The 72,089-nt window shown below is 41.4% G+C and overlaps 1 protein-coding gene and 1 long non-coding RNA gene across 9 annotated transcripts; one reads left to right on the top strand and one right to left on the bottom strand.

Annotated features, from left to right (window-relative positions):
* Nucleotides 1-24,119: 24,119 nt before the first annotated feature.
* LOC140282893 (uncharacterized) lies at nucleotides 24,120-35,239 on the bottom strand. The gene is made up of 3 exons (XR_011909956.1): nucleotides 35,034-35,239; nucleotides 25,252-25,367; nucleotides 24,120-24,406 (listed from the first exon to the last, which is right to left on the bottom strand). It is a non-coding gene; the product is annotated as an uncharacterized lncRNA (long non-coding RNA).
* Nucleotides 34,210-49,939, top strand: gata3 (GATA binding protein 3). 8 transcript variants are annotated; one of them, XM_072377474.1, is made up of 7 exons: nucleotides 39,190-39,543; nucleotides 39,686-40,058; nucleotides 40,919-41,386; nucleotides 43,548-43,604; nucleotides 43,761-43,807; nucleotides 45,948-46,073; nucleotides 48,263-49,939. In XM_072377474.1, exons 2-7 carry the CDS (start codon nucleotides 39,824-39,826, stop codon nucleotides 48,551-48,553), a joined length of 1,224 nt encoding a protein of 407 aa, XP_072233575.1. In that variant the 5' UTR covers nucleotides 39,190-39,543; nucleotides 39,686-39,823; the 3' UTR covers nucleotides 48,554-49,939. The 8 variants fall into 8 exon arrangements, with proteins under 8 accessions (XP_072233571.1, XP_072233577.1, XP_072233575.1 ...); XM_072377471.1 differs by having other exon boundaries at nucleotides 40,919-41,443; XM_072377470.1 differs by lacking the exons at nucleotides 39,190-39,543; nucleotides 43,761-43,807 and adding an exon at nucleotides 34,210-34,315 and having other exon boundaries at nucleotides 40,919-41,443; nucleotides 43,548-43,693.
* The last annotated feature ends 22,150 nt before the right edge of the window (nucleotides 49,940-72,089 follow it).

The following is a 72,089-nucleotide window of genomic DNA, read 5'->3' as shown; positions in this document are numbered from 1 at the left end:
GAGAGACATCATGGTTATCATAATTCATATCGTAAATAACAGGGCCCAGCCAATCACAAGGAACCGCCGATGTCATCCCAAATAACCTTTGATAACAATTACCATAGAAGGCAGTACAAACCCCGAAGTCACAATGTTATCTTATCCCTATTTTCTGCTTGTAGAATACAACACTATTACCATATAGATTAGACTATTTATAATGGTGCGTGTCACTCTGGGTGCTGCTTTAAGTCGTCACCGTGTATGTGTGGGTGCAGCATGGCGAGGACACGGTGAGGTTGTGTGTTTGCAGATGGCGTGTGTGTGCGTGTGTGTGTGTAGATGGGGTAGGTGGACCTGTCTTTGGGAGGAGATTATAGCCTGGTCTTTATGAGGAACTGAATTGCCCTCTCTCAGTATCACAAGGCAGCACATTGCCAGGGCGGCCGGTGCGTACAATGGCGTGGTGGGAGAGGAGTCGGGCGACGTATGCCTGTGTGTGTGTATCGGTGTGTGTATCCAAGCTTGGGTTGGAGGCTCAGTTGAGTGTGGTTAGGTGGGGGTAATGCGGGGAAAACTAGAAGAGGAGATATTAGCAGGGAACTGTTGATAAGTGTTGGAGATTAGTGCAAGCGTATCTTGTCCGAGGTGTTGTTCCGCCTTGTTTTATCTGCTGATAGAAATTTTCTGATGGAGAGCAGTGATATGTGGATGCGTTGCTTCTTCGCACCCACACATGTGCAAGCCACCCACCCTCTATCGAAATTTCCCACCCAAGAGGCACATAGTTCCTTCCGTCACCTGTTTTAACAGTAATGAATTGCCTCTACATTCACTGGGAGACATCGCAAGGAAATTTTAACACCACTAAAAAAATGGCCACTTCCAGGCTATACTATGTAGTACATTTGGTTGGATCTTAATCTGGTTGCTTGAATAAGTTAAATCGGGGTCTACAACCTCAGACTGTCAGACTCAGCTCGTTTCCACCTTCAGTGATCGTTCCCCCCTTCAGTGATCGTTCCATCAAGGGATAACAGAAACATTATCTGCAGATAGATTTTAGTTGGTTTCATATGAGAAAACTCTATGCAGCTATGTTTTGTTGTAAATGTAAGCAATGTTGTCAGTGCTCCCATGACTCGGCACACAGTTTTGACTTTGATTCAGAGTACCTGCAGCAATGTTGCTTCAAACCTTTTTTCGTGTCATTTTGGAAGAAGTTGATCTTCTTCCCATCCATCCATCCATTTTCTATACCTGCTTAATCCGTCGGTGGGGTCGTGGGGGGGTTGGAGCTTAACCCAGTGGTCATCAGGCGAGAGGCGGGGTACACCCTGGACAGGTCGCCAGTCCATCACAGGGCCACACAGAGACAAACGAGACACACAACCACATACACGCACACACTCACTTCTGATGACAATTTTAGAGACACCAATTAACCTAACATGCATGTTTTTGGACGGTGGGAGGAAGCCAGAGTACCAGGAGAGAACCCACGCATACACAGGGAGAACTGATCTTCTTTCCATTTTGTCAAAAATATTCTCTTGAGCAATAGTTCTCCAGGCTTTCTGAAGTTTTTAAAAAAGTGTTAAGAGACGCTTAACACTGACCTATGAATCATTGTAACATTGTGAAGGAACCTAACTCAAGGAATGAACCAGTGTTGTCTTCACATAACAGACAAGAACCAATTTTGAGTGATATCTTTAGGAACTTTGTTGTTAGCAGCCTTTTGAAAAGACACAAAGATAGCAAAGGTAATGCAGTTTGAGAGGACAGTTAAAAGCTCTTTTGGATTCCAAAAGAGCTTTTAACTGAAAACTTGATGTGCCATAAAAAAAATAGGACAACAAAATAAGAAATGGCTGGCCTAAAAAAATTATCTAGACCAGATATCTGAAAATTATAATCTTATGAAATTGGAAAAAATCCTGCAAAGACCTGACAGTTGATCCATCTACTGTTCACTGATGCCTCATCAGAAATTAAATTAATTTTTATCTAGATAGCGCCAAATCATCTCAAGGCATGTCAAAGATACATCCAAATTCAAGCTAATTACAATCCATTTCATTGTAATACAATCTTAATCCATTGAATTCTGATTCGATAAATTACAAAGTAGTCCAATTCATACAAAACCAATTAAAAAAAAGAAAGTTGACTAGCAAAGGAAACGAACAGATTGCAGTGAAACTTCTCTTCGATCCAGTCTCCCGTCTTGAGCATGCATGAGGCGACGGTGGAGAGAAAAAAACTCCCTTTTAACAGAAGAGAAACCCCTGGCAGAACCAGACTTCGGGAGTGCGGCCATCTGCCTGGACCAGCTGGGGTTTGAGAGGTCTAGGCCTATAGCAGCATAACTATGGGATGTTTCAGGGTCACCTAAGCCATCTCTAAATAGAAGCTCCATCAAGTAGGAAAATTTTAAGCCTAATCTTAAAGGTAGAGAGGGTGTCTGCTTCCTGGACATATACTAGCAGCTGGTTCAACAGGTGAGGGGCTTGATAACTCAAGGCTCTGCGTCTTATTCTACTTTTAGAAACTCTAGGAACCACAAGTAAACCTGCAGTCAGAGAGTGAAGTGCTCGGTCTGAAAAAAATATTGCACTATGAGATCTTTAAGATATGATGGAGCTCGGTCATTAAGAGCTTTACATGTGAGAAGCAGAATTTTCAATTCTATTCTGAATTTAACAGGGACCCAGTGAAGAGAATCTAAAACTGGAGAAATATAATCTCTCCTGCTAGTTCTCATCAGAACTCTGGCTTGTGTTGGATAAGCTGGGGGCTTTTCAGAGAATTTTTGGGATAGCCCAGTAATAAAGAATTACAATCATCCAATCTTAAAGTAACAAATGCATGCAGTAGTTTTTCTGCATCGCTCTGAGACAGGGTGTTCCAAATTTTTGCAATATTAAGAAGATGAAAGAAGGCAGCCTTAGATACCTATTTTATATGTGAGTCAAAAGACAGATCCAAGTCAAATGCAACTCCAAGGTTCCTCACTGTAGTACAAGAAGCCAAGGAAATGCCATCTAGGGTAACTATATAGTGAGACAGTTTCTTCCTGAAGTGCTCAGGTCCAAAGACAACAACTTCAGCTTCAGAAATTGTATCTATGGAAGGGTGGCTGTTAAAAAGACATTCTTCAGGAAGGGAAAAGGCTCAGGTATGCTAAATGACACAAGAACTGGACTGAAAATCAGTGGCAATAGGTCTTTTAGAATGATGAATCCTCCCCAGACCTGGATCGCTACATTATTGAGGCAGTTTGGAATTAGTTTGACAGAGAATGGAACAAAGGACATCCAACATATAAAGAAGAGCTTTGGAATGTCCTTTAAGAGGCTTGCAGAACTATTCCTGAAGATCATTCATAGGAAATTACATCAAAACCTGTCCAAAAGGGTTCAGACTGTGCTGAAGAGATAAAGGTGCTCGTACCAAATATTGATAGCTGGTTAGAATTGTGCAAACTCTGTTTTTGCCTTATACTGTATATTGTACTTCCATTTTCCTTTGTGTCACAATAAATTGCTGCGCCTCACTCCTGGTAACATATACAGAATGTATGTTGCTCAAGACTTGCACAGTATTTTATTTATTGTCTTATTATTTCCTTTTATTTTACAGAACCACTAGCAGTCTTGTGGCCCTGCACCAGTCCGTGGCTCGGAGGTTGAGAACCTGTGAGTTAAATTAAAAACATATTGATGAACTTTTTCAAAGTTTTAATGAGATTGCCTCTGTTTGTTTGTATTTTGTGCTTTGTCATGTATTTGCACAGCTCCCGACATATCCATCAGATGCTTTTGGCTCACTGGTTATTGTGATGTAGCTGTGATTAACACTTAGCGCAACATATCTGCTTAGTTGAAATGACAATCTGATGACTTTTAAGGGGGTAAAATGTGTGAAATCCACAGTTCCCCGGGTGTAATGACAGAGTAAGCTTTAAGATATCTTCCACATGTTGATGGAAAATGATTTATTCTGGTTGATGATGGAAATTACTTTTGATAAGAAATAAATAATCATTTCCACAGAAAAAACAAAGCTTTTTAAATAAGATGATTGACTGTTTTATGTAAAAACTTCAACATAAGACCTTCCAAACCGACCCTGTACGATGAAATGGAATTTAAGACCCCATTCGTCACAATGAATTAATTCACATCCTAATTCCATACGTAGGTCAAAATGTAAGATAACATTTGTGTTTGAGGATTGGATTAGCAGATACACAATTATTAAATTCTGTAGTGATGGGAAAAGAAACAAATTGGAATTATTAATCTCCTTAATCAGTTTTGCATGTGTGTGTGTGCCTTTCATACACACACCTGTGATTTAACCTTAAAAGGACAAACAAAATGGCTTCAAAAGACACTTGATCCTGTATTATAAAGATGAGGATACGGGGAGAAGATGAGCATGAGGAGAAGATAAAGCACAGCAGGAAGAGAGGACGACGAGACCAAAGTGAGGACAAGGTGAAGGAGAAAGAGATATTCCATTCATATGTTTAACTTCAAAGAAAAAAAGAAAAATCTGTTATATGTCCCTTTCCTTCCCCTAACAACACAGTTCCGGGTCAGAAAAAGCAAGCAAAAGCAAGGCAGCCTGCAAGCGAGAGGTAGATTAGGAGGAGGAGATAGAAAAGAGAGCAACATTTTAAAAGTCATGCTCAAGAGCATAGAAGGAGGAAGACCTCTGGGGATGTAAAATGATGCTGAAGCAGTAGTCAGTGTTATAATATCAGTGGTTTCTGGCAGGAGCGTCCCTGTGTGGGCTCACAACAGCTAATCTCTCTTGACAGGATCTTTACTTGAATAAAGATTCTGTCAGTGCCGCATGCTTTCGGTTGCCTAAGTAGAAGACCAACAGCAGCATTTGCAAGGATCCAAATTGTTTTGACAAATCATGGTTGACGAGAGAAAGGAGCCTTCCTACCTGTGCGAAGCTAAACACCTCCACACAACTTTCAGGTTCCAGGGAATGTAAGGGGAGACCTTTGGGCAGATTTTCAAACAGCTATATGCAAAATTTTTCTTTATTGTCCTCAGAATTCCGACAGTCAGATTAACAAGATTTTTTTTTATTCTAAAATTTCCTTATTAAAATTTTAAAAAATGGTACAATTGCAGACAGCATAGGAAATATTGAAAACTGTTTTTTGAAAAATGTGTGATTTGAGTTTGATGCAGGCAAACAAAAAGTCTAATTACAATCAAGTTAGTAACTGGATTTATAGAAATAACACTTCAAGTAAAGTTATCCCTTCAGAAAAACATTTCTCAAGTGAAGTTGCATAAAATTTAGAATTTCATCATCTACTGTACATAACATCATTATTTTCTATTATTGTGGTTGGATAAAACACCTGTTACTTTTTGTTAAATAATTTTTTTCTTTCTCCTCCTTTGCATTGGCACACTATGCTTTAGCCTTTCATACATTGATCAGATCTACTACCTTGAGTTTGAGGCTAACAACATGGACATTTTTTTAAAAAATTTCTTTTGGGAGATGCTCGGTATGCTCTGAGATGCAAGGTAACATACCTGTGAAAAGCATTACAAAAGCAATACATTAACAATACATTTATACATACAGTCTTCTTTTTTTTATCACAAAAAGCTGGAAAAACTATGGCAATTGTGTGTTTTGTTGGATGTACTTGTGCTACTCTTTCAGAGAATTTGAGCAACCCCAACACCCAAAACTCAGCTGCACATCAGAAGGTGCAATAGTCCACAGGGAAAAAGTTGTAGACAACTATGTTCTTCTGACTGGTTTCCTTTTCTAAATATGGAGATGCCCCTCACACATCACTATGTGACAATATAGATATTTGACGTCTTACTTCTCTTATAAAAAAATGTACTTTTATTTAACAAGGAAATTTAAAAAAAACTAAAAAAAAAATTTGAAATCTCTTTTCCAAGTGTCCTGATAGGCAACAACTCAGGTCAACACAACAATATGTGAAAACTGAATAAAATAAATACCTTGCAGACATAAAAAGAGGTTAAAAAGTTGAAGACAAAACATCCTAAATCTAACAACGCTGTCATAAAAAGCTAAATGGAGACAGAATTGGTCAAACACAACACTTACAACCTGACTATCTGCTTCGAATATGTTCAAAACGTGGGTTGAATTAATTCATTGAGACCAGTTCCTTTAGAGTCAGGCGATCTGTTTATGATTGTTTATTCCAAGCAGAGGAGATGGCATAAATGCCTTCTTTCCAAGTCCAGCACAGACTTTGGGGACAGATAAGAAGCTCATTGGAACGAAGACGGTGAATTCCAGCACTTTTTTGATGGATATAGGTCTGTAGGTTACTTTGGAGCAGACCAAGAATAGATTTATAAATAAGATTATTCCTGTGTTTGAGTGTGCAAGATGAAATGGAAAACCATCCAACCTGAGCATACAATGTGCACTGGTGTCTCAGGGCTTTAAGGTTTGTCACAAACCTCAGCGCTCTGTGGTAGACGGCATCCAGAGTATGGGTACATATACACAACATCACCATGATCCAGTACAGACATAAAAGTGGTAGCAACAAGTCTCCTTTTGGCATTGAAAGAAAGGCAGGACTTGATTCTAAAGAAAAAACCCAGACTTTAGCTTTTTCTTACCAGCTAAAGACTTCCGTCAACCGGAAGTGTCTCTATTAGCTGAAATGGGTAGAGCACCACCTATCGTACCGGGGTATGACATGCTTTGTGCCAGTGATTCGATTCATTCACCGTAATATATACAAGGATATATACCCTTGCTCAGATAAGGAGCATAACCCAACTATAGGTATAATCGAGTTAATGTCATCATGTAGACCCAGTGAGTGATGGCACTAGAAGAGGTGATGTAACTGTTTTGAACATGTCTCTGCCACATTTACTATTAATGTGTTACTGGCATTGAATTGAAAGGATGTATAGAAATTACATCTAAAAAAATAATGTCATCCGTAGGTTTGGACTCTCTTTATATTGATGAAATATTGAGCAAATATTTGTTTATTTTCTAAGGTCTAAAGAGAGGAACAAAGAAAATGTTAGAGCCTAATTTTACTGGCATCAGTTTGGCGACAGTTATTATTGTTTCTGACCAGGAAATCAATCAGTTGATCACAGCCAAACATGGTGGGTGCAGCCTCATGAGATTCAGAAGTCGAATCACTCTGCGTTCAGAAATCCTTCTTCGTCTTCTCTCTGCCTCTTTCCCCTCAAAATTTCATCTCCTCTCTTAGATGGAATTCACAAAGTGATTTTCTCCTCGTTCCTCTAAATCTCTTGATCACTTTAATTTTTTGCTAGGCTGCTTCATCGGTGTCCTGGGAAAAGAGAAAAAAGGAGGTAGGGGGCAGGAGGAAGAGAAAAAGCCAAGGGTCGAGAGACAGCAAACGAGGCCGGGTGAGAAGCGAGAGAGAGCTGGAGAAAGAGAAGGAGAGCAGTATAGAGTTAAGGCTTTATCAGTGAGTGCCCTGAGGTATGTGGGGACGCTGCTGAATCCAGAGAGATTAGGGGAAAAATGCAGCACATGGCAGTAAGGGGCTTACGCCACAGCTTGTATTAGTTCAGGTGAAAAGAGTATTGCTTTTACATAAAACTGGACAAATCCAGCCACAATGCATTTCCCGTTGGACCACAATGGGGTCCTCTATCTATGGACCTCACCTCCTGTCCCCCGGGTTCCCCAAAGCTCCTCTATCTAAACAGGAGGAGAGATTGCAGGAAGGAGGAGAAAATACTGAGGAACATGGGAGGAGGAGGAGATGTGACGCCAGACCAGACTTCATTTTCAGAGTTTACAGGGAGGCTGATTGTCAGGAGATGGTAGGGGTGCTAATTTCCGCAGGGGTCAGGGGGGTGTTGTGTCCACCTCACTTTTCAAAATCCTTTTCTGTTCATAAGTTTTACAACATCAGTCGATTTACTCACGAAGCTGTGCCTCCTTACTTTTCTGAGTTCAAAAATCAAGAAAAGAAAAGCTTTTACATTATTAAAAGAAGTTTTTTTTTTAAAAAGTAGGTGAATAAAGAAGGAGAGTTTAGATTTACCTGTGTTATTAACATCTAAGACATCTTTTTTAAAATCACAATCCAGCTGCTGTCACTGAAATTAAGCATTTCTGTAGCTCAAAGGAAAGTAGGGGAAGATTTACTTGCCTTAAGTCACTGGAGGATTTATACATATAAAAAAAGGAAAATTCAAGGTAGCTTAATATAGTTTGTCAATAGAAACCAAAGCAAAAGTGAAAGTAAATGGGTGGTGAAAGAAAAGCTTTGTTCTTTATCAGAAAACAAGGAGGCATCGCTGTAACACAACACAAAATCAATGTTATAAATCAAGGAAGTTAACAGAAATAAGGGCTTGTCTCTGATTTGAATGTATTACCTGTGCAGCTAAGGTTGGAAAAAAGAAAAACAGTGTCTCATGTTGGTTTTATCCCTACAGAAAGGCCCGTATGATGCTGCATATATTTTTCCATATTATGTGTTTCTCAGGGCACTGACGAACAACTGACCGGAGTGCCTGAAGCTAATTTACTCATATGAAGTTCTAAGGCTTACAAATACCATAAAGATCCTATTATTTGGAAGGTAATTCGTAATCAGTCAGTTTTCTACAAAAAACAATCAAAGATAAGGTGGTCAAGGGTATTGCTTTTAACAATACAGAGTCATCCAACTGTGAAAGTTCATTATTGAACTTTGAATGTAGACGTTTTTCTTCACTTTCAACATATCAACTCCAGTTATGATGCGACTCACTTAATCAGATGCTCTCCTCTTTCTCAAGCAACTAAGCAAACCAGAACAAAATTCAGGGTTGTAAGTACACATTGAGTCCAGGTTTGCCAGATCATTGAAATGCTACTTCTATGGGTCCTTTTTGTTATATACAGTGATGTTTTCTTTTGTGATTTAAAATGTATGTTAAAATTAGTTTCAGGTATACACAAACGTAAGTTTATGCTAAAGATGCTTGACACAGTTTAGTTATATTACTATAACATCTGAGTGTGGTGTTCCCATCAGTAATAATGTGATCAGTATAAGCTCTATTTGTAAAAACAACAACTGTATTTGTAATGTATGTGCAAGGGGCTACTTTGTAGAAAATAGGAAGTACATCCCCTACTGATGGGGTAAAAATATTTTTACTCCAAAAGTAATAGGATTAAAATAATTTTTTTTAATGAGTGTACACCTGATAAAACAAGCCAATCAAATCCTTTCTCATTGTCGGTAGTCGTAGATTTAACATCCAAGCTCTGAAGGCGACACCCTGCAAACCTGGAGTAACTACTGCTATTTCCCCAAATGATAAACCTGTAAGGTATAAGAACATAAAGGGATTGCATAATACTGTGTCCTGCAGGCTGTGCTGGACTATGGTTTCTAATAAGCATAACTTTCTGAGATAATTAAACAGCAGAACTGAGATTGAGCAGCAGACAACTCACGGACAAAAAAAAAGTCACCAGGGCCTCAGTTTGAGCCATAACAGTTGGTAAATGTGTATTTCTGTAAAAAAAAAAAGTGAGCTTTGCCACTTTTGTTGCACCAAGCGCAGCATCCTCAGAGAAACTTGGGAAATGAGGTTGTGCACCTGAGTGTAGTGTTCCCATGAATGCTAATCAGAGCTGCAGTCGATAAATATCCACAACCACTGCAGGGTCATTTGACGCAGGGCTGAATGTTGATTATACTTTTTCTCACTGCAAGCCAGATGCGGTTACCAGTGAAAAAAGGTTTTAGTTCACAATTTATGTTGAATTATCTCAGTTATAAAATAGTCTCATTTGATATTTGCACAAGAAATACATTATATCCATTTGTGAAGTTAGACTTTAATGGAAAAAATTGGTGTATAACCTAAATTAGAAAAAAAAATAGAATCGCTGTAACAATGAGTTATACAAGCAAGACTTAATGTAATCTTAGCCCACTGTTGCACAATGTCCACATGCAAGAAAAGTCAGTTTCTGAAGTACAAAGTTTAGATTTTTCTCTAAATTTAGGTTTTTTTAAAGATAAATGAGAGTTCAGTATTGCTGATATGTCCAAGCCTTTTAACCTATTTCAAGGAGAGAGGAGACCTCTGGGGGAGTTCAGAGCAAAGAAGCACAGGTACATCCTATGTCTTCATCAAGTGGTGTAACAGACAGCATCTCCACAGATGGCACAAAATGATGCCACTTAAGAGTGACACAAGGAGTCCTTGGATTTCTCATTTGGCAGTTTAGCTTCCTCCTTCACAATTCTCTGCCACAAATGAGAGAAAGGAAGAGATACAGTAGCGTATATAGCACAGATTTGTGTTTGGTAACCCAGCACCACTCGGGAAGTTTGTGCCTAGCGACCAGAATCATCCATCTTAGAATGAGTGTCAGATATCACATTACTCATGGAATACAAGTTTAATGTCTTTTGGGACACACCAAATCATCACCAAGAACAACTACCATCACCAACATGGTTCTAACTGTATTCTAGACTGCTTCAATGTGTTTAAACGTGTTTCAATTCAAGCTAACACATTTGGATCGTTTTGTACATGTACGCTTTTATTAAGCATTTAAGCTTTATGCACTGAAAAATAACACGGTTAAAGTTGCACAGACACAGGAGAGACAGATGTTCACAGAAACTCCAGAAGTTCCTAAAGGCCACTGTGAAATCTACTGATACTGCCCCCAAGTGGTTTGGAGAACTCTCATGATAATGTCACTCAAAATTGAGAGGGTTACTCAAATCTGTAATCTTCTCAGTATTTTGGTGTGGTATCATTGCAATAGGAAGAACATAATACTGGGTCGGCCAATACTTTTTTATGGAGCTTCAACAGGCTTACTGTGAATATAGGCTAGTTTTGATGGTGTGTTTGGGGCTTATTTGTGGGTGTATAATACAAAACCATTACTTTAATTAAAACATACTGGATTTTCAAGCTATTGTACTGTAAACCAAGATAAAACACAGTTTTATCGTATGTATATCTGAATGTTACTGTAAATAAAAACAGTAAAAGGCTCTTGTTTCTTTTACTTGTCAGTTACTGTCAGAACTTGCATAATTCTATATTTTTTTTTTTTATTCAATAACATATTTCACCTTTTATACGTCCCCTACCAAACTGCAATTTCCAAATAATGAGCTTACATAGCAATTTTTAAGAAGTTTCACTAAAATCAGCAAGAGGTGGGAATAACATAGATCAGACCTAGACAAAGACAGAAAAGCTGTGATTTCAGTTCAGATTCAAGAAGAATGCATAAAGAGATTAGGCTAAAGGTCTCATTTCTCTCTGTGGGCAGCAGGTAAATACTTCTCTGAGACGCTGAAGTCTCCTATTACTTTAGTCGTGACATTTTTCTTAATCTTCTGCTCTTAAGATGCATTTATCAGGCACATTTTTCATCTTGAAACACTTGGCCTTCACACTTCTTTTATCTTTCGCTCGTCATGTACAGTAAGCCCAGGTAACAATGGTGCCTTACATTACATTACATGCCCGCTCTGCATTCACATAATCAAGTCAGACATCCAAAGCAGCTCAAGCACCCCTCCTATACTCACCATTATTGGCAGAACAATACCTTCAAAAAGCCAAGTTGGTCAAAAAAAAAGAGACCGTATCTGCTACGGCGCTTAACATCAATTTATGACACGATTAATCAATTTGGACCCTCTCCCTCTCTTTCTTGGTGTCTCGTCACTGTTGTTACTTGTTAAATAAGGAGTGTCAGCTGTTTGAATGAGCTGGAGCTCATCACGATATGGCGCAGGTTAAGTAGGAGGAGCATGTTTTAGGATAGCGCCCTGCCGTTCCCTCTCGTTCTGAAACACTTAGCTGGTGATTAGCATAAGCTGATAGCACTATCAGGAACGTGCCATTGTGGTGACCCTGAAGTCGTCCCCCTCCTCCACCACCACCCATCTTACCCAACGCCCCCACCCCTTCCTCCTTTACTCCCTCTGAGAAGGTCTTATCTGGGATGTACAGGGCCTCTGTAGCCTCCTGGGGAGATGATGAAGGGAGGGGGCAGAGGTGGGTGCTGAGGAGAGGGAGGGTGGGGTGGTTGGAAGGGAAAAGGAGGTGGTGGGGGTGATCCCATTGTTGAATACTCTGCGTCTTTGGATGTGTCCTCTAATATTTCCATGCCTTTTGAATGATAATGTTAGATAATAAACTTTAAGGCTACTTCTAAAAGTGCAGTTAAATAATGTTTTATACAATGCAAACTAATTTGAACAGATCCCTCAACGTTTGGATGAAATGGCAAGATATTTTTATGAAAAGTTAGACGATTCTCCAACATTTGATCTACTTTCATCACCCGCTAAACATCTTCATGCTAGCATTGTCATTATGGTTCAGGTAGAACACTGATATTAGCATTTACCTCTAACACTGTCAAGCTACAGTTACAGCTTGACCTGGCTGTTTGATTGGACCACCATCTTTGTCCCAGTAGACATGGACAGGAAGTTTAATTTTGCACCATTTCAGGCAGATCAACATCTTTACATGTTAGTTATGTCTACAAAATGAGTGTGATTCCACAAATCAGGCTCCTGTGTTCAGTCAAGTCTGAGAAATTTAGGATTTGTGTTTGTCATTCCACACAGCTGTTCCGAAACTACCTTTTCCACTTGAGGGTTTTCATAATTAAGGATGCTGGTGTCAAAGCCAGAATAGGGGGGTGAATATCAATGCTTTTATTTTTCCTCTTTGAGAATACTGCAGCACACTTTTCACTTGTCTTAACAAAAACAGCTTTTGATCATTTATGAATGTACAAAACGCAGCAGAAGGGTTCTTAACTGAACCGGTGAAACACACACACACACGACTTCTGTTTTATGGTCCCTTTATATATAAATTACCGATTAATTTTGGAAATCATTTTAAAACCTTGGGGAAAACTTTTTTTTTTGGCTCTGCGTTGACAAACTCTTCAGCACATTTCAGAGATTGTTAGGGGCAGAACGGCCCCCTATCAAATTGGTTTTAGGGTTACCGCCTCTTCCTCATCTTTCCAGCTAACCAAACTGATTTGACTTGGCTTATTCTGGCATCACGCACTTGGAAACCCTGCTATCTTGCATCCCATTTGTGCATTATATGAGACCCTTATTGCATCATCAGGCCTCATGCGCAGTGTCTTCTACTTAAGGGAGTGGCGTCCTCGTTAGTGGTGCCCCTTGTCCTATTTATAGGCGAGAACCACATAATCCTTGTTCATTGCATTGGGCTTACATGTCATGAAATGTGTTATATAAATTAAATTGTCATTATAACTTGTCTACAGACTCCATTTCTGTTTTTTGTTATTTTAATGGCTTTTTTTTTCCTCTCGCCGTTTTTTTTTGTGAACTTTAGTCAGTTACTAGTGTTCAAAAGCAGTAACTGGCAGCACGTCAGACACCACAACAGCAGAAAAATAGTTTCTACACCAACCCAAAGCTGCACAATTCTGGGCCAAGAGTGAATAAAATGTCATGGCAGGATCTATATGAAATAGAGGAATAAACCATATTTAATCCTGTAAAATCCAGTTTGTAAAGTGAGTCGTAAAAGAGCTTCTGAATTCAATGACCTGTCTGTTTCAACGCGTCCTAATGATCACTTTAGAGGCTAAATCTCAACCATAAACAACTACAAAGAGAACTCTTGAGTTCAAACAATCAAGCTATCTCTCCCTGTGTCCACGTCTCAACTTGAAAGTAACGGAACAAACCCAGAAAGAAAAGTTGATTTAGCCAGATTTCTGGCTCTTTACACCTATTTAAGGAGGCGGCTGTGTCCTCACTAACTGTCTCTAAATCACTCCTACGATACCTCGGTGAGACTCGTCTGTGTTGTGAGGAAAAAGTATGATGAAACCACAAAACAATGTGTGCATGTAAACGACACAAATGTGGCGACACATTTCTTGAAGGTAAGCACTTTCCATGCACGTTAAGAGCTTAGCATCAATGCAGTACTATTCATATCAGTTTACCATTATGATGCAAATGATAACAGTGGTGCCTGGCTCCCTCTTCCTTTTTCTTAGGCACTTCTGCTGTGAAGAACATGGCACATCACAGTGCAGCTGCACACATACATTACAGCGCACACACAGACACACAAAATAAAATTTACCCAGCTCTATTGCTTATCCCTTTTGTTTGAGCTGATTGGATCTGTGGTGATCACATGTTTACCCAGAGCGCTATCTCTTTGAGAAACCTCCGTCACGGGTAGTGGAGAGTAACGTTTGCCTCTTTTTGTGTTTTCCTTTTATTTTGGAGACGGGCACGCACACATGGTCTTTATGTATATATGCTAATAGGCTGGCTAACACGGTTTCACACTGTTTGTTTCTGAAAATGATGCAACTTGCCAGACATCCGCTTTTTTGCTGATGTTCACATTCTCGTTTTTTTTCCCCTCTTCCCTTTCTCATGGCGGGCATTTTGGAAAGAGCGAATGAGAGAGAGCAAACGGAAGAAGAGGAAGAGAGGCGAGTCGGGAGGAGGAAGGAGGGAGGGGAGGAGGCGTGTGTTGAAAATCCACAAAGGTTTTGTAATAAATGCATCGATGACAATAAAAACAAAAACATTAAAGGGAGAAAAGACGTGTTTCTGTGTTAAACAATTAGTGCTGCAGCATTAGAGCCGATCAGGAAGAGACAAAAGCTCTGCAGCAGCAGGGGTTTACCCCAGACACAAAGACACAAAGACAGATGCTCTGCAGCCCAGCCAAGCTGCAGTACCACACGAGCTTTCACTCGAGCTGCATGGAACCACATCCACAATCCAACTGTCTGTAGGTCTGTAATAGTAACACAGAGAACTGTAACAACAACACTCTTATAGTCCACAATTGTTATAAAGGCTCAGTAATCAGTAAGTATTTTGCAAAAGTATTGAGCCGACCTTTATTTATTTTTCTTCCAAGGAGCTAGACTTTGTTGTAGTCTTTAAGAGTGGTCTTAAGTAATAGTTCTCCAGGTTGTCTGAAGGTATTTCAAAGTTTTTATTTGGAAAATGGCTGCTTTTTTCATTGTCAGTTCAGTCCTTGTACCTGATCATTTTAAAAGAAATGTGCTTTTTTGTTTGCTACTTAACACTGACCTTTGAGTTATACAAGAAAAACTATGAAAAAAGGGATGAATCAGTGTTGTGTGCAGACATAACAGGGAACTTATAGAACAAAATGCTTTGCAGTGCTACTAAATACAGGAACCTGGGACCCACGGCCGTATGAGCAGATACATGCACATCTCCATTCATCTACTTTATTACAAATCATCAAGGTATTCAAAATCAAACTGTGATTTACAAAAAAACAACATATCCTTAGTTTACACGTTAACATGTTTGATCATTTTTGCGCACCGATGAAAGCATATTAGCCAGCAGAGGCCCAGCGACAAATGCTTAAGTCTCATGATTAAAGGCAACTTCAGCAGCGAGTGGGAAAAAATGCAACAACAAAATGTCATACGGCTAAAAGAGGCCAAGAAAATAGACCAGCAGTCGTGTGACAAAAACTGGTGCGGGAGTGTGACAGCAGATAAGATCAGACTTGGTGGTGGTGCATGACACAGATGATGACATTCTATGACTGCCTCTGGCATCACCTGCACACACACACACACACACACACACACACGCACACGCATGCACACACACGCACGTACACGGACATATATATATATATGTATAGAGAGAGAAATAGATTTTCATTTGGTGGTGAAGCTGCTAAACAGGTGGTCGTGTCAAATCTCAGCAATGCTTTGAGCCATTAAAGCCAAACGCCTACTGTGATGAGGCTAAAAAAGAAATTGTGCAGTGTTTGATCTCTAAGAACGGATCAAAAATGGCTGTGGTCTAATTTGATTGAAGCGTTTGGTTTCAACAAAATTGTATCTGGTCACATGCACTGGTTGCGAGTGGAAACGTACCATCGTCTCATGTCAACTTGATTAATATAAGCACCATAATGGATTTGAAGACAAGGTTGAAAAATTTACCACACAACTGATTATAATGCCAAGCATAGCTTTCAAAAGATAACTATGAGCAAAGTATAGCCCTTTTCACGTTGATTGTGGCTGCTGGTTAATAAAATACTTTAAAAGACTTGCCAGAAAGAGCCGGATCAGCCCTTTTATTGTGTTGTGCTTAGATACATCAAGCTGGTATCATGGAATCAGCTGAGTGACAGTGTTGTTGGCTAAGTGGCAAATTATGCAATCTTATTGCCGTTAAATACAGAGCCTCTGCTACTACTACATCCTACATTTTGACCCTTCATGCTGTGACATGAAATAAGCGGTTACAAGTTTGTTGAAATTTGTCAGTTCACCTAAATCACAAAGAGAAAATATGTTTCCAGCCATATCTTTTTTGCCAACATTTGTGACATCTAAGATTTCGTCATGAATAGATGCAACTAAAGGTATGTATGAGTTGAACCTAAGCTGCCTCTCAATGACGAGCGGCTCATTGTTCGGGATTAACACCGGTACAGTTGCAACAATACCTCAAAATTACAAAGAAATTAAATGATGTTAGTCATATATCTCCTGCAGCCTGTGTGGTCACTCTCTCCTTTCAGCTCCCATTTACCATGAATGTGTGCAAGACTCTGACTGTGTGTGTGTTAGAAGCCCCCCCAGTGGCGTCTACTCTGTACATCCGACTCAATGGCTCCAGTGTTCATATGTGTGTGTGTCTGCATGTGGGTGTATGACTATGGCACTTAACCCTGTGACCGGTTGTGGAATGAGCTCCACAGAAATCGCCGCTGAGCCAGTCACCTCCTCCCCCGCACTGCACCACCATGGTGTGTGTTACCACCCCAAGAGAGGCCAACAAGCTTACACACACACACACACACACTCCACACATAAATGCGGACACACAAGCTCTCTCTGTGTCCTCCAAGACAGAGGTGGTGATGGCGTAAAGCCTCATGTTTAGACTCAGCGTCTTTGTTCGTCCCTGATGGTGCCTCCTCTACCTGCATATGAGGGAGGAAGTCTCTGCTGTTTCCACTTTAAAGCCAGGAAGTGTTTGATTCCCTAAGTTTCCTCAACTACTAAAAGCCTATTTCATCTTTGTCTGACAAAACTCTATTATTCCTGCAGTCTACACCCTCTTTCTTATGGTCTTTGATTCCCATTGCCGTTGTTTCTATTTAGCCACATTGTCGCACACTTGTTGCCCGGATACAACAGAAACACCTGTTGCAGCGTCGAATGTGTAACAAATGATGTCAGGCATGGGTGCCATGCGTTATGCAGGTGGAGTTTGAAGCTCAGAGTAAAACAAGGAGATGATCTTTTCAAATCATTGCCATCTACAATGGAAACATTTCTACAAAGAAACATGTTGCATTGTGCTTGTGATTTTATTAATTCAAATGTTTCTTGACATTTCAAGCCTATTTGTTGTGTGCATTTTTACTGGAATACAGCTGATTTTGCACCTGATTTTGTCAGATCTACATTATATTTCATGCTGTATGAAATTGGTAATCATTCAACATGACTGTGGAAGGTTGTTGTTCCATATGTCTTGATAATATACATGGTATAACATTTAATATACTGATTTCCCTGCTGGTAGCAGCTCATAATTACCTAGTTTGAGCAAATAGAGATAAATAGGAAAGACTGCTGCCTAGGATACAGTGAGTTGAGTGGGTACCAGACTTCCTCTCTTAACACCTTAAAACAACTCTCCATTGATGCCATATTAACTGGGAGCAGTCCAGGGAGCCCCAGCGTTAACCCCACCCTCTAACCTACGGGTTCACGAGGTCACATGATTGACAACTTAACATTCAGACACCCACCCTGCAACTTTTACCTTGCCTTTGAGGATGCGGCTTATCTGGAAGTGTGGGCCAAAGAGTTGCCAGACGTGTGAGCTAAGTGTTGTATATGCATTTGTGTAAACCGATATGTGTGTGTCATGATGCCTGAGACAGCCAGTAAAGACTCAGATAAGACGTAAAAAATGAGCCAGCCATCTGAGACCGGTCAGTTAAGGCTGAGGCCGGCACCATGGCAACATGGCAGACAGCCACAGTTTGACTGCTTTATTTTGTATATACAAATTCATAAATCATTCAGTTTTGAATAATGCTTGATACTACCAATTAATAACAAGAATTTGACTGGAAGCCAGACATCTGCCGTTTGGATTAAAAATACGTGTTCATCGTTAAGTCCTGCAGGGAAGTGACTGATTCGCATAACACTCAGGAAACAGCATTGCGAGTGAAGTAAGTTGTGACTAAAGTCATCTGAACTGAGCTGAAGAAATTTTTCCCAATCTCCCTCCTCTGGAGATATCCAAACCTCTATGTTATGCAACAGCATGCTTATTCAGACTGGACACCAATATGGCTGGGAATAAATGTTTGTCCTCTGGATATCTCAAGAGAAGTAGATTGGAAAAACTTTCTTCAGCTCAGTTCAGTTGACTAGTGGAAAAGAGGAAAAAGGAACCACAGACCACTCCGATTTACAGTTATTTCTTTTGTTACAAACTAGCCAGTGGACCAAACTTATATCACACTTTTCTCGTAAAGTTCAACACTCATCGTGCTTTTATGACGACAAGCGACATTTGCCCATTCATGCACACACCCATACAGCATTAAGCAACATTACACTTGTTGATTTGTCACTGCACGAGCAAACTGACATCAAGACAAGCGTCAACATTATTTGCAGGGGGTGTACTGGACTCACTGCAGTTGTCATTGTAATGCAATACTGAGCTGAAATACAAGACAAAGTTTTCATGTGGTATATGTGTGCTGCTAATAACTGCTAGGTGAAACTTCCCAAGTTATTGTCTACACCATATAAATACAGGGGACGAATTAAAGAAAAACCTGATTTAGGGGCTTTGTTGAGTTTTACTTGCATTGGGATGGTTTGATGTGTATCAAAACTATTTGATACTATTCGCAGTCACCAGATATGGAAGCCCAAGCATTTATTAGAGATTTTGAAGTAGTATGGAAGACAGTGGTCTCCAGGAATGCCAATTAGAGGAATGGGATTGCATTGCTTTAGCAGTTTCAGATACTTGAAGAATCAATATTAAGGTCCAATCCCAATCCCTTCCCTTGGCCCTACCCCTCTGTCTTTCATTCTTCTGGGTGCTCTTTCTCTGTTGGAGATCAAGGAGTAGTACTCCTCTAACCATTCACGCCTCACTCTACTATGTGAAAAAGTTCCGTTGGTCCACAGTACAAAATATTGGTTCACCACGAAGGCTCAATTTTGTAAAATAACTAGGATCCAAATCACTACATGAATATGTCTACATTTCAGAATTGTAACACCTATATTTTGGATTTCTTGAAACTCTCATGCATGATCAAAAATTGTAACAGTGCTACAATTTCAAAGCTCTAAAAACATTTCATCCACACACTCCATAGCAAACTGTCATGGGCTTGAACTGTCGCAAAATGTGATATTGCATGACTACAAATTCAAAAACCTATATAAGGGGGATGGAAGGTTGGGAAAATGGTCTTCCACAGTGTATGGTCACGTCAGAGTATGAGGTGGGTAACCAATCTGTCCCATTGTTGGCCAAAGACACTGGGGTTATGAATAAGAAAAAAAAAACACGAATAGGGTTAGAAATGGTATCGCATCACATGAACAGTGCCCTAAAGAAAATAACAATATACAGCGTTAATGTTACCATCTCAGATTCACAATTTCATTTCAGATCCGTTTCTCATTCAGATGCAGTATAACAGCCCATCTTCCGTTGAATAACAGTGTTATATTAGCTTTATTCACTGTATTCCCTCTGGAGGCTTTTGTTTTTGTCCTACTGACTGGCCTGGGCTGCACCTTAATGTAAAAACTGAGCCAGACTCAATCATATTTCTCCCTTAATAATGGTCTGCTTTTTGTGAACAACGAGATTCCTATAAGTTCTGAAACATTTCTCCATGCGTATGGCGGATGCTAAAGTTTCCTATTCTAATTTGTCCAAAAACATAACAAAGATACTTCAACTTCTGATCTGGCTGCGTGCTGATGACACTATTATTGCACTGATATTTCTCAGCCTAATGAAATCTGCTCTGCCTCGCACTGATGGAACACTGTTAACTTTGATCTCACAATTAAGTCTCCATGAACAGCTAATAAAGCATAATCTGCTCTGTATCTGCTTGTCTGCGCCAGAGGCACAGAAAGCCTTTTAGCATATCTTCACTCCGGCTCCTGACTGACACTTTGTTGCTCTCGGCTGAAACAGTGACTTACTTTATCACGCCCCAGATAATACAATCAAGTATTAAAGAGCTGGAAATCAAACGGGATCTGCATCAGTGAAGTGGCAGATGAGTGGCAGATGCCTGTGGGGCTTCAGGTTATTCAGGTCTCTTTCCCCCTTTTCATCCATCTCCCTCTACTTTTAAGTAGATACATTGCCATCCCTGAGCTGAATACAAAAAAGCAGGAGGCTGTTCTCTTGTTGTTGGGACTATTTGGAAGTATCTAAACTGCCAAATCTTTCATTCTCTAAATACAGCTTGACGTCACTTCTTCTTTTGATAGCTCCCATAACCTTTTGATACTTTTGGCTGTAATATCCCTGCACTCAGATCAGACTTAATAACGGGCCAAAACAGTAAGATTGTTGCTCTATGATAAGGAAAATTGCAGTCTTATTTTTGGGATCTGTTCCTATTTCCTTCCCTCCAAAAGAAAAAGAGAAAAAGACAGACGGTAGCAGTTTGGTGTTGTGTGTTGCAGAATTGATAAGGAATGTTTTCCACATGAGTTGGGCACTGATTGTAACAGTATTTTCCTCTCATTTTAAACTCAGTGGTGGACATAAGCCAAATCTGTTCATCGGCTCACGTTTATGCTTTATACATATGGAAGTCTACAGTCGTGTCTGCTTCAGGAAGGAGCAAACCCCGAAGGTACTTCTGTTTTTATTCAACATCAAACACATTCAAAAAGCCATCAAGGCTGTAATCAAGAAGGACTTTGTCATCAAGAGAAAGCCTCTACCAAGTTACCGCAGGAACGGCACAGTGCCTCACTGATGAGGTTAAAAGGTAACACTTCAATCAGGTCCTCATTGTACACTTCGGTCACAAAAACAACACCGCTTTCTCAGTTGCTGAACCTCACACTTTTCATCTTCCACCTGTTGTTTTCATTGGAAGACACACTTTAAGGTCAGAGAGCCGTAATGCAAACATCATGTGTTTTCATGCATAACAGTGTGCGCTGGATGTGTTTTCGAAGAAAGAGAAGCAGATAAGATTATAGCGTCTAATGAGCGAAGGCCGACGTAAATCGAGGGGGACCCGAATAACAGAGGAGGCTGTGCAACTCTTCTTCATGGCTTTATGTTGGAGTTACAGTGGTTGGAGGAGGAAATACGGCAGAGTTGAATTGTCTTGAGGAATTATTCATTACATTATCTGTTATCTTAGTGGCTCCTGCTTGCTCTGTATAACGTATCAATATTTCATTTGGTGTCAGGTTTTCTATTAGTCTTCTTGTTAGCTATTCTTTTTGATTATGCATGATGTTCGGATGAGGTTTATGGTAAAAAAAAAAAGCCTGGCTTCAAATTTAGTTGTTGTTAAAACTGAAGGATTATGAAATGAATCACCAGTTTGTATTGAAGCAGGTTGGATAATTCAGAAACTATCCACAATGTGTCTGTAACCCTAACTGTTACCCTAACTTTTCAGTTTCAGTCCTAATGGCTCAATGGATGTTGGGTCAAAAGTTAAATAAATGAATATTGTCTAAATAGGCTGGTGTAGAGCCAGCCAGAAAAGTGTCAAAATATTTTTACATGACATCATGTGTCATGTCACATTTAGCATATCAGCCTTCTACAGCTGTTCTCTCTTACTCTGTGGCTACACATTTTTTCCGTGTCTGCTCGTTGATGGAATTGTGAAAAGTGGCCTCTTACTACAACATCTTAACACTTGTTCACTTTAAACTATTCCCAGCTTGCCGCTCTGCTTTAATCCTTATTTTGTAACAATGTCATCTGACAAAGTCACCATCCAGATAAGGCATAGCAGACAGTTGTTCTGTAACATCAGCTTCATTTACTCATATAGTGATCTCTCAGCCAAGAAGTTAAAAGCGACAAAATGTGTCTCTTACGTTGTGTAACCTCTTTCTGTGTAAAAAGAAGCATGGACAACATGACTGCCTCTCTCTGCCGCTGACTGAGCAGAGTGCAAACTGACCCGTGGTGGCATCAGAGTCTCGCATCAATGCGCAACACCTCAGACACACATATGTGCACATATGCATCACCCGTTCCGCTCCACGCCAGCTTTGTTTTAAGCACGAGGAGAAACTAATCTGGAAGAAAGATAAGGCTGACAAGCATGCCAAAGGAAAACTATCACTGAATATATAATGTAACACATTTACGACACACAATTATGACAGACAAGCAACAGCTCAGCACACGTTTCAGCCATTACATTTCAAGATCATCTCTAATCAGTCACATTCTGCTCCATAGATGTAATGATAATGATAGGGAATTTGAACATTTATGCCTAAGGCACCACATGCATTATACTTTTAAATATATACACTTTTGATAGACCAATAAACAGCCTTAGAACAATATAATGCATCTGTTGTTGTGGTTGGGTGCGTAGGCATCAATGATTTTGTTACTGTCCTGGGCCATTGTTCTCTCAGAGTTTATAGCCAACAGAGCCAGGTTACTGGTTCGAGAGTCCCCACTGCTGTTTCTTGAGTAGTTCTTCAAAAGACAAGAAAAGCCACGCTCACAGCTTGCTGTTGTCACGGGAAGCGTCAGTGATATGCAGATCAGTTTGTACGAGTCTATTAATGCGTCTTTGTATGGCTTTGTAAGTGACAGAAACGTTGAGGCCCTATTGTGTTCACAATCGCTTTCATTTCCAAGCTGTGACAGAGTCTCCAGGCATGGACGTTTATGGAGTAAAAAGTCATCAGTTTCAGAGGTGATTCACTGACTTCACCAAAGCTTTGGCTACTAGGAAGTAAAAGTAAGGTCAAAAGTTCAAAATATGCTACACCGATTTGTGAGATCTTAAACGCGTTTGTTGACTTTATTTTTCTGTGGCTGAAAAACAACATTTTCTTTTTACTAATGTGTTCGTTTTTCAAATTGGTGATTATAGTATTCACAAATTTTGAAAAGAAAAGTAAATAACAGGAAGTTGTGAGTGCTGAAGCAATGCTAGGTGTAGGTACAGTGCCCCTTACCCCCTTCGCTGGCACTTCCCATGAAGGTGACTGAGGTGTTACTGTAGCAGGAGAGAGATTTTGCTGTCATGGGGAGCAGGTGACTATTTGTCCTAAAAGTTGTTTGATTTGGCCCTGATAATAATCTGAAACTGTGTGTTTGGCCATTATGTGGGCAACTACGTGTCCTTTCATAATCCAAATGTTTCTGTATGTGTTTCTTTGGCACAGAGTCAGCGTGAAGCAAGCAGGAAGATGTTTGATTCATGACCCTGCATCCTACTGTAGTTAATCGCAGTGTCTGAATCTATCCATTATTTGTGCTACTTGCACGGTTGCTTTCGAGAATTATTCGATTTTTCCCACAAATTCATGAAATGCACTGGCCCACTTAAAGCTATCATATGTACTACAGCAGTGTTTGACGCACTTTGTCCTCGCACAGATTTTTGACAATCCAATAAATGTGTTGTGATTTTGTACATGGGCACATCCCAACAACCTCAGCAGTAAAAACCTTATGCACTCACTGTGACCTTTGGAGCCCTCCGTGTTCGAAACCACAGCTCCGAATAACAGCCCACCCTGAACTTTTACCCTGTCCTTTAACACCATTAAAAGTACTCACAGAAAGCTTGAATTGTGTATAAATTATTGTCCAAACAGGCCTGCAAGTGGCATGCTATTTTCACACAATGCTGTGATTTGAAAGCACATTTCCATCGAGGCTATTTAGGAGGGGCATAAGTGGTGTAGGCATAGAGTCATTAAAAAAAACTACAATGACATGAAAATGACAACAGGCTAATTTAATAAAAACACTCCAGTTTTTCAAAAAGTCAAAGTGAATCGCCAGCAGTTCTTTTAAAAGTTTAAATCTCGAACGCATAGTTTAATTCTGCTCATTTTTGAAACAATATCCCGACCTTTCATCAGATGTGTTGACTGCGTTGGAATGTCTTCAGCCTGCGAGCAACTGTTCTATCTCCGCCGCCTGTGGATCTTCTCTCTCCTTTATCAATTCTTCTTCTTCTTCTTCGTCTTCTTTTTTTTTTTTAACATCAGCTTTTCAAAAGCTGTTAGGGATGTGATGTGAAAGGAGGGCAGTTTGAATATTCTGAAAGGTTTAAAAAATTGGAAAAAAAAAGACAGGCCTAAAGCATCATCTGCAATTACATTACTCATTGTCAAATATGTTTGCATATTCAGTGTATCAAAAAAAAAAAAAAGACCTGCTGGATGTGGCTTAATTTAAGCAGCCTCATAGGCGACATGCAAACTCTACAACAATGTGCTGGAGAGAGATACCTTATTAGCCTTATTATCATTATTCCTCCTGATCAGGCTCCTCAACCAGATTGTTGTCCTTCACCTAACTTACCTCTTTATCATGTATACACAGACCAAATACACTCTGCAGATGCCTGTGGCTCTCTGCTTGGTAAGAAAGTTGGTTGCTTGAGAAATAAAATTGAGACCAGTGATGCCAGGGCTGAGTGAGAGAGTGGGCTACATTCTGACAGATGTGGCGTCGTGTCAACCGAAAGGCAAAGATGTCTGGAATTAATGAGGCCAGGTGACGGGGGAAGAGAGCAGAGCTGGAGCCAGCGCTCTCGCCTGCAGTTTGCTGCACCTGTGGTGCTTATTTAAACTGCCTTGATCTCACTGATCACTTGGCTAAAGGCTACTTAATTAAAACTAACAAGCAGTGCATTAACACCCCGACGGTACACTGACACCGTCAACCTGGTCGTGTGTAAGCAGCACCCCGGGGAGACGGGTGCAGCTTTCCACATGCAGGTGAAGCAGACTGTTGATTTAAAATGCCAAACAGAAAGATGGCAGCGTTTTTTTTTTTTTTTAGCAGCCCGATTGAAAGCAAAGGCAATTCTGACTGTTGTCAGGGTGAGGAAGATGTGTGTGTATGCATGTGTGCCTTCAGAATAAAGGCAACATACGCACCTAGGAAGGCCAGCCTCAAGCTTTATAGACGGGCGCTTTGATCAGAAAGGCTGGCTCACCTTCATCTTCTTGTGGACGTCGTGACTGGGTGCTGATGATGCTCTGCACTGGCTTTTCTGTGGAAACACAAAGAACGCAAGGAAAATGTATTAAGCCTAGGTGTGTCACCTATGCCATGTCTAACCCCGTGACATCCAAGTTTCTCCCTTTTCTATTTTGTTTCCTGCACAAAGAACCTTTAAGAGCTTTGATACAACGTGTTGATACACTCCGATTGTGTCACCTCAAACCTTTCCTTTCTTTTAGTTTTGAATAACTGCTCATTTGGGAATTGAAAACTACCATTTTCAGTCCTCAACTCAATTATTAAGAGAAATAAGTACTCCGAGGGGAGATTGTACATTTTAAAACGTAATGTAAACAAAAACTGTTCTGCTTTATAGAGCGAGGGACGTGAACAAATTGCGAAAACAAGAAGTCTATCCACCGGGAGCTTCCATATTGTGCTGAATTAACCCATCCACCTACATTATTGAACTTATTACCAACATTCAAGATGTGAACAGTTTAAACAAATCTCAAAACGCTGAAATGACATGTTTATATGAGTGTGGATAGTTAAGTTGATAGCTTGAGTGACTGCTTACGGTTTACTCTAAGTATTTATGATTGTTAGCACACAAAGAATATTAAATATGATATTTTTGAAGATCTTTCACCAACAGTTTGTACTGTGCTTCTTGATTCTGTCGATGTGTTTGGGGGTGTTATTGCAGAATTGTTTGTAGTGTACGCCTGGTGTTGAATGCATACCATACTATCTGTATTTCACTTCTACTTTGACTTATTAGTTTTGTTTAGGTTTCGTTCATATTTCTGTATCATGTCAATCTAAAGCCCATCGAGTTCACGTCTAACATGTGCTGCATGTAGGAAATTCACTTCCCGCGGGTTTACAGAAAATTGGCTTTGATGATCACATTTACAGCTCATGTAAATGGATTCCTGTCTGTTCTCAGAATTTTTAAAAAACAGAAAACAATGATCTGCAAATTAGTTAACAAGTAGCTCACATTAAGGCAGAAATCATGACAATCTGATATGAAATGATATATATTTAACTTGTAATACTTTTAAAGTACATTTTCATGGAGCTTTAATTTGTAAGGATGTGAGTGTGTGGGATGGGGGGGGGGGGGGGGGCGGGGAGTTCTGGATGCACTTTTATATGTATTTCACTGCATTTTAGAAGGATATATTGTATATTTAACAGGTTTAGTTACAATGAAAAAAACAATCATAAACAACACAGAACATAAAGAGTTTATATAGTTTTTTTTATAGATCTTTTTTTTACATAGATGACAATAAAATGAGTTCTCTCTCAACAACTATGACAGGAAATATGCATCTTACACATAGTAACGATGACCAAAAGGTCACTGAAGAAAATCGAGTACCATTTTTTGGTCTTGGAGGTGAATTTAGCTCAGTTACTGCTTCTCCAAAGTATATACAGAACTTGCAACCGGCTCTTTTGAGTGAGTGATATTCCTTCTTCTATTTCAGTACCTAAACAATCTGCTACTACCTCTGAAGTAACAGGTAACGGCCCAGAGCGACGTTTCCTGATGAGTAAAGGATGAAAGCTGTACTTCTGAGGAAGTAACGTGTATTCTGTTTCCTTCTGAGGACTGGGGCCCCTCCGCTGTGTTTGTGAATGACTTTGTGACGACCTCTGTTGCAAATGTCCCCCCCCCCCCTCCCTCATTCGCAGAAAATGGAAATGGCTTAGCACTATCGCCGTTGCCTCGGCAACCATCTGAGTCCCCCATCTCGCGGTGGAGAAATGAGTTCTGAACAGGCTCGAGAGAGGCAGGGATTAAACATGATCCTGCGGACGGACTGTCAATCAAAACCACAACTCTCCAACCTCCTCCCGTTCACTGGAAAAAAGAAAAAAAAGAGCAAATCTGAAAACTCAAAGGTGCATTTCTGTTTGGGAGCATCCGTTTGAAAGTAAAATAAATTAAACTGATAATGGTGCTTTTTGCAAGCTATTAAAGCTTTGGAATTCTTCTCATTTAAAAACAAACTCGTTATCCTGCTGCAGATTTAGTGGTGGTCGTTATATTCTAGTGCCGAGAGGCGATGGATTAATTTAATTAGCCCGGTGAAGATTAATGACAATGCATAGGCCTCTTGTAGATAAGGCTATACGCTGTTAAAAAGGATGTGCCGTTTTCAAACACGACTGAGTGTCTAATCTGGGAAACTTTGGAGTGTAGTTGAAGGTAGTCAATGTTAAAAAAAGTGGTTTTAAACATTTCAGTTTGGATTTACCTCCTCAGATTAAATCCACATTCAGATCTTCACTGTACATTTTTGGTTGTGTTTATTTGGATCCTGAAACAAACAAAAAAAATGAATAAAGTTTTTATCTTTTACTTTATTTATTTGTTGTTTTTTTGGGGGGCAGCTCTCCACCAACTGTTTTCCTGAAAATTTCAATGAGGAAAATAATGCTGTACGTCTAATGTAAGATATTATGGCCTGTACAGTAGCACATATGATGCATTCTGTGCTGTAAACACATGATTCATGCACCTGGTAGCATTGCAGCGTTCCATCTCCATAAGAACTGCTACATTAAAGTGATGCTGTGCCTATAATGAGATGCATTTTATCCTCTTTTTTACAATCTTAATAATCTTTGTCATAAAGTAGGAAAATATTTCCTTGTCTTTTTTTTTTTTTTGGTTTGCCTGCATATCACTGACAACATCTTCCACTTTGGACCTATTTCTCTAAGATTTGTCCTCTGTGGATGTGAATCAGCTGATTCACAGCATGGAAAGTGAATGAATAAAATGTGGCTCAACTTTTTCCAAACTCCTCAGACTGGTTCTGCACAAAGTTGTGCACAAGTGCTGTTAACTAAACTAACATCAGTCACAGTTTGTGTTATTGGACTTTTTTTAAAGTATTTTATTGGTTTCTTTTTGTTTTTTAACATTTACACATTTTATTAAGCCAAAATTGAACTTTTTTGCTCCTGTTCTTAATAGATGAAACTAATCAAAAGGCCAATGATATAATTTTCTTTTGAAATATCATGTTCTTCAGCCTTTAAGCGTGATCTATAAATTTAATACAGGGGTGATCGACATCTCATCCAAACTCTTGTAATAAGAAACCACTAGCAGCATGAAAACAAATCAACCGCATCCTCACATCAGTTAATATTCATCCAAAACTTACATTTTAATTGCTCCTCGAATCTCTTTTCCCGAGGCTTTTATTTTCTTGCACTTAATAGGCCCTTCTTATGTTTCAAATAGCCCCGAAGTTCATCAAATGGTGCTGCAAAGTCTCTACATGTATCAGTTTTCGCCTGCTGATGACTGACAGGGTGAACTATTAGTCAAGGAACAACAGACCATCATTAAGAGTCACCCATCTCCAGGTAGTTTTCGTTTCTCTAATTTGCCTTATATGACCTCTCAGCTCCGATGATGATTTTGCGGCATTTGCAAGTGTAAAATAAAGAGCGAATTTCTCTGGAAATCCCTGCCTGCTCGCGGAGGAGTCGCTAATCACGTTACAGTAACGCATTACTGGTGCCAGGCTGGCAGGGAGCGCTCAGAGAGCCAGAGAGGGCGGGGAGACCGGGACCCCATGCAATTCGATATTTACCTCTTTGACAGTCATTTAAAGGGGGGATATGGAGAACCCGATAGCCGGGGACTTACACCCCTCCAAAGGCTTTCGGGACACTTTAGCCCGGCTCGGCTCGGCCCCGCAGCGCCAGTGAGTCGCCAGGCAGGGTGTAAACGTTAAATGTTAGCTATTTGTTCCGTGGATTGCGAGGAAAGCCAGTCTTTCATTCATTCCCCCCCCTACCCCCCTCCCTCCCCCCTTCCTATCCTCCCCTGCTTTCTTTCCACAACCCCACAAACAGTCATTGACTAAAGCGGCTTATGGGAGCCCCCTAATAACGAATTAAAAGCAACAGAGAAGTTTAGAGAGTGAGAAGAGGAAGAGAGAGGGAAAATATTTTGTAATTGCTGAGACTGCGCTGACAAAGAGTCCTGGCGCAGTGGAATAGGAGGCGATCTGCTATCGTTGCGGTTCCTTATCAGTGGGTAAATATTTGTATATCATAGGCCAAACTGGGGGGGGGGGGGAGGAGCTCTGCGAAACCCTGTTGTGATTGTTGCAGCACAGATGATCTACATGGAGATAGCTACTGTATGCGTCCTCTGCAGCGGAGCAGTGCAGCTGCAATGTGGGGGGTCGAGGGGGCTCCCTGCGAAGCCTTTTTCAATTATGAGGTTAAAAGAGTGTGTGTTTTTAATAAACGACTGTTCATTAAAGAGGGAGTACATTCCCCTGTAGATAACAGGCAGGTTGCATTGTGCTGATCTCTCCTGGGAGGACTCCTGAATGGATGTTTGTCCCCCAACTCCCCAGCCTTGCATCTCATTAAAGCTCATCTCCACATCTCTATCTTGGATATCTGGGCATCGCAGCCTCCCATCAGCCAGTATATGGCCCATTTCTATACTGACAATAGATTAAGATTTGTCTTTCACTGGCTGAATAAAATTGGGGCTATTTTGGAGACTCCCTTTAAGCAACAACCAGGGTGATCTGGCTGTTTTTTTTAAACTCCTTTCATATGAAATCCTCACTGGAGTCCCAGTGGCCAACCAGTCCAGGATTATTCTGCTCAGCCAGGAAAGAGGAGGAAGAGGAGGACGAGGTGGAGGCGGGGAGGGAGGGGGGGTGCATGGAGGCTTGCCTGGCAGCCGCCTGTAAGTGTCCATCCTCGGTTTGTTTGACATGGCATGCGTCCCTGGGTATAAAACCGATAAACATCTGGTGGCGCTGCCAGGACATTGGGATATGAGGAATTGGGGTGAAAGAGGCTGCAAAATCATAATGAGAAGAAACATGGACAGAGGAGGAGACAGAGAGATGCTGATCAGCTAATTACAGCTGCAAATAAAATGCAAATTTATCCTGGCACGGCGCGCACGCCCGAGTTTAAACATAGCGCCATCCAAAAAACTCAAAGCTGCTCTGGCAGCGCGCCAATGATCACTTCCAAACAAAGGCTGATTATCCAATAACAATAAATCTCTATATTATAGCTATTATTATTATTATTATTACAGCTATATACCTGGCTTCTGCACGCTACATCCCTGTGGATTTCAGACCAGACTACACCTCCCACACCCACTTGGAAAGAAGGAAGAAAAAAAAAAGAAGAAAAAAAAGGGGGGGGGGGGGGTGGCACGCGTCCCACCGCGCGCGATGATGCTACACACCCACAGTCCAACAATTACAGCTCCCCACGCTGTGGCCGCTATTTACAACTAGTCCCCACCATCTTATGTAGTGATTAATGACACATCGCCACCCAAAGATTAATCACGGAAAATTAAAGAGCGTTTGGACGTGCTCGTGGAGAAACCGCAGCCGTGGCCAGATCAGGTGGGACGGGAGGGCGGAAAAAGGAAGAAAAAACCCCCAAAACGAATTAGCTCCATCGAATCTTTTTAGATGCAAATATTTTTTTTTTTTTTTTTGTTATCTCCACTTTGCCGCGCTGTTTTGCAGTGTTTATGATTAATTATCTCCTCTTGGTGAAAAATAAATCATGCGAAATTAGGATCTCGCTGACTCCACCGGCGCAAGCGGAGATGGCAGGTCGATGTTGTTAATTTCAGGTTGAAATTGACACACTAATTATGGTGCAGAGTGCTGCTTGGAACACTAGCAGGCAAGATTATACCTCTGTGCTTCTATTTTTTCTCCTTCTTCTTTTTTTTTTTTATCAGATCCCCCTTATATTTTACCAATTAAAAATCGTAAAGGCATTTCATTGCCCCAGGATAAAAAAAAAAGAAGAAAAAAAGCAGCCTCTCTCTCTCTCTCTCTCTCTCTCTCTCTCCTAACATGGCCATCACTTTCCCCCATCAGATTCATTGTGATGTATTAGATGCAATAAATTATCCCATGTAACAAAACATGGCGAGCTGAAAGGCTGATAATCTGCAGAGGGGAGATAAGGATTCATTATTCCAAATCATTATGAATCCAGCGTTGGCTGTGACTTCTTTCTTAATCAGCTTCTGTGATCCTGGATACGTGAAGGGAGCAGATAAGAGCAGAGTCGTTTATAATTCTCCCCACCTCGGCCTAATATTTTAAAATAAAATCGCAGGGAGAAGCTGCCGTAAAAAAAAAAAAAAAAAAAGGAAAAAAAAACAACAAACACACACATACACATACGTGCGCGCACACGCGTGTGCACGCCCGTTGGCTTAACGCTCGGAGGGTGCACAGGACGAGGATAATAAAACACATTGACGGAATAAATAAGTAAATAGATAATACGTGGCCCATACATTTTTTTTTTGGTGGTGTTTTGTCTCAAATTAAGGTCATCTTATTCGGCATTTACAGCGAAGAATCGTGTAGGCGGGGAGGGGGGAAAAGGGGGTGGTGTGAGGTGGGGGGGGGGGGGGGGGCGTACAAACTGCAGCATTTATTTCACATTAGGAGTGGGGAAGTGGCTAATAAAATTTAGGCTTCACTGGGAGGCTATAAAAGCGGGTGAACCTAAATGATTTACTAGAAACGCCACGGTGCATGGGGCGGGTTACAGAGGTTTTTAAAAAAAAAACGTTGCTACACTGGATGCTTTGCAGCTGAATCTGCAAAAAAAAGGTGATACGTATAAATCAGATGTATATATATATATATATATATGTACATCTGATTTAGACACATATATGGCTGCCAGTTCGATTCTAAATATCAACTGGCTGTGGTGGAACTGATGGGAGAAAAGGCCGCAAGTGCGCAGGCTCCGCCGGTTATTGTGGCCCGATGCCTACCGGAGGGTTTGTGCTTAGCTGTTTGTCAGCTTTCTGCTGTCACGTCGAATTCTACGTTAATCACGCGATTTCACAGCAGTGTGCGCATGCAAGAGCAGAGGAGAAGAGAGGGTGGGGTGGGACGGTGAAGTGCAGCGTGACTTTGGACTTGGCCGTCACGATTATAGGCCGGATCCTGGAGAACAACAACGCAGCGACTTTAGCACCTTAACGTGACAATTGCGTGACCCATGACGCAAAGTAAAGCCCAAAAAAGTAAACGGCATCGGGCGTTTCCAGTTTCCAGTTAATTAAGGACTGACTCCTACTTTCAAAGATGGTTCCAAATGAAAAATTCATCCCTCCTTCGTTTTCTGTATCCAGACCAAACAAGTCAAAATTGATTCCCGCCTCCCCACCCCCGTGATTAATCTTTTTCTTACACCTTTAATATGCTTTAAGCATACCCCCCCACCCCCCCTCATTATATCAAATCCATCAGTGCGCGCATTCATCACAGCTTCACCTTTGCATTCAAAACGAAGGGCTAATAATCCCCCCCTCCTCAGAATAAGCACTTTATTTACATCAACAGCAGATTAATAAATCATTACGATCTGGATGTGTTATTTTGTCATTCTATTTACTGAAATACTAATTCCCTAAATGAAAAGCTCCGCTCACACGTGGAAAATATTGAATAATTCATCGTTTTTTCTATCTAAACAAATAAAAAAAATTGGGAAAAAAAGAGAGAGAGAGACGTATTTGGCATGTGGTCGCACTCGCAAGTTCATCCAACGCGGTTTGTGCCAATTATCTTCAATTTATTACCTTAATTGAATTCCTTCCCCAAAGATAAATTTGGGTGTGATCAGTTTACATTCTCCTTCAAAGAGTCGCGGCGCCACACGAGAGATGCCGAGCCTGCAGCATCCTCCCTCTTCTTCTCCCTCCTCTCCACTCCTCAGTGCATTTCACAGAGAGAAGGATCGGATTTGCTTGGTGCTCCTTTCAATCAACCATGGTGTCAATAAGCGGGCTAGCAGGCCTCTCTATATATGCTACGGGTTAGCGGTGGGATGTATGTGGAGCTTTGCAGGTTCCACAGCTAACCCCCTCTCACCCCCCCACCAGCAGACCCCAATGGGTATAGCTGAGATCACATTATCACACGGGTTAGAGATTTCAGATTTGTTTGTGTACATGTGTGTTTTGTTTTTTCCTTTCCTTTCCTTTCTTTTTTTTTTAAGGCAGCTCTAATTTGCTGTGGAGTCTGGCGCGCGTCTTTGCTCTTGATCACCAGCTATATGGCTTCATCTGTCCTTTTGTGGCAGAGGAGAGAATAAGGGCTCCTCTTCCAAACACAAAAGGAGGACGCGCAACATTCTCTGTCACCGTGAGAGCTTTCGCTCTGCGGTGAACAGCAGGCTGCAAAACGAGCCACGGATGATGCGCCCGTGCGCCTTCCTGAAGGGTGCGCGGCTCAGTAGCAACACAGATCACAGTTTTCCCATAGAAATATCCACAATTAAATCATCACCCCCCCCTCCCCCCTTTTTTCAAAGACTTATGCTCATGTTTAAGGCAACTTGTCGATTAACTTAAATAGACAGCATTTACACTGCTTTTAGTCAGCAGCAGGTGTCCCCTGCAGCGTTATGATCAAGTTTTATCTCTAAAATGATCAGATATTCACATAATAATTTGGTATAGGCCCAGTCTTTAAAATGTAACCGAACACAATGACTAACTAAGATCAAAATGATTGCATTACTTGCATATGTTGACTATAATTTAGGCCTGCTCCCATTGGCTTGTGTTGCCTTTAGTCGCTTTCTGTTCAGACCCGGAAGAGCTGACAGTACAGTAAGTAAGAGGCCGCCTTTGGTTGGCCCGTATGGTAGCCTGTGAGCGCGCCTGTTTCTCCTCGCCTTGACCGAGGGCGGGCGGGCGCGCACCATCACCACCACCACCACCGAGCACCACTGTGAGAGTGTGTGTGCGCGCTTGTGTGTGTGTGTGTGTATTTCCCCCCCTTCCAGTCCGCAGCTCTCACTCTCTGCCTTTCTCTCTGCCTGTCTCTAAATGCCACCGGCGCCTCCACCTTTATGTCACTCTTTCTTCACATCTGCAGAAAAAACGCCTCCGCCCGTCCATCGTCCGCTGCACAGGTCAGTAAATGTTCAGCTTTCGCTCTGTGAAGCCCGGGCTGCATCCCGGACGCCGGGTCCAGCCGGCTGCCTCCTGCCTCTTTCTCTCTCTCTCTCTCTCTCTGAATTTTTGTGGGGCTCACTGATGTTGCTCGAGTGCGAACGATCGGGGGAAACTTTCGGGTCCGCGCGGCGGCTTCGGCGTAAAAATAAATGGAGTAGAAACGAAAAACACGAGCAGGCTAAATGAGCTCTCTCCCCCCTCCACACCCCCTCTCTTCGACTGGAGTTCGGCGAAGCTGGACACGTTCGGCTGCGGGCACTTGCCTAAATCTTTTTCTGTCTGCTTTATTTTATTTTTTTCTTTAAAAAGCCCGTCGTGTTGACAGCAGCGGCTACAGCATCCATAACGACCGCCATTGTTGCCTGTGTGTGTGTGTTTGTTGTTGACCCAAACCTGCTCTTTTGTTGTTGTGTTTTTTTTTTTTAACGCATAGGCTATTTGCTTTGGTGATAATTAGCGATGCTCGTGTTGCCTCTCTCGCTTTGTGCGTGCCTGACGTAAAAAGAAAAAAAAAATACCCCCAAAACTAGCCTTTTTCGTCAAATATAAAGCCACCTACCCCCCAAAACGACCCCAAATAGATAAGATGAGGGCGTTTTAACGACCTATTACCCACCGCTCAGGTTGGTGGTAGAAAGCAGAATCCCATACAAGCCGTGAAATTGATCTGATTACCTTGCCGGCGGGTCATTGAAGGGGAAAAAAAGGGAGTTGCTGAGGCTGCGGCTTCTCTCGCCGTTATTAGTTTCCTCCATCTTCGTCTTTGGTCGATATGTGTTGATATGGCGGGGAGAATGTCGCTGTTAGAATGATTAGGCTGCCAAATTAAGGGGCATCGCGCGCGCACTGTCACGGGACAAGAGCTCCAACGGTTGTCAACGAGCAGGGAGCAGACGGAGACACCGCGCGCCCTCGTATCGATCCCAGAGGCTATTTCAAATTATTATTTTTCTGCTGGTCCAAAATAGCCAGGCTGCAGCATTGCGTCGGATATTAGACAATTGTTATTATTATTATTTAGAAATAATTCAAACCTGAGTGGAGAACCACCACCGGCCTCGAGCTCGACAAAAAGAGGGACGAGCAGGTAGCCTTCTTCCATTTGAGATGTATTCGCTCGCTTTTTTTGTGGCCGTTTCGTGCGTGTGGACTCATTCAAATTTCAGCCAAAAATGAGTAGTTGGCCCTTAAAGAGGATTGAGATGCTGGAGGAGTGTTTGTGCTTGGAGGCGCAGGGGCTACAGAGGTGAAAAGGCCCCGTACGTCAAGTGACAGATTACATCAGCGCGTCTGGCGAGAAGCGATAGAGACACAGATAAGCGTCCCATGTCAGTCAACTTGAAAACAGCTTTTTCTTTCTTTCTTGTCTTTTTTTTTCATTGTGGAAGAATGACGAGAAAATACGAGCTTTCTTAACACTCGAAGAATAATTCTGATCTGTCTCACGGCTTTTGTTTTTTTTTTTTGTTGTTGTTCTCATTTCACATCATTCTAGGAACCCCAGTTCTTATTGTCGAGTTTCACGCGGTTCTGGACGCCCTCGTTTTGTTCTAAGAAGCCGAGTCGGTTCACATGCTGACGGAGTGGCAGCTCCCTTTTTTCTTGAAAAGACAAGAAAGGTGACAAATGACTCAGTGATGCGCCATATAGATTAACTGCGGCGCCAGAGCGGTTTCTAAATGTATAAATGTAGCGTTTTGTCAAGTAAAATCTCTCCCCGTTTGAGCACCTGGCAACACGATTAACGTGCTCTTGAAAAGTCTAACTGTGGTGCCGTTTGTTAGAAGCTGTCCCTGTTTCATTCTTCTTTTTTCCTGCGTTCTTTCTTTCTTTTTTTTAGTCGAGGTGAGAGCTTGATATCGGTCGCGGCTCCTCTGTCTGTGCGTTTTGAAATAAGCAAGAGGGCATAAAAAAAAACAACAAAAAAAAAACGGTGTGACACATTATGAAGCCACGATATCAAAGCGAATGATGAAACGGGCCTCAATGAATACCCAAAACACCCACACCTCGCGTTCATTTTTCATACAATTGCATCTCCTGGAAATGTGCTGCTCTGAGAGAAGAAAATGTGCCAAACAAGCGATTCTACTTGTTTTTGCATTTTTCAGAAATGATCAACTGCGGTGCCATGTGACTATTATAACCCATGATGTATTATTATTATTATTATCATTATTAGGATGATTATTATTCTTGTTGTGTGATTTTATCTGTGTGACCTGATTAATCAGCTGACGGAAGGAAACTTTTATTTATGAGGGAAAACAATGACTGCAGTTCCTGATGAGGCCATACACAGGATGTTAGGGGACAAAGCAAACACACACACACACACACACACGCTCGTGAGACGTTATCTGAAAATATTTGATCCCCCCCCCCCCCCACACACACACACACTGGCAACAGAATAATCCGTTCTCGTCTTAAAATTCTCAGCCGCAGTGTGTGAGGAAACTGTGCCATGTCTTGATTTTAATCACAGCTGGCTGACACAATCACTCGGAAATTATCTCTGCCATCAAAAGAGCGGCTGGACCCTCGCCTGTTTCTCTTTCTTATGAATCAACCTATGACGCGTTACTATTTGTAAGCCTTTAACCTAAAAAAAAGAAAAATAAATAGACGGTTGGAGGCTGTGTTTTCACACTTTCACGCGCACGCGCACACTTTCACACACACACACACACACACACTTTCCCACACACACTGGAAGAGGAAAAAAAAAGCTGAAGCCGCTATTTCTTCCTCCGTGATGACGGTTTGGGATTATAAATGACAACTTTTTTTTTTTTTTAAGAGAGTCAGCCTCATTCCGTGCTGAATAAACTCGAGCCTTATTGATACCAAAGCTTGGGAATCGAGTCGTGGGATCTATGTCTCGTTCTTTGAGCTACAATAAATCTAAGTAAAAAAAACCCCGAACAAATAGACAATAAAAAATAAATATAAAAAGCGTCCTTTTAAGGCTACATTTGCCACCATGTGCTGCCTTCGAGCACCTATAAAGTGCACGTTGCAGATAATGGTTCCCGCGATACTTTTCAAGGGGATAATTACACGGGTCCGCTGACAGCTTGACAATGGCTGCTACAGCAGTTTGGATCCAAGTTCAGTCTCAGGTTTGCCAGTGTAAGAGACGCCCCCATCTTTCTGTCTCCCTCTCCAGGCAGGGGCTATGTCCTGGAAAGGAGAAATGCACCCGCTTTGCCAAGTCTCTCTCAAATCTGCGCTTCCACGGTTGCCGCAACAACCGTCATATCAAAGAGAGGGCTTTAGAGTAAAATGAAATTGGGAATAGGCGCATTAATGGAGTCATCCATCTGAAGGAGAGGCCTTGTTTACAGTCTGCACTTCTGAGCGCGACCTTACAAACTGACGATCCTGGTGTTTATTAGGCGACTGACAGTAGATCCCGTGCATCTTTTTTCTTTTGTGTGAGTGTGACGTCCGTGACTGTGGTGCCCCAACGTGATACAAAGCTCTCAGGGATAATTCTGATACCTGCGTGGTGCAAGGGCGTGCGCGCTCCCGCCACCAACCCACTGTGTGAGGGTTCATTTCCTGACTCGTTACACGGCGGTGACGTCACATCCAGCGGCGTCGGCGAGGCAGTCCCCACCAGGCGCGCGCACACGCGTACCCGGCTTTACTATTGCTGCCAAACTGAAAGTTTAATATGGACAAACAAAACTGGGATTTGGATATGAAAATGCATGTCCGTGGCGCAGAGAGGCGGCTCGGGGCGCGCGGCGTCCTGCACGCGTGACTCCGTGAACCTCCGCCGCTTATTCGGAGAGGAAGAATCGCACATTGAATTGCAGGTTCTTATTGATTATGCGAAATAAGAGATAAAACAGAAGATAGGGTGGGTGGGCTTCGTAACTCCCCGTGTGTGTTACAGCGTTACATTTAATGCTCAGAAATCCTGACAACACCCACTGTTGCTCCTCTGTTGAGGTTGCGGGACAGATGTAACGAGTGCGCGAGGTGAGAACTGACAATAGCCCACATTAGGAGAAAAAAATGTAAAAAAAAGAGAGGGAAATGAATAAATAAATCTCGCTTGATTTTAGCGGCTCAGTCACCCAGGTCGTCCTTGTCCCGCTCTCGCTTCGCGGTGAGGAAATCGGCTCAATTTGGGTCTGCCATTATAATAATGTGCCTGTCACCGCGAGAGGACGCACTGTCACAATTTTAAGAGCATAAAATGTCCCGCAACCTGCCATTTGCTCGAAGCAACAGGCTCTGCTGCGGCGTCTCTCTGTGCCTGCCCTCAAATGTGCTCCTACCCGACAGAAGCAGTATCGAGTCAGAAGGATTATTTTATCTTTATTATCACTGCGCATTTTTGAATGGTTCGAATGTTAATGTTTCGATGTTTATTAACAGTTTATTTATATGAATGTACATATTTGGCAATATAGATGGATTTATGCTAAATAAGCAACTTTCCACCTCACGTTCTGATGCACAATCAAGAGGACAGTTTTTGTTTTTATTTTAGTCCTTTAAAGATAAAATATCTTCAAGTAGTATTTCGAGAATGCGCTTTCTTTTTTGTTAAGATCGTTTAATAAAAAAAGAAAAAAAGAAAAAGAAAATCTTGCACCACTTTTGCATCTCTTCTGGCCCAAGTTATACTCAATTAGGGGCAGGCCCCTCCCCTTAACCGATGACACTGACAGACCCTCCTTAAGTTGCGTCGCGCCACAGCTGTCTGCAAGCATTGAGCTGCCTGGCGCCATCCTGAAAGAATGCCTTCACTGTAAAAAAAAAAAAAAAAAAAAGAAAGGAAAAAAGAAGAACTGGAGAGAGAGGGAGAGAGAGAAAGCAAGAGGGGAATGAGCAAGGGTGAGTGAGCACGAGCCACACAGCACGAGAGGGTGAACAGAGAGCAAGGGAGAGAGAGAAAGAGAGAGAGGGGAAAGGAGTTAATGGATAGGACTACAACTGCGCACAAACACAGATTTGATCAGTGAGTTGAACTTGCTGGAGCTGGTCAGTGCGCAGTCAAGCAGCCCGCCGCGCACCAGCCCTGCACTACTTGTTGAACTGGGCTCAAACACTCACTTTTTTTTTTCAACCTAAGAGGAAGAAGTTGAGGAACTCTGTGTGGGACCGGATTCCATTTTGGACGTTATTTTGTGTGACAGCGGCTCCGTTGCATGTGTAATGCGGGGTACGTTTCGTGTTTAAATCTCTCTTTCCAGATCCGAGGCACAATCCCCCAAAAGCGCGAGCCGCCCGCTTGCTGTAAAGCCGCTGCATGCGAACTCAGTTGAGAAAAATAAGACAATAAAATTCTTCTCTCTTGTCTCCAGGTGATCGGAAGCAAGCGCGGAACCTGTGGATTTAACGCAAACGGATTTGGGACTGATTATTTCTTATCTTTTGACTTGTGCCGCTTTGCTTCGGCGTACATGAACAGTTGCTAAAGAATAAAAATTAAAAGCAAAGCGATGGAAGTAAGTACGGATCAGCCACGATGGATGAGCCATCATCCCGCGGTGTTGAACGAGCAACATCCCGGCTCACATCACCCGGGCCTCGGCCACTCGTACATGGACCCTTCGCAGTATCCCCTCGCTGAAGATGTGGATGTACTCTTTAATATCGATGGACAGGGGAACCACGTCTCTCCATACTATGGAAACTCTGTCCGAGCCGTCCAGAGGTACCCTCCTCCTCCACACAGTAAGTAAACGGCCTCTTTAGGCCTTTTATTTAATAATGTGCACATTATCCTCTTTAGATGCCTGTGCGTAATTGCAGACAGCAGCGAGGGCTCCATTACTGCCGCTGCGGTCGGAATTATTTGGGCTGTGATCCCGACCAGGTTTCAGTTTTGGCCCGTTTTCTATTAAAAACCAAAAGAGGCTTGGCGAAACTGCGCCGTGAATATGTAAAGTTTTTTTTGTTTTGTTTTGTTTTTTACCTTTGATGTGTTTTTGGTTTCTGTCAACCGCTCACTTTGCAGCGAGTTCCCGTATAAACCTTACACACACGAGCTGACTCATATGTCAAATAAGTTTTTCAAAAGTCCGTGCGTAATTGTGCTCACTGGAGTGCTCTAATGTTTGCTGCCGGATTAAAACAAATAGATGCGCTGGCACAGAAGTCACAGATGCGCCTGGGATATTTGGTTAATGGCCAAAAGTTTGTTTTCACTTTGCTGTGCGCGGTGAGTTTCCCATATTGTAACTTCCTGAAGAGTCAATCAGGACGTAGTTTCTTTAAAAGGTTTTAAATTACAACATAGATGCACCCAGGCCTGTTCGACAGGAAAGCTGAAAGGAAACATTATGAACGTGCACTGTCAATAAAAAGCTCACCGTGAAACTTAAACGATTCCAACATCTTAAAAGAAAGTGTTTTCAGTGGCCAACACTGATCAAAACATTGTCATATATGTTAGTAATAAAGAAAATAAGAAATTAAACGTCACTAAATTCATTTGGTAAATTGTGCATAAATGTGTTTAATCCTGTATTTTTGGGCCTAAATGGCGCAGCGGTTCTGAAGCCAGGTTGTGATCTTGTTTTGTTTCCTCTCAGGTAGCCAGGTGTGCCGTCCCTCATTACTGCACAGCTCTCTGCCCTGGCTGGAGGGGAGCAAAGGCATCGCTCCGCACCACAGCAGCTCTCCCTGGAACCTGAGCCCCTTCCCCAAGAACCCCCTGCACCACGGCTCCCCGGCCGGCCTGTCCGTCTACCCCCCCTCCTCCACCTCTCTGTCCACCGGTCACTCCAGTCCGCACCTCTTCACGTTTCCCCCGACCCCTCCGAAAGACGTATCCCCCGACCCGGGCATATCCACCCCAGGCTCCAGCAGCTCCGGGCGGCAGGAGGACAAAGAGTGCATAAAGTACCAGGTGACCCTGGCCGAGAGTATGAAACTTGAATCAGCTCACAGCCGGAGCGTGGCGTCAATCGGAGCAGGGTCAGCCTCTGCCCACCACCCCATCGCCACATACCCACCCTATGAATACGGCCCAGGCCTCTTCCCACCAAGTAGCCTGATAGGTGGGTCATCTTCTAGTTATGGTTCCAAAACAAGACCAAAAACAAGGTCCTGTTCAGGTAGGCGTGCGCTTTATTACATTCCCTTTTGATCTAACACTATTCCCCAGATTTGCAGCCTTGATGATCAGCCATGTTCAACCTCACTGTCTAAAATAATAATGATTAAAAAAAAAAAAGATTTAAAAAATCTAAAAAAGGCCCAACAACCAACATATTCATCCCTCACATGAACAGCTTTGCTTCTGAAGATAAAGGCCAAACAGGTCAAATAATTTAATCTAATTCTAAACAGGCGCATTAAAATGCCTTAAAGCCTTCTCTTTCATCCCATAATAATACTACTATTAATAGTACTATTATTATTATTATTATTATTATTATTATTATTATTATTATTATTACCTTGAATTAATGAAAATATAACTAAAAAAAAAGAGGATGATTTCTATTTTGTTCCACGCATTTTATAGCTGAAACTGATCTGAAAATGTGAATTTTTAAACATTTGAAATCATCATTATTCAAAGAGGTTCCGAGTTAAAGTCGAGATGAATTTAGGTCATTTTACAACCCCCACCCCCCCATTCCCATCTTCTTCTACACCAACACATAGGGGCATAGAGACAGAGGGGAAGCCAGCGCTCTGGGCTGTGTCGCCCCGTTTATATGTTTAAGATAATCCCATTACTGTCAGACCAGTGCGCGCCACAGTTGCATTGTTTACTCTGCGCTCGAGCACCGGATGCTGCTCGTTCATTCACGGGGAATAAAGCGGGTGAACCGCCGCCGTGGCAGAGTGCACGAAACGCCGAGGGAGGAGAGATATTTGTACATTCTAAAAGGAGGGAGGAGGAGGGGGAAGGGGGGGGTAATGATTTTAAAGGTTATTGCGGCACCGCTGAAAGGCAGAAATGAGATTAATATCTGCGCCTTTGACGGGAGGATAGAAAACAGTGGATTAGTCGATGCATATCACCGGGATTATTCTGCATCAGAATGCAAATAAAGATGTTCTTTTCTCTCCCCTTTTAATTCGAGGATCATGATGAGATAATGTGCATTTTAAAAGATATTTCGCGATTTTGAAGAGTATTCCCGCTCCACCAATAACCACGAAGCGTCGAGCCGTGCAGCAGCCAGTCTGCGCTGCAGAGGCTTGTTTCTTCTGAACTCGCTTGCACGGGATCCGCCGCAGTTCCTGTTTGATTTCAGCAAACTCTTCTCATGCCAAAAGAGAAGGAGACACACACACACACAGAGACACACACAGACAGAGGGACGCATGCATTTTCCCAGGTGTTTGTTACACATCTAAACGACGCGTATTTCTCTGTTTGTGAAGAAGTCCAGAAATGTGTGTGTGTGTGTGTGTGTTTTAAAGTGAAAAGAGGAACTGTGGCTGATTATAAAAGAAAAAAGGCTCTCGGTGTTGCTAAAAAAAAAATCTCTGCGCGAATCTGCTTTCAAATAATCCGAGTGAGACTGAAGCTCCCTTGTTTCGGTTTCAGGCCCCCCGTGCCTGTCATCGTCGAAGTTGTTGGTGCGCCTCTCACCTGTCGGTGTCACTAGAGAAGTGCCAGTCAGAACCGAACGGCCCCCTCAGTCGCTTCAAAACAAAGAACACACCCTGTTTTTTCTTTAAGACGCGATCCTGTCTGTTATCACACCACCATCACCATGATTATCACTTGTTGTTGTTTGTCGTCATAAACTAGCAGATGGGAGAGAAGATTCCATGTTTGAAATGATTAGATTGATTTCTTTTTAACTGGCAGAAAGTGTGTGAAATAAATGTGTTCAGGGACACTAGTTTGAGGATTTTTTTTAATTTTCTTTCTGGGTTTTTGTGGACCTTGACTCTACAGCTGTGTGTTCTGTATATAAGTGTGTGTGCAAATGCCACAACGTGACTGCTAATATCAGTGTTATTATTACTAATCACTGTTGGTATTTGCTGTAATCTGAGTACTGCAGATTCTGCCATAAAAGAAAACACACTAACCTTTTTCCTCCCAGCGTTATTTACACGCACCGAGAAACTGTTATTATTGTTATTGAATTTTTTTATTCTTTAAGGGCCAACTGACCTGGACTCTTGTCTCCGTGTTTTGTGTGTACGTGTGTGTGTGCGCGCGTGTGTCGTCGCTATTGGTTCTTGCAGAAGGTAGAGAGTGTGTGAACTGCGGGGCCACGTCGACTCCGCTGTGGAGGCGGGACGGTACGGGTCACTATCTGTGTAACGCCTGCGGACTCTATCACAAGATGAACGGGCAGAATCGCCCTCTCATCAAGCCCAAGCGGCGGCTGGTACGTCTCCTCCACATTTCTCCGTTGATGACATTTCCGTCTCTCTCTCTGTTTTTCCCCTATCCAGGAAGAAGTAGGCCTATTAGCTGCAGGAAATTGACTCGACAAGTGCAGGTCTCTGTTTTCAGATACTACCATAGCAAAAAAAAAAAAAAGCAAAAAAAAAAAAAAAAAAAAGCAAAAAAAAAAAAAAACTGCACCGTTTATATTTATTATTTTCTTTTAAATATGCAATGACGATGCTATTCTTTTATTTGCTCAAATTGTCATTGATTCACAGAGGATTCCGTATGAAATGCCTCCATCAAAGGGCTCGCGCGGCAGCTTGCTTAAGCGTGGCTGCAGTTGTGAGCTCTATATTATGATCTCTTTTTTTTTTGGTTAGAAGAAAAACCAAACCAAAAAAAAAAAAAAAAAAACTGGTTGCATTTTTAGGTAATTTCTTGCAACTTTTAGATATTTTGAGCTATTTTCCTTAGCAGTTATTTCAGGGACAGCCCCTCTCATCAAAAGCTGCATTTCTAGCTTTAGAGGAGTTCCCCTGTCTTTGGGGGGTGGGGGTGGGGGTTAGAAAAAAAAAAATCTTTCGAGGCAAATATGGCCGTCCAGCACTGTTCTAGTTCTGCTCTGGACTTCTTGCCTCTAATGTAAAAAGCCGACATCTCAGGAAAGGGCTGCCGGATATCTGAGCAGCGCAGATAAGTCGCTTTCAACAACACAGCCCGCTTCCCCAGTCAAAACATAAAGGCTGCGGTGGAGCCCGGGCCAGGCCAGCACAGAGTCACGACTTCAGATTGTTTAGTGTTAGAATCTCAGCTCAAACACACGGGGATGGTCAGGTATGGGTAGCTGACACTTCTGAACTTAGACTTTTTTTTCTCCATTTTATGGAGTTCCCAAAGATCAGGAAGAGCTGCAGAAAATCTTACACGAGTGACAAAACAGGAGAAGCATTTAGGGGCCAAGATACGATCCGGACTGATAACATGCCTTATTACAACACCGCACTTACCGTGTATTACTTTTATTATTAAATATAGGGCAAATGTGTATTTAAACAAGCCCTTAAAAAAGATTTAATGTTGCATCAATTTGAAGGAATCGACACGGTGAAAAAGGTGATAATTCATGCATCATGTGGACCCAGTAAGGCTCCATTCGGATTGGATATTCACAGCACACAGCAGCAGGAGGTTATTAGGCCACCGCATGTGTATAATTGGAAATCCCTCCATGAGATAATGTAGTCCTTTACGTTTGGATCGTCCTCTGCGGTCACCTGTCTATTGATTGTTTTTAGAGATTATAACATCAATGTCAAGCGACTGCAGCAAAGTGAGCTGTGAGGCAGCTGAAATCCACTGGGAAACACGAGTGTGTGAGGATGAAGTTAGCAGCCTCAAACGCCTCCTGTCTTCACGTGTATTTCAAGTGGCGTGCAGCCATTGCCATGTGGTTCATTTCTCTGCAACGTCTACTCATATTCTATATCTACAATGCCCATTCTGGAAAAAAAAAATAACTCAGATAAGATATGTTTTCTAGCTTTAATTGATGCCAAAATCCACACAGGCTGCTTTTCTTTTCGTTGCAATCGTTTTTACGTCAGGATGTCGACATTTAAAACAAGGCTTCGTGACACAAACACGCACTTTAAGAGGAAATTCAATCAGATTTAATAGCTCTCCCATTTCAAGGCACTGCTTTTATGTCTTCTGTAAATATTTATTCTCTCGGAGGTATGCGCTCTATGACGCTATTTTTAACCTCGAGTGAAAGCAGCTCTGTTTTTTGGTATTTCTGTCCTTATTTTCAAACTATTTTCATCTTGCACTGAATGCAGAAATGAATTCCAGTGGGTGGGGATGGAGAATGTATATGCAGTCCAATCAAAGCCTTCAGTTTTTGGATTTTTTTTTGCTGTTATCTGTAAATTGCTGTAAACTAATTTAATGTGTAATAAAATAAAATGCATTGGCATTTTCTTTATTGCATTTACACGTATAGTGGGGTGCCATGCAAGATGCTTATGTGACTCATGTGTACAGGGCTGCCAGTTTACACAAGCTACTTTTAAAAAAAAGATCTTGAATTGTATATATTTCATGTAACACGCATTTAAGGTGTGCCACAGGGCCTCTAGACTGCAGAAATGGCAGCCCTGAACGTCTGCAGCCTCATAATGAATCTTCATGTTGATTGGGTCATTATGCGGTCACGTGACTCTGTTTTTCCCTCTCCCTTTTGCCTGCAGTCCGCAGCCAGGCGGGCAGGGACGTCATGCGCAAACTGTCAAACGACAACGACGACGCTGTGGCGGAGAAACGCCAACGGGGACCCGGTGTGCAACGCCTGCGGCCTCTACTTTAAACTGCACAATGTAAGTAACAAACCTTCACCAGGATCTCTTTGCAAAGCCCACCGAGGCTCGTCTTGAATATTCATTTGTGCAGCTCCATCTTCTCCCTCATCACGACCTGCTGGGCACCTCTCCCTCTTCCCCTGAATATTTTATCTGACTTGTCCCTGCAGAGAATTTCCGGGGCACGGCGATAACAAATACTGCAGAATTAATATGATTTATTGGCAGTAAGTGCGAATCTAAAATGTGTAAGACCTAAGTGAACTAAGCCCACAGCCGCCTTGCTTTTGAATATTAAAGGAGGAGGCTTAATTAAAATTCGATTAATTTCCAGGCCGTTTTTTTTTCTTGGTATTTCTAGCCTTTTGGTTCCGCACGCACCAGGGACTTGGAGTCCCCCCTCTGACCACCAATCCGTCTGATTCGTTTTGGGTTGGTTAGTGCCTCACCACATCATTTCACATTCTCAATCTGAAAACCCCAGGGACTCGTTTATCTCTCCTTCTCTCTCCACTCCTGTGCACAAAGCTGTCACTTTTAATCAAACGGCCATTGTGGTTCAAACTAATAATAATAATAAGCAGGCTAACTGCTCTCCAGCCACATGTAGGTAATTTTTCCCTCCCCTTATACAGACAACAGATGGAAGGAGAAGAGTATCCTTCTCTGCTGCCCTGCTTGTCACGCAAGCACGCTCTGTTAAATCATTTTCCCATGTTACTTTTGGCAGATAGTTAGCCGTTGCAGAATCAGATTCAGACCAAGGTTAAATGGAGAGAAGAATAATATTTCCCAGTTACGCATTAACATTTGAACTGACCCCGACCTCGGTGTAATTGTCAAATTAGTTTATTTTTGGTACTTGCAGACTTCTTTTGGGGCTTGCCCCCTCTGAAACTGAAACATCTTCTTGTAGAGACATTCTTCAGCTGAGTTCCTGCTGGCCTGCGTGTGCAACTGCTGTCCCCAAAACACCCGATGGAAGCACTTTGCTGTCCCATAAGCTTTTGGCTTAAATAAGAAATTTGTTAACACAGAAAATTTGCCACAAAACATGACGTTGTTTTAAACCCAAATCACAGACGGGCTTCTTTGAGTAATCTGGGGTTTTCTGAGTGGGGCACAGTGTGCTAAACTTTGACACCTTTTGTGAGCGGGATGAGGTTTCAGGTGGTTTAGCTGCTGATGCTTGGCGGAGGATGTGAGAGTCTGCTCTGTGCATACTGCGGTGGTCACTGATTCAAACCTTTTGCTTTGGCTTTTGTTTGATGTTCTGGGGCGACGACCGACTGCAGGCCATAGGCTCAAGGCTTGCTCTGCGAGACATCTCAGCATCAAAGAGCACAGGCCTGACTGACTTTAGGTGGGCGTAGCGTGCCCCAGAGCTGGAGAAAGTTACCCAATATGAAGTCACAGCTTAGAGAATGAAACCACACCACTCTGGGGGTGGGAGGAAACTCTGTCCTCCGCTAATCATTGAGGCCACTCTGTTTAAAGAGTCAGCAAAAAATGCCAAAGTCTCAGACAGTTTCAGAGAGCTATAGGAAGAAATCCCAGTTCCCATTTATCCGGGAAGACGGATCAGGAACCACCTCCACTCATCAACCCGCCTACAGCCTGAATTCCATCATCCTGCTCTCATTCCCGGCTAAACCTATGCTGGAATATGGCAAATGGGGCCATTTTGGCCAAAAGATGGCCACAAGGTTGTGGAGGAGGATGGAGAGAGGGACTTGGCTGGCTACGTGTCTCTGTGGTCTGCGCATTAGCTCCCAGACCATTCTCTATGTCCGCTTCCTTACCGCCGTCCCACTTCATCTTTCTTTTTTCTTTCTGGCATGACTACAGCTTCATATACAGTCCATCTTAAAGAAATCCAATTTCAAATACACACACGCAAAGAAAATATATGAGCAATCTTCTGTTTTGGGATGAGATGGTCAGATTTGTCTCTTTTCCATTACACGTCTGTCCAAACTTAAAGGTCCATATAAGTCCGGATTTTTCAGATTTGTTTTGAAACATAGTTGCACTCCTCGCTTGGGGCTCCTTCCTTATTGTGCTGCTTAATGAAAATGAGCTCATAAATGGTTTTATGCTGCAAAAGAACCCCATAAAACTGAACAACAATTCTATATTGTGGAATCAAAGTGATCCCAAAGATAAAATACTAATCTGCCACCTTTTCTGTCTCCTTTCGAGAGCAGATCAACCGACCTCTGACCATGAAGAAGGAAGGCATCCAGACCAGGAACAGGAAGATGTCCAGCAAGTCCAAGAAGAGCAAAAAGTCCCAAGACAACATGGACGACTTCTCCAAGAGCCTGATGGACAAGAGCAGCTCGTTCAGCCCGGCCGCCCTGTCCCGCCACATGACCTCCTTCCCTCCCTTTTCGCACTCCGGCCACATGCTGACCACCCCCACACCCATGCACCCCTCTTCAAGCCTCCCCTTTGCCCCCCACCACCCTTCCAGTATGGTCACAGCCATGGGTTAAAGCTCCCTTCCCCTCTTGTGGCACATCGCTCCCGAACCCTCGGCCTCGCCACCACCGCACCCTTCGGTACCTCTGCTGACCTGCTTCCACATCCACAAAGACAAACAGACTGCTCCTCGGTTCGATCTAAGCTCTCCCTGTGTCACCGGGGCGCAACAGTGACAGACTCCTTTTCTTCCCTCGGTTGTCTCTAATTTTTTTTTTTATAAAATCCAAGTGTACCTCTGCGATGTGAATGCTTTGCAGACTTGACTCGACTGTGGCGCACTGACCTCCAGGGGGAAAATTCATTATTTTTCCTCCAACCCGGGAGACAAAGAACATTTCTCCCCATGCTGCCACCTCCGCTGCCACCACACTGAGGCTGTCCTCCCAGCTGATCCACATTATAAGGAGCTCCATTTGTGTACAAAAAGCCATTTTTCCACTCACAATGCCACCAAAACAGACATTACAAGAACTTTTACGGCACCCTCTCCCTTAAACTCACTCCTCTTCACCTTTCACCTGTTTAACAGGAAGCCTCCCCCCCCCCCCCCCCCCCCCCCCCCCCCAACACACACACACTCCCCTCCTTCTTCTACTTCTTCTTCTTCTCCATCTTCTGCTGAAGATGCGGGGAGACTGAATATATTTGTACAAATTGTATGAAATACAATACATTTAATGAAGACTTTTTAATTAAGTAAGACAAAAAAAAAGGAAACATGCCCCAGGGCAGCTAATGACGAGAAGGGTACGAGTCGCAGCAGGTGGAGAGACTCGCCGCCGGAGAGGAGACGAGAGGAGAAGACTCCTCCAAGTCCCGGAGGCAAGAAAAGAATGGAAGACGAGGAGGTGAGAAGAGAAAAGGGAAGGGAAAGACTTTTGAGAAAGGGCAGGCCTCAGATTTTGCCTGCGTGAATTTTGTTGCATTAAGTTTGCAGAGAGTCGGCTGCTCCGGCCGCCGGCGTCTCTCTTCCTTTTTTTTTGTTTGTTTTTTTTCCTCTTTTTTTTTTTTTTTTAATTTTTGGATGTGCTATAGGTCTCGGGCAATTGGTTTGTGTTGAAGCGCCCACACTCACTCACATACACACACACACACGCACACACACACTCACACACACACACAGACACATTTGATCACCTGAAAGACTTTCTTCCTGCCCACAGATTATATGCATTGTGAAAAAAAAGTTCCTGTATTTGTTATTTGTATGTATAAATCAGAGTACCAAAAATACGAAAGAAACAAAGATGTAGAATTATTTCTTTATGTTATGCAGACTGAATGGTTGTAAAAATTTAATAATAATCACTAGTGTAAAATATGACTGCTCTTTTGTTTCGTAATTTTTTTTCCCTCTTTGAAAATAATAAACTAGTTTAATCTCTGTTGACATGTTAGCACTGTGGTCGAGAGCCGTCTTTTCTGTCTCTTTCTGAGCTGTGTGATCTCCAACACTTTGCATATGCACCCCCACCCACTCATCTACCCACAACAACCTCAAGCAGTGATGCTGCAACATGTATTTTTTTTTTCTTGCTTTTTGTACCCACTGTTGCAGGAGCAGCTCTTCAGGTCAGTTGAGCAGAAACAGGAAGAGAAGAAAATAGCAGTAGTATTGGAGGAGCAAATCAAGTGTCAGGCTGGGCCAAACAGGCACCGTGGCTTCAAAGCGGCTTTTTATCTCATCATATTTAGACTTAAACACATAGAAACCAACTTAAATAATGCTTCTTTCCTTTGACACATGATCACTTCCTGGGGTGCGGAGAGATCCTTTTTAATTATGCTAAAAGCACATATACAGATGGCCACGTTATTGCATGCAGCTGCTTTAAAATAAGAATCTAAATGTTTCAAATCAATCTTTAACCCACTCATCTCGTTCGTCTCCACTGTGAGTTCACATTCATAGCTATATATCACTTTACTGCTGAGAAGAATTCAAGTTTTTCAACTGAGAAAAAAAAAATAGGGGAACTGCTTTTTTTTTTGGTTTCAACCACCAACTGAACCGCAACATTGATGGAACTTCCTCTACGTTTACGCTCATTGTAAATTTATTTTGCTGCTTGGGAGTTATTGGCTCTGCTTAAGGTTCCTCTATTAGAGTCTTCTACATCAAAAGGTCAAAGACGACTAGGTTTTACAACTACGAACAAACAAACTGCTGCACTATGAACTATGCTCTGCATCTGCGACTTAACTGGGATGAGGGAAAAGAAGTTGACAGCAAGCAAGCACTATAGTGAGAATAGACCATGCACAGCCGAAAAGCCTTATGTGTCACAGTCACACACGATAGAGTTTGGCCACAGCTGGAATGACATTTCAACATATTGATTTGAACCATTGCTTGTGTGTGCATGTATTCCAATACACGATGCCCATTCTATTGAAGCCTTTCACTGACTCACACAGTTATAAGTTAGTTTGAAGTTTGGCTCAAAGCAGTCCGCTGCACAAGATCATCTACTGCTGCCCCCGTTGAATTCAAATGTTACACTTCCGTAACTTTTTTTTGACATTATTACCATCCCAGGAATTTACAAGCAGCCTCCTCTGCACATTAATGTACAAACAACTGCGGGTTTCGGCTCTCTTTGCTTGCATGCAGGTAAGTAAGCTCATGACTTCAATGGTTTGAATCAAACCCTGATGTGGGTAGCGCTTTATAAACAGGTGGCAATTCGAAGCACTTTACGGTTTACCGTAAGACAGTGATGGGGTTGACTGCTCACAAAAAAAATATTGCTGCCAGAAACATATTAAAAATTATTCAAATGTTCACAAAACACCCCAAAAATTGAAAAAAACTAAATTAAACCAAGTATTTAGCGTACAAGGTTTTGTGCACCCGGCAGCGTGATCGAAATGTGACATGGGACAGGAAATAAGTGAAAATAACCTTTTTTCCACAGAGATCCTTGATCCTAGACTGTTGCATATGCAGCCTGTATAAGTGATTTAAAGAAAAATGCTCAGAGAGCGCATCCTCCAGCGAAGTGTGGTTCACAAAAAGCGATCCTGATCCGCACCAGAGTTTAAAAGGTGTTTTCCTTTTTCCTCTGCAACAACTTATTTGATATTCGGCAAGGTAGCATTTCTGTGATCTTGCTAGCCAACAGACAAAAGGCTGGCCACATACCTGCACCGCAGGTATTTTTGTGACAGTTAACATTGAATTAAATAACTGTGATGATCATTTTTTCACGAGTTTGAAGACCTCCCTATCTTATTTCCCCCCTGCACCGTAAAATCACGGGGTCCTGCAAACCCCATTTCCCATATTGTGAATATATTTGGTGGAATGTCAAACGGGGTGGCTGCAGCCCTCTCATGCCTCCTTGCAGAAAAGGCCATACAGGAGTCAGGTATTTGGCATCATTTGTTTCTGAGCCGCTGTGACCAATCGGGAGATTTGCTCCTGTGTTTTAATAGTGAGGTCAAGGGGGCATGTGGAATGAGAATGGCAATAGTGTGTGTGAGCATGCGTGTGTGTGTGCGTATAAAGGGATTGAGGAGAGCTTTGCCCTGTGGTGGGACCCCATGGCCTCTCGCTGACCTTCTTCTTTCTTGTGTCTGGATGTGGATGTCGGCCAAGGGTGACTGGAGATGCAGCCACTGGCTCAGGTGAGGATGGAACTCTCTGTGATCTCATTTTGATCTTGTCATCGTCGTCACGAACCACTTATTTCTGTCCCTCTCTCCCTCCGTCTCCCTGTCTTCCTGCGTCTGCCTCTCGTCTTTCAGGTGAGCATGATGACAGATACGTGGGCGTAATCGGCTCTCAGGAATAGTCCATCTTCATCAGGGCCTCGGTGCTGTCATCATCAGCAGAGGTCAGGTCAAGCTCGGGGTCACCATTTTGGAGGAATTTGAAATACACAGCTCCTCAAAATGTTCACTTATGTCACGGTACACACATCTTTATAGAAATGCAAACAAAGTTGTGCATTCTCAAAGTATACTGAGGAAAATAAAAAAAGCTCAGAAATTCTCTACAGCGATAAAAATGTTCAACCTCACACCACTGAAAGCACGAGCCTGTTTTGTACAGGATGTTTAAACTGTTCCACCACACTTTTCTTTGTGTTTCGGTAAAACTTTTCATCTCTTGATTTAAGTACGTTCCGCTTTCTTTTCATGTACAAAATACAGTCTTGTATAACTAATTTTGGTTTGACGGAGGGACCAATCTGTGTCAGTGTGGTCACATGTGGGGAAACAGGTTGTGTGTTGTGGGCTAATGATTCTTCTCCTGTCCCACAATTCAAACCGATACCTGTTAAATTATGGCCACATTCTGTATGTCTATAGAGGTTTTATGTTTGGTATAGACTGGAAGGAGGCCTAGAACTCTAAGAAAACCGTATTTTCCATGATTCCAAAGATTTCTCACATATTTTAAGTTAATTTTAGGGTAAAATTTAATTCAGAATATGGAAAAATACCACATATTAGATCCAAGGTTGAACAGTCAAAACATATGGCAAAATAAATTAAAGATAACAAGCTAATATTTGTTCTTATACTTTATAACAAACTGTGACTGTGCAGCTTCTATAGGCAGAAACTGGCCTATTAAGACGGATGTTAAAAATGAAATCATATTTGGGACAAATGCCAAAATATATTCCAAATGTGTACATTTTCAGATTTATGAAATGAGACTCATAAATCATCTTTAAAAAGTGTTATTTTTGTGGTTAAAGCAACCTTATCAACGCCAGATAGCACATAAATGCATTCCTCTTGTGACCTTTCAACAAAATATGAACCTTTTAAAATTCCAGTGAAATGTGTCAAACTGACCAGAGTCAAATTCATAACTGCCCCCAAAGGTGAAGTCCCAGGCATAAAACTCAAAACAGTATTTTCCAGTCCTAAAAATGATTCCACTGCTCTATTCTCTGTGGTTAATTCATCACATTGACTCAACTTTCAGGACAAAAATTTCAATGAAGTCAAAAGAGGCCAAAAGGGCCTCCTTAACTCACAGGGGAGCTATCTTATGGGCATCCATGTTGTCTTTTGGTTCTTACTCATGTCAAATTGCTTCTGGCTTCTGATAAAATGGTAAATGTATTGTACAGTGCTGAACTCAAGGCTTCAAAAAAGAAAGCACGAAGTACATCAAAGTACTCCTTTGCTCCAGAGAGCATATATATTGCTGTCTGTTGCATCTTTGATTACTTTGAGGCCCCTACAATATAGTCATCATTTAAAAATTGTCAGAGGATTTGTACAGTCATTTTTTAAGTGAAAGGTTCTGCTTCTTATCCTCTTTTCATATCCAAAGACATCAAGCCTAAAACATGGAGGAAGAGCTTTTGTGACATTGTGGGGGTTCTCTCACATACTCAAGAACCCCTCACCACTTCCAAAAGAGGAGCCTTGTGTTGTATTGTCTCCTTAACAATCGTAAATTTGAACCATAATCTCCCGTCACAACATAGCAGATAAAAGATAATTATCTCTTTTACTGAGTTACCCTGGGGCTTCTTGGACGGCCTAGCAGACAACATGCCTAAACCCTCATCCCACACACATACACACAGGCACATACAGGAGAGGTATTCATTCTGTCTCAGGCACACATTTGCAACAGGCTGCAAAAGAAGCCTGCTGCATCTATGCTGAGATTCAGCAACTAATTAGTGTAAATTCACAGGGTGTTTCCCCCCCTGGCTCAGAATACACTAACTTCTGTCTAATTTATGCTGTACAAAGGATTTGGGTTAAACTGACGTGGAGAAGAGACTGTTCATTTTAGGTAAAGGTGCATGTTTGAAATGTTGTGTCATATGAAAAAGAGCCAATGATATCACTCATTCAGGAGAGTTTGTTATAGTTGTTATAAGTTGGTTATATTATGCTTTTAGATTTTTTTCCTGACCTTCATATAACTTAGTCTTATTATTAATTGTGCAGATTAAAGAGCTTACAAATTTTTAAAGTAAAAAATTACCACAAATGAAAAAGAAACACTCCTGAGGTACCCTAAATGCCTCATTTGTAGTCTGAGCTTATCCAGATTTACATAGTGACACCACCATATATGGATAATAACTACTTAGGGGTTAGTTTTGCATGTCTCATACAAAGCAGCAAAGGAGGAGCACTTTCTAGCACTCTGCAATTTTTGATCAGTCAGTTGACCAATCAGAACGGACTTCCTGTAAAGGAGATTTAAAGAGACAGGAGCTAAAATGAAGTGAAATTAACAGAAACCAAAAAAAGGTGCCGGAACGACGCGGTATCAGAGAAATACATATAATACAATAAATTTTTGGGTCTTATAGCATGTAAACCCCCACAAAATGAAGAGCTTTAAAGTAAGGAGATACTAAAGAGATTTCTGTATCAATGTTACAGTCCTGACCAGTCTGTGTATCATTTAAACAGTGTTTCACTGGGCCTGCTCAGATCTAGCAGCAAAACCAGAGTATAAATTCCTTGTAAAGAGGTAAATACATAAGAAAACATGTCTAACAACCAATGCTTACATGGTTTACAATGCCCCATCATCTCTAATGTCTCAAAATCATTAGATTTTTGTGAGAAAAAAAATAAAATGATAAAAACTGTGTAGTCTGTAGAGCATTTATTAATAGACTGGTAGCATGACAGTTCTGAACACTGACCTGGTAGGATGTTTTGGTGACTCAATGAAAGCTAACACAGCTCGACCACCCAAGAACAACAAAACACGAGATAACGATACAGACACTGATTCACAATCACAATTTAACTTCAACCCGGAAAGGTCAAAAAGAGATTTAAGTGTCCATTTCCTGGTTGATAAAGATTTAGAGGACCTCACGGTATGGTTTGCAGACACAGGCTTGGTGAGATGATACATACAATAGAAATGTAGTAAAAGATACTGACATGGATGGACTTTACTTGAAATGCACGTCAGACTTGTATATCAACATGACACTTATTGACACAGCATTCAAAGACATGCTAAAAATCAGATGATTTATTTTGATTACCTTAGAACTTTCGTTTTACCAGGCCTGTATCTCGAGTTGCATCAAATAATATAAAAAGGGAAAGATTCACATCCGTTCAAGATACCATTTCAATATAAATGGAGAAAACGGCACAAGTTCATATTGTTAAGCTAACAGGAATTCTTTGCTTTACTTTCTCAGGGTTCCTGTTTCTGTATCGATTAGTGAACAATATCAAAGGGACAAGTTGAAACTTTTGTGAAATACTTGTTGCTTTCATGCAGAGATACAAAAAAGGAGGAATATTGTAATGTGTCAGTTAGATTAGCATAGCATAAAGACTGGAGACAAGGGGAGCAGCTTGTTTGCAGCACCTCAAAAAACACAAATTGGAGATGCAACAAATTAATTAGCGCACTTGAGGAGCTGGAGTCAGTTTAAGCATTTCAATGGATGGCTTGTTGTTTGGAAAGTGTGAGCCTAGAATAAACAGAAAATATAATAATAAAGTCCTCAATTATTCACTTTTCCTCTTAAATGCTGTGAAGCATTATTTAGAGGGAAGGACCAGCAAAGATTTATCTTCTTTATTTTTTATTTTACTTCTCTTATGTCAAACAGCTTCCACTAGGTTTCTCCTGCAGCACCTTTAGATTGTGTTTCCAAGCATTCTGTAGCATTTCACAGCTCCGAGGACATGTTTTACAGTCCGCTCTTTGGCCCAATGTAACGGACAGCCTTCTCTCCCTGCCCCTGGGCAAAACTGAACACCACCTGTCAAAACCTCTGTGGTAGCAGCACATTTGCATGGGCCTGCATCCACAAACTGTCACTGGGGTTTACCCAACCCTATAAGAAGTTTCCCATGTTCCTCACAGAGAACAAACTCTCAGCCAAATCACCTGAGCCATGCGGTAACCAACTGATAGCTGACTGGCAAGCCTTAGCTGCATCACAAATCCACAGAAAAGTAGATCAGACAGGTGTTTGTATTCTGTTCATTTGGCTGCAGTGCCAGGGGACATGCATTAGCTAAGCTTTGTTTGATGACATGATCTTGGCACAATCTGCTCAGACCTGTTTGAAGAACGTGTGCTGAAAAGCTCTCAGTTTATATCTGGGCCAAGTCCTGCGCAAATCACCTTTTAATTAACTGGGTAAGAAGTTGATATCATGAGACAGATGCAGCAGCCTTGCATCTGCACTTACTTTTTTTGAGACTTAATGTCAGAGTTTAAATTTATTCATTACCTTTATGAATATATACACAAAAATAAAAGTTATATTTTCACTGGCGTGCCTTAAGGATTAGACGAAGAGATCAACTTTGCAAGAAAGGAACATCTCCCGTGCATAAAATATTGGCACAAAAAGTTATATTTAAAGATGCAGATTTTTCACTCACTTTACAGAAGATCAGTTTGTTATGAGTTTCTGTGTCTTGTGTTACATTCAACTCAATTCAGCTCTTCTGTGGGAAGGTCACAATCAAACATGGCCTGCCAAAAAAAATACCCATACAATAGCCTAAATTTGTGGATGAGATCTTTTCTTTTTAACAGGAAGCGGTAAAATAGTGTTTTCTTCCACGAGACTAAGACAGCATAAAAGTGTTTGAGTTGTGATGTCCACTCAGATTCGAACTGCTTGTCCTAAAAAAGCCAAAAAACATAAATACATTTTATAGTAAATAGTCATTGGCGCTGAGAAAAAAATTACAGCCAAGGCAAGGAGGGAAGGCCATTAGTTATAACTAGCAGCAAAGCATGGCACAAATTCACATGACAGACCTAACAGTGGTTTTGGCAAAAAATGAAAGGATCACAGTCTATCCATAGAGCTACACAAATGTGAGTAACAAATTTCGTGACAATTCATCTAATACCAGTGTAGAAATAAACTTATCCTCTATTAAGGTGTCACTTCTCAACCTGTCACAACCTGTGACCTCTCAGAGGTAGATGCAAGATATTCTTAGGCTATGGTGCTCTGAGAAAGCTGCCTTCAGTGCTTCTTTGCTGCAAAAATATGCATCATTGACAAAAATATCAAGGTTTTTATGTAGGAAAGTGACAGGGTCCTCATAAGATGGCTAGACGGGAGGTGGATGAGACCCACAAGACTGACAAACATGAGACATAAGTTGGAGACACAGAAGTGTGAGCAAGTATTTTTTGCTTTAAGTCATCCACTGTTTACTTCCAGTTTGATTCACTTTTCGGTTTGGTTTAGTAAACACAATTCCCTGGTTAGGTTTAGTCACTGAAACTACTTCTCTCAGCTAAGGAGAGTTGTGGTCAGGTTCATTTGCCAGTTCTTCATGTTAATCTGTAAAATTAACGTGGAAATACAATACTTCATTCCTTCAGCAATGGCAGTTGAAATTTGACACTACTGTCTGCATTGATTTATTATGCGAGGGGGTCCTGAAAAAAAATGGCAGAATTTGACGACGTGGGACTGAACACACTGGTGGTAGAAGACAAACTCATCATCTGACAAACCATTAATACCCATACAATACACTGAAGAATTGAATGGATTAGCACAGACTGAAAAACAGAATAAATAGAAACATGAAATTAAATGTGAAAAAACACAACTGCTCCAATCTGGTATAAAACCCATAATTATTTTTAAAAGACCTTTAATTTAATCCTCCCCCTCTGCCTCTTAATACAGACTTTGTCTCTTGTTCATAAGGCACCAACACCAAAGGGAATCTTTTGTATATAACCTATCAGCGGTTTACGATGCCCTCAGATAGGACCAAGTCAAAACTTTCATATGCTGTTAGTAGAGGGAAGAGTGACCAATATCAAATAGATTCAGCTTCCTGGAGATGTGGATATCCAACATATTTTTAGTTTTTGCCAGGTAATTTCTTATCAAACCTCTGCCCAAGCTCTCCTGCTGTGTGACAATGCATTGGCTTCTTTGAAATGAATAAAATGCTGTGTTTTTTACTTTTTTTTTCTTACAATACTAACAGTGATAATCCTTTAAAACAGCACAGGAGTGAATTAATTTATGATACTGTTCACCTATTAAAAATGCTTATTACAAACACAGATTACTGGCAGCTTTGCCCCAAATATTTTGATTCCATGGTTGACCTTAAAACCCCATAAAAGTCCAACTCTTAACTGCAACCAGTCAGTGTGTAATCATGCATGTGCCAAATGCGAACAGTTAGAGTAGCTACCTAACTAACAAAGAGACTGCTGTGTCGGTCGATTGTCCAGAGCCCTGAGGCTGTTTACACATGCCATTGTCTCCTGTGGGCCAATCAGACAAGCCTGATTAGGTAAATAAGCTTGTGGCAGCCAATCGCTGGCAAGCACACCGGAATCGGGGCTGGTTATCTACAGTACCCCAGGAAGTGGGAGAAATGATGAGGGAAATGACAAAACATACGAATACAACCTTCTAACTCCTCCCATCTGACTATCTACCTCATATCTCGGTAGAGGCTTAATTCATGTGGCTGTCGCTGATCTGATTGGAGAGTTGATATCTCTCTGCTCACTCATTGTCTGTGGCCGATGGATTTCACAGAGCAGCTAAAGCACTGCTGATAATAAATGAACTATTTGGAGAAGGTTGAACATTTTCATGTTTGGAGAAGCTAAGGTCAGAGAATGGTTTAATGTCAGCGTGATGCAACTGAAGAGCCAAGCTGACATTTGCATAAAGTGTTTGCAGGCATTGTTGGGAACTTCCAAATTGTGATTTGACTGATAAAACAACACTTCTATTACAAGCTACTATATTTAACCAAAAACCGAAACTCAAAAGCCAACAGACAAACAATGCTTGTCCTGCAGCTTGACAGAGCAGTTTAATCATAATTGTGATCTTCTATCAGGCAGTAATCATGTAATAAACATATGTAATTGATCATTTTCTTGATAACTTCAAGATATATCAGTTTCGGTCTGTGGAAAGCCCTGTCACTTCAGTTTTTTACCACACCTAAGCCAGTTGGTTAACTTTAGGAGAAGAAAAAAAACTGTGTGGTGACTATGCCACCGTTTCTGTGGAAGGGTCAAAGATTAATTAATTAAGAGTCAAGTACAAATCAAAATCTAATATTGTTTTCCAAGTCTTGTTGGGCAACTTCAGTCATTTTTTCCCCCTCAACGTACCCAAAGACAGTAATGAGGTAATATAAAAACTCAGGGACTGAACTCGGGTTTCTTGGTCAAAAGTCAATATTTTTTCTGCTTTCCTAACTGTCCTCTTCCACCCCCGAGATCGATTTTTGTGGGTGTACTCAACTTCTTCAACTGAGCGAAGGAATCTGGGCGTTCAGCCCAACAAATAATGCCTGATGTCCGAAACAGCCTCTCTCTTCTGGAACTTACAAGAATGTGCCTTTTTGCATACTTAGATGGTTTTCTCAATTATTTTTTAATTGGCTTAACGGATCAATGAAATGATGGTTGGTGGGTATGTTAGTTTTCACATTACCTTTTAAATGAAAATCCATGACACAAACTACAAAGGTTAGGTGAGTTGGCATGAAATGACTCATAATTGAAGTTAAGATAAGCTATAGTATGTGAACAAGAGGACTCCTGCAGTGTTGCGCAACCATGCAGATCGGTGATGGTAAAGGTGATCCAACATCAGCAGATTAACAGATGAATTTATAACCATTTCCTAGTTTCAATATCGTTCTCTGATGTAGTTCCTATTAAAACCAATTCCCCTGTCAAGTGGAAAAAGTCAACTCATTACATAGTTTACCGTAAACAAGAATCAGTGAGATCAAAGATCATCGAATCGATGAGGTCATACAATGTATGAGACTCCAGACCTGTAGCTCTGCTTCCTGTTTAAATTGCATGCAGCTTTACATAACATGTTCTCAAAAAGAAAGTAAGAAATGAAGTCAAAAGCTTTCAACATGCATACTATTCAGAAATAGTAATCTGACAAATACAAAGTCCTTCTGAATCATTCAGCCGTAACGTGCGATAAAAATGTGGTTGGAAAAAAAAGTTCATTTTTGACCATGATATGTGTTCCTGTCAGTGCCTCCAGGTTAGTTATGTTAACCGGCTAATGTGACACAGAGCGTCAATGCCAAAAAATCAAAATTGCTGCTTGTGTCTGTTTGAGATACACAGATGCAGATTATCACACTAATTCAGTCTGATCCCATCACACTTTGAGTCAGACACAATAGTCTGATGATCGACCGTATTTCTTTCAGAGTACGTTCAACCCTCCCAAATTCAACCTGTCCTCCAGCCACTGTTCCATATTCCTCAGTCCCTCCAGCCCATCCCTGCCCCACCCCCCCTAACAGCCACCCAACCTCCCTCTGGGATCCCTGGGAGTGTTTGTACTGGAGGCAGCCAGTGGAGACGGCTGGTGTTTTCATAGCAAAATCTCTTTCCTGAGGTAATGCTGGCCTGAGCTGACCATTGCAGCACGCAGACAAGCAGCAGCTCAGGAAAGAGTTCATGGCTGGTGATCACATACCCATGGAGCTTTTAAGTTTAATGTTTAGCCGTTGATATTTGCACTATGACTTGATTTCACAAGCGCAGCAGTGCAAATGCATTTGCTGACTGTGAGTGCCTGCCAAGACGAAGCCATTGTGAGCCCACAACATGTTAGAAAAATGTATTAAATTTTTTCTCATGCAAGTGAAAACCATTACAAAGAGTTTGGTGAACTTCTCTTCTTCCTTGCCTGATCTCAAAATTATAGATTAATAACGTTTCCACTGACAATTGTAAAATATATGGCCCATCTGCAAATAATAAACAATCTTGACACCATGATTTATAGATTAATAATTGAACAGACTGTTTTGCCTCCCTGTGTGTATTGTTGCCTGAAGCAGCATCAAATATTTCAGTCAGCCTTCAGTGTTGGCAGGCTTTAACAGTCATGTTAGCACGTGAACTCACAGGTTAAAAACAATCGCAGTGTACTGAAAAGAGAAAACTATGTTGCAAGAAGAGCAAAAACAAATTAGAAAGAGAAGAAAAGATTCTGTACGCTTTGGGTAAGACACACAAAAGAAACATTTCATTGAATTAAGCAACGCGCTGTAGTCAGACGTTGCTAAAATATAAGGGACGTCTCTAAATTCTTTGCAAAACCACTCTGGGTGAAGGTTTAGACAGTCTCTAAACCTTCAGTGACTTAGAATTTCAAAGACAATTTGACAATTGAAACACTGGAAAGTGTTTAAATCGGCAGATTTAAAGGACTGGGTAGATAGCTGTAACTGCATCTTATGAATCTGTGCCCTGTCGATTAAAGGGAACTAAGAAAAAGAGACTGCCCCTGTTTTTTAGACTCACACAGAAAAATGGAGGTGGATTTTCTTGAATATTTCCCACTACACATGTTCTTTTTTTTTCATTTGTTTTATGAAACATGTTACGGGATGGCAGGAATGCAACCATGGAGACTGTGCAGTTCACGGTTGAGCTGTGCCACCAGCTCAACTCGTTCTCAATCCTAATTTATTAGGTCCACTGTGTCAGTTTTGATCGTAAAGGGCACCCCTAACGAGTGTCTAGGGTTTCCTGAGTTGCTAATATGACAGTTGTGGGACACGTCACCATGAAAATATCAGTGAATCTCTCTGCAGACAAATGTATTTTATTGTACATTTTGTAAAATGAAATATGGACTGTATTACTCGTTGATAAGCCAGCATTACATAATGATGTTTTCCTGTTGCCATTTACAACATCTGCTGCGTCACTTACCATTGCAGAAGGCCAACTGGAAATATGCAGTTGTTCCCTGTGCATCGGAGAGGGATTGTTGTTCTACAATGTTTTTTTTTGTTTGTTTTTGTTTGAAATGGACTAAAGGATTAATGGAAAAATTAAGATATATATTTGAATTGCTCTGATAGTCAAAAATCAGCTCATGTAGAGTAATTGAAGTGAAACATTCCGTCAAACAGTCTAAATCTGAATATTAAATGTATCCGCACGTACAAACAAACATAAGCCAAAATTAAACTCTTGGCGTGTTTCTGGTCTGCAGATATCGCACAAGTACATATATATAACACTAAGGTGGTGATGTAGATAAAAGATGGCTTGACAGCTCAGATAAAGTTTGGCAGCTGTTGGAAAATTAACATTTTTCTTTAAAATAATGATTTGTATTTTTTAACCTGATTCAAATGACTGACATAAAATATAAAAATATTGAACCCCAGGATTGACATCCATCGTCAACATTCAGTGTTTATCTTAATGGTTTTTCCTTAAACTCAACCAGGACCAAACCGCAATTTTTCCTATCTCTCTCCGAGATACGTGTTGAATTTTTAATCACTTAGTTAGTTTTGAAGCAAATTACGGAGCCACAAACTGAAGCCGCCACAGTATTTTATTCTGGAAATAAGCTACGAGATACATCCTCATGCTATATAGGGCAGTCTAAAGAGCCTGAGACAGTCAACAAATTTGTGAAAGGATACATTTTGCTGAGGTAGGAGTGAGTCTGTTCACTGTGGCCTTTAATTTACGTAAGTGCAGTCTAAACGGTGAGGGAAAGATAAGAATACTGCTAATAGACCTTGACCTCTAATGACATGTCACACAAAGTGGGCAGACAAAGAAACCTCCATAACTTCTTTTGACGACACACTGTCTTGAATGTATCTCCTCAAGATTAAATTGATGCTTGAAAACACAAGCTCTCTTTAGGACTACTAAAACATTCTTTAAAGTAATTTGTAACTTTGATTTGTAGACTCCCCAAGACCTTCAGGCTCCAATGCCTTTGATGATTCACTTTAGTTACCTTGCTGTTTACTGGGTTCAGGTCTAACTCACTGATATAACGATGGGCGTGGTTTATACTAGAATAGACAGACAAACATTTAATCCCACTTGTGCTCCAGGGAGATTCTGAGGAACTGCACTTGTCGTGCCAAGCAAATTTTAAGCTGCAGAATAAGTAAAGTCAAGACACAGAAAAGCAGACACACACACACAGAAATATGCTGAACAACAGCTAAGGAGGCCAATCTGTCAATGAAGTATTGCAATGCACCAGTGCAGTTTGGAGTTGCGTAAGAGAAGGAGATGAAAAGGGGTAATGTGTCACTGTCAACACCTGAACCAAATGAGACGCCGTTTATTTATCTAAACGCCTCTCGATCACCAGGAGGGAACCAGGAAGCAGCAGGTGCTTCGCTCCAACGGCAGGCCCTGTACTGCTGACAGTGGATAAACAGGTTGGGGACTGGATGAGGTAGTTGGAGAAAAAAAACGTAAGGGGGTTAGTGGGGGTTGCTGTTTTTCCCCTAAACAGTGGAGCAGGAATTAGCCCTGACTAGTTCAGTGTAAAATTTGAAAGTGTAAGCTATTTGTTGTTTTCCCCCCAGCTGGCGTTTATTAGTGTTGTCTTATTGCGGCTCTGCTGAACAAGCCTGGCCTGCGTTGTCGTCTGGCAGGGGCGACAGTGGGATAAAACAGCCAGTGAGGGGAGATGGCTGGCACTGGGGGAAGGAGAGTCTCCATTGTGTTTCCATTATGGCTCTGTCACTCTCTGGTGCCCTGGCTGGATGTCCCCTTTAAGCAGCCCGTCCATGTCAGCAGAAATGAGCTTTTTCCTCCTCATTCATCCCGTCCCTTTTCTTTTCTTCCTCTGTTATTCACTCGGCTGTTTCTTAAGAAAAAAAAAACCCGCTCACAGAGTCTTTGCACATTAACACATCTGCAGCTTAACCTTGAGAGCTGGCTCGTTGTCGCAAAGCGTCAAGAGCAGCAGGACAAACAAAAGTTTGAATCGTCTAATGCATACATGGGTTCACTTTGAAACAATGTCGCTGTAAATCCTTGGAAAAACAAAGTTTTACAGTTGAAACTTTGGCTGAATAGTGCAGGCATTGTTTTATGTAATGTTTCATCAGTGCAGAATGCTGTGTAGCATTCTGGCGGTTTTCTCTTGCTCTTACTCATTGTACCAGATGGAGGGGGGGGGGGGGGGGGGGGGGGGGGGGGTTGCCCTAGGGCAGGTGAGGAAAAGGAGAGATGGAGGTGGGGTAAGATGAAGGGGAGGACTCGGGTGACCAGTTTTACCTGGGCCTGACTCGAGCCCGTCCGGACATGCAAGAGAGAGATCAGCCTGAGGGGAAGAAAGAGAAAGAGAGGAAAGAGAAGGACAGCAAGTGAGCCCTGAGAAAAAGGAAAACACCTCCCATCAATCTTTTTTGTTTAGCCTCAATATTTTTTTTCCTCCATTACTTGGCCTTATCATATCCATCTCCATCACTCCATTAGTTCTCTGCTCCTCCCAAAGGTAGGGCTTTCCCCTTCTCCACGTGTTTTTCCATTACGCACACCTCTCCTTTCTGAGGAGTTCCTTTGAAATTCCAGGGAGATGGAAATGTTCCTGTAATTGTTGGCCCACGTGAAAGAAACAGAAAAACTCCCAAATACCAAAAGAAGTTGGATAAATAGAGCCGTGAAAAGAGAGAACTTTTTAAAAGTATTTTTGTTGAAATGTCTCGCCACAGTGGCAGGCTATTTGTTATCGTCAATGTTTTTCGCAGTTGGCATTTAATCATGTGTTAGAGCTGAATGATTTGACAATATCAGTCAATGGAAGAGAGTAGTATCTAATCCATTGAAGTAAAGGGTGTTTGGCTTTACTTTTATGAGTCATTTATGTAAACTTTCATGGTAAAAACTTCCCCATCAGACTTCCCCAAATGAGATTAAAAATACAACGTGGGGGGTGGTCGGTGGCGTCGTGGGTTAAGCAGACGCCCCATATACAGAGGCTATAGTCCTCGCTGCAGTTGGCCCCGATTGGAGTCCCAAACTGGACGGCCCTTACGTGTCATTCCCCTTCTCTCTGCCCTGTTTCCTGTCTCTCTCCACTGTCCTATCCAATAAAGACAACGTGGTAAATGTTTGATGTCTCCTTTGCACCAATGCAAACTCATTCTTACTGATAGGCTCGTATGAGAAAGTCTACTAGAAACTGTACCTATCTTCTTTCATTACTTTTAAATTGTTGTTTAAAAAAGTAAGTGATTACCAATTTGTGACTTGAAACTAGCCGTGATTCCATCATAAATGTGACATATGACAGCAGAATATACACCATTCATGATAGTTTGCCACAAAATATTGCATTTGAAATAGACTTTAGACTTTAATTTTAAGTGCTCCAAGATTTAAGTATATCATTCTCAAAGTCTGGCATGTTTGATTAGTTTAAACTGTGGTGAAAGCTAGCTGTATCAAAGTCAGTAAATGTAGTGCTGCGTGCACCAACATCAACTTTGTCACAGGATTTATCTGAAGCCATGCGGTCATCACCCATTATTTTATAGCTTTATATCGCAACAATTTAGTCCAGGCTCTTGTTTCTGAGGTAACTTTCTTGTAAACTTCCTGCACTAAATGCTATCAGTATTCTTTGTAAGTCACCAGTATCATCTCCTCCTATTGTTAGTCACTTCAGTGGTGCCACTTTGAAATGAAGATTTGTTTTTCCTGTCATCTTGTTTCTGAATATTCAAGTCAGGTCACACTGCATTGCTCATTTATTGTTTCTGGTCAGAACATTGCTGCTACTCTCCTATACGAGCTCAATTAGCACTTCTTAAGTCTTGAGACCGTTGGAGATTGCAAGAGGCTCTCACTTGTATTGGCTTCACTTTAAGCACCCAATGATTACACCTATCTTTTAGACATAGTCTATATGTCAATCATGTAACATTGTAGTGGAAAGCTTTCTGATGGAGATGCGCTTCCCCAGCTGGAAATGCAAGGGACGGGTTGCAGGTGGCAGCATGTGATGCAGAAATTGCGCTGTAAATCACAATTCCTTGAAAGTTGTGAAGATGGAGTCGAGGGGCACATAAATCATTCTCCCCAGTGATATGAAACAGTGTTTCCTTATTCATTATTTTATCAATAACGTAAATTCCATTAACATTCATTTGTATTTTGTTTAAAATTTGTTTCATATTATATAAGTTTTAACTTATTTGTGAGCTAGCTAGTTAGCTAACCTATGAGCTAGCTGCTAACTATGATACTTATGAGCTCGCTAACATCTGGTTCTGCCCAAATTCATGAACATGCCAACAGATTTTTTTTTTTCGTTGACTCATCGGTACTTAAGCCTTGACGGTCTTATACTGTTGGAAACTTAACATAACCCTCGCAACTTTCTTTCAGAGCATTTTTAAAGGGGTGTTTATGTCAAATATGAGTCTGCCACAAAGAGTTCCCATAAATTCTGAAACATGCAATAAAAAACATTTTAACTGCCACTGGAAAATCATCATGGTTATGTCTTAAACAGAGGCCTGTCTTTTCATGCATGCTCTGGTTAAAAGTATAAATGACATTTGCATTCCATGTGCCACGTGTGTGTTCCTTACATTCTGTTTGTCAGACAGGGAAGTCAGATGAGTCTATTTGAACTTTTCCTTACCCGGGCGTTGATGCCTTGTGGCAATAAACCAGGTGAAAAGTGAGAAGAGGATGGAGTGGGATATTTATGAGTTATTAACACTTGTCATACAGGTACTGTACTACCAGTTTTCTCTCACTAAAACCCCTGCAGATCTTTCTTTCAGTCATTTCAGTTCTATATATTCCCTTTAATAGCAATTTCTCATTGACCCTTCTCTCTGGTTTATTGCTCTGATGCAGGTTGAGCATTTACCATTGCTCAGTCACAGTTTAACTGAATGCTGTCAGAGGTTATGGTAATTACAGGGGTGGCAACAGAAACTCTGAATGATGCTTTTCCTGTAGTTTCTGTTTGTATCCCCCATTCCTTCCTCCCCCTACACACACTAAAACAAGAAAATTTAGGTGAAACAGTAAAAGATGATGGTGGTTATAGGCACATTGTAAAAATTTGCCAGAAAAGTCAGACACTAACTTATTGACTAGCAATATATTCATAACATAACTGGCTCTTTAACACTCTCAGACAAACAGGTCAGGTAGCGCTACTGCTGTGCCCATACAGGTTTGTATTTGTCTCATTGTGAAACTACCAAAGAAAGCATTGCGCTCAGCTCCGAGTCAACTGCTCCCCCCCCCTCGGGTGAATGACAGTTGCTAAAGTGTGCCTTTCAGTGGAGGCATTACTCAATCTTGGCCTAATGAACACTGTCAGTGTTTTTACTGTCTAACTGCTCTTTACAGATGTAAGCAAAACCAGACTGATTGCTTACTCAGTGGCAGGTGGATGAAACTACGTTAAAAGCATTTTTGGAGGATTTTGTGAGAAATTTTATGCAGTAATGTCAATTTTACAATTAACATTTCTTGTTGGGTCTGTACTTCAAGGCAGAGTACATTTGTTTTTCACATTTTTTGTTTATTTTTTTTTACTCTCTTGGACAAATATTTTGAACAACCAGTAGTTTTTGCTATTGCTAGTTTTCAATCAGTAACCCCATACTGCTCTAGCCTGCCTTGAAACACCACTTGTAAAACATATGAGGCCACGATGACCATAAGCAGATGGTAATGGCCTCTCAAATCAGTGTCAGCGCATGTTTAGATTTAATTAGCGGCCTTCGAACAGGTTCTCTATATGAGTGCATCCACTTAAAGGCCTCTCATTGGATTTTCATGTGCACAATGGAAAGACTGAAGCGTCAATTCTAGTAATCCTATATCTGCGCTTGCTGGCCTGTCCCTCGAGGGCAATGCAGTGCAGTGCTCCCTGTGTGTTTTTCATTCATTTGTCATAAAACATATTTGTTGCATTTAAATATGCCTTAAGTGTGTGTGAGACTGAGTGTGTGTCTGCTCACACAGTGGTTAGATTGATTGAGCAGTGAATTGCGAGTCCCCTGGGTGCTTTTTGAGCTGCTTGTTGTTTCTGTTTTGTGGCTTCACAATGGACCTGTGTGTATTGGGGTGGGATTTGTATGCATGTGGGAGGGAAGTTTCTGAATGTATGTTTGTGTTTACGTGAGAGGTTAAGTGTTGGAATAAGAGCGTACTGGAGCAAATGTTGCCAAGCTCTTAATCAACACGGAATCAAAAATATATATTTTTTTCTCTGCCTTTGTTCAGGTAATTCCAGTTGCAGGATAGTGAAAGAACATAATGACTGTATTTTACTTCCAGCACCAAAATCTGGCTTCACTTTGACTTAATAACAAATCTTTACACCTCCATACATGCTTTTGACCTTTCTAACACCTTACTTTTCTCTGAATTACATGTTAAGTCAATTTTGATAGGCAGCCCAAACTTGAATAAATTGCTTACATTAACATAAAAGGGTCAACGTAACAACTCCTGGTCCTCCACTCCTCTAGCTCCTCTTCTTCGCTTGACCAACCCAGTGTGACCAGAGGCTCTTGGCCAGTGGAAGGCTGAGGTGGATTTGGGATGAAAGCTGGAATTGTTGCTGTGTGGGACAGGTTCCTCTGTAGCACCTGGCCATCTGGACATTACATCCCCCAGAGCCGTAATGGATGCCCTCCTCCCCCTCTATCTCCTGGCTGAAGACCCATAATGGACGCCCCCGCCAGCCCCTAAGGGGAGCCCCTGTGGGACTTCAGTTTGGGAGGCTGTGCAACTGAATAATGGTGTTCATTTAAGGTTCCATTCATAGGGAGAACGGAGACTGCTCTGAGGAGCTGTGAACTGTAGTGGAGGGGTCAGCCAGGGTCATGGCAAGGCTCACACAGCCACGGCCACTGACCGATACTTAAAACTTTAAAGCTCTATTGCCACTTATGATTCATACCATTACCTGCCTTTGCTACTGTGGCAACAGGTGTAAAGGGAGGGGCTTGTGGCACAGGTGTGTGAGCTTGATTCAGGTTACTTATACAAGCATGGTAGACAGTAGCTATTTCCATTTCAAAACCTGAGCAAACATGATTAAATCTAAGGGCCGATGCATTCAGCTGAACAAGAAAAAGGAAATTACCCATGGTATGTTATGACCTCTTTTGTAGAGCAACAGAGAGAACACCTGGGAAACCCGAAGACAGGTGTGTTTTTGGTTCTGTGTGTATGCAGGAGTGTTTCACGTTACTTGCTGCTGCATGAGAGAATGCTCAAATGCAGCTGTTCATTAACAGGGAAAGTCATTGGATCATTTAGCTCTCCTGGCTAGGGTGAAATTTGCAACATTAACATTCTTGATTTCCATTTTAAAACTTTCAGTCACACTGAGATGCATAAATACTGCTCCACTTGCATCTATGCGCACATGTTCAGACTACCTGAAAGGTGAGACACTAGTTAAAATTCATACTGAGAGGTGAAATGAAGTGCACGGCGAGAGATTTATGGTTTACAAAGGTAAAAAGAAAGTCTGTCTGTACATTTCAATCTGTTCTTTTTCATACCAGGTGGGTTATCTTTTTTGACAATATAGCTTTGAGCAGACAAAGTTTTAGCAAAGGTTTCAGTTTTAAAACGGCTTCATTTCATGTAGAAAATCTTTTAAAAAAAAACGAACACTGTCACATTCCACATTCCTCCAATGGTGAAACAGATGAGGCAAGATTTGACATGATAGTTGTCAAGGCCAAGAGTGATGCTTGTTCTGGAACAGATGAACTTTTGTCTACTTTGTCTCGCCAAACTCAAGCTTCCTTCCTCAAGAGTTTTGAGGTTGCTAATTCTGTCTACCTCCATCAGCGGAAAAGACTCTCTGTCCCTCTGTCCCCCTCTTGTCGTCACCTCACCACTTCTCAACAGACGGGAACATGTCAGGTGTGGTTGCAGAAGTGAGACAGATATATTCCAATTAGCCAGAGTTGCTGCATTACAGAGTAGCGCTCTAGGGTCACGCTAACAGGAAGGCAGCTGGATGGAAGACTTTACTTTATTTAATGGGGCCTTGGTTAAGATGATGGAATGCAGCACAGCACAGCCTGCAGTGAAGTCAGAGTCTTTCAAGAAAACCTTTCAGCCTCAGTTACTCTCAAGTTGACTGGCATTTAAAAATCTCATTATCTTCAGATTTGAATGCATGACTGCTGAGCAGTTAAGGACTGACATGACGTACTGTACTGACATAATTCAAAGGGAACATTTATAAAGAGTGACATGATGTTACAGGCTGAATTCTTGCAAAAGCTTTTTCTGATAATACATATTGAAAGAGGTATGGACAACACTTAACAGGAATTCTTCATAGGTTATTTATTAAAAAAAAGGCACGTTTGCTACAAATACAGTAAAAATACAGAAAGGGTTGTATTTTTAGAATCTTCATTTAACACACTGAGTAATCAGGGCAACCACCATCCATTTAATAAAATCTAAGACCACTCCCTCCTACAGAACAGCTTCAAGTCATTGATATTTCTGGAATGTCGAATCTTCGTGTCATGCCATAATGCCTTAGTTGTCTTGTATGTAATGTAACCTCTCGTAAGTTTCAGGTCATGGATGGATGCACTGAGATTATCCAACAAAATCTCTTGATACAATTTTGAATGCATTGTTCCTTTAGAAATTCTAAGGCATTCATGCAGTGCGGTGGGAAAGCAGCTCCTAACCATGATACTCCCTCCACCTTGTTTCACAGTAGGAGCAACAGTCCTTAATTCCTTCCATTTGTAGGCATCTCTTAAATGCTGCTTCAACTATATTCTTAAGGTTGTTGTGATGGACGCATAGCTGGTGTTGCACTTCTACAACCTCACTTCCAGTAACAACTTATTAACTGGATCACCTAACTCCAAGTAGTTATATGGGCCACAGGTAAAACGTAGAAATTGAAAAATACCAGGTTGCTCTCCGGAGAGGCTGACCGCTGGGATCAAACTCTTGATCTTGTAATTAGACTTGATCCTACTTTTTACAGTGGGGACGAAATGTCATGAAATGATGATGAAAGCTTAAAATGTGTTAAAATCACATTAAAGTGGTAAAAAGGGGGTATACTCTCGTTTTCTTTATGGCTAATGCAGGCATTTAAAACAGAACCGCAATCAACCAATAGATGCATTTTTTTTCCCTCAACACATGATCTTGTGATTATATCAACCTTTATATGCTTTTTCACAGGCAATCCACTTGTTTTTTGTTCTACATATCTTATATGTATATATGTTATATGTTTTCTGGATCAAGTTAAGTAAAAAAAACAGCTGCTGTTTTAATTAATAAACTTTTTATGATAACCTCAGAGTAGCTCTTCTCTTATGAGTAACTTCTGAAAGTTACATTTGCATAAATAGTATCTTATTTTATCTATGCCATAGGCATACTCATCATGACCACAGTTTTTTTTCTAAGCCTCCCAAAGACTAATGTGATCCCAGTCTTACGTTTACCAGTTGCAACATGCAGAGAAAAATCCCTCGCGTTAGTAAGCACAATACAACTTTTGACTTATTGCAGGAAAAGCCAGATGTTTTGCAGAGGCTTAACAGGCTGTGGCACAATACAGTCCTTAAGCTTATTGTAAGCTTAAAGTAAATAAAAAAATGTTAATGTATATAAAGAAATCTGTTATTATGGCATTAAGTAAGAATCATTTCTTTTAAAAAATATATTTCTAGTCTGTTTTCTTACAGATAAAATGTCTCAGCTCATTAAAAAAAATGCAACATCTCTTTGGCAAGATTCAT

The sequence above is a fragment of the Leuresthes tenuis genome, unplaced genomic scaffold (genome assembly GCF_036924035.1).
Source record: "Leuresthes tenuis unplaced genomic scaffold, fLeuTen1.0.hap1 SCAF_23, whole genome shotgun sequence".
NCBI classification, from domain to species: Eukaryota; Metazoa; Chordata; class Actinopteri; order Atheriniformes; family Atherinopsidae; genus Leuresthes; species Leuresthes tenuis.
Note: the sequence above shows the minus strand (reverse complement) of the source record. Positions and strands in the feature narration are given on the sequence as shown.

Coding starts and splice junctions, on each gene's coding strand:
- gata3 (XM_072377470.1), top strand. CDS start 39,824: ATGGAAGTAAGTACGGATCAGCCACGATGGATGAGCCATCATCCCGCG. Junction 43,694..45,947: donor TCAAGCCCAAGCGGCGGCTG/GTACGTCTCCTC, acceptor TTTTGCCTGCAG/TCCGCAGCCAGGCGGGCAGG. Junction 46,074..48,262: donor TCTACTTTAAACTGCACAAT/GTAAGTAACAAA, acceptor TTTCGAGAGCAG/ATCAACCGACCTCTGACCAT.